A 72,089-nucleotide genomic window follows, 5' to 3' on the forward strand; every position below is an offset into this window, starting at 1 on the left:
AAAACATTCATGGTTGTGAGGATATAGAATGCAAAAATATGGTAACAACTCGCTTCGCATAGCCAAGGACCCTGTCAATCTAAAATGGAGGATCCTGTCAGCATAAAATGGTGGTGAAATGTCGACATCGCTGAGTCACTTGCATATTGTAAGAAATGATCATGTTAACTCAAGAAACTGTGAAGGCAGCAGGAAGTAAAATAAAAGAAGCTAAACTGATCTGTGGCTGCTAATATGGCTGGCACCCACGATGTCACACCTTGCTCGTGGAAACAGTGTAGGGCGGAGTGCAGAGGTTATACAGACAATAGGCGATCAGAAAACACATTTCCATGATTGCATACGCATTACCATAATGATTAGGTGATCGTGAAACCATTACCAGCATATTTACTTAACTGTGACTTCTTTGTTTCATACTGCCAGGCCAGGAAATCAAATTAAATGTATACGTGTACAGCTTGGGATTGGTGCAGACTGTACGATGTGTTAATGTCTTCTCAAATGCAAGTATAATAATGTGGCACACTGTATGAAAGATTGCTTGCTCTGGTTTAACCTGTCGGGACTCTTCTGGAGTCAGGACTGCTGTATCAGAGTAAGTCTCCCGGAATGACGTAATAAAAACTGTTGAACTCCACCAGTATTCGACTCAGTGTTTATACTGAACCAGATTGAGGACCAAAAGAATCTTTCAACATTTGGTGTCAGAAGTGGGATCTCAACGGACAATCACCGAGAATTCGCGAAATTAAGAGCCGAACTAGTATTGGACGTGAGAGGAGGAAATGGGCCCCCAGAGTGAGTATGTTTAAATTTACCACTTCGGCTTTCCTCTGATCCGTAAGTCTGATAAAAGTTTTGCCACTCGCTAATTCTTGCGTGGTGTCCCGACGAGATCTGGGTCAATCTGGCGAATACTGTGTAAACTTAGGAAATAAGTATCCAAATCGGGTAACGCGCCGGCTTCATATTTCACTTTATCCGCTCAGGCTAAAAAGTAGATAAGTAGTGATTTTAGAGAAAGAGAAAAAGAATACTTGAAAGAAAGTTAAAAGAGAGAGTCGGGGACTCTGGAGCTCGAGCAACTTGTATTCAGGGAGTGCAAGATAAGGGTCGTATAAGTGAATAATTAGAGTTTAAGAATACCTGTACCAGGCGGTGACAGAGGCTAAATTTATGATTTGAATAATTAGGCTAAGAATACCTGTACCAGACGGTGACAGAGGCTATAATTACTATTTGATGAATATAGACGACTCACTGTGTTTTTGTTTGGTATAAGTATTGTAGTTATTGTATTGTGGTGTTTAGTTTTGTGTGCCGGTATCCGTGAAATGTACGAGACACTTTTAAAAACGTAACTCGAATCCTGAAAGGGAGCCCTTAGTGTAAGAGAACCATGGGTAATTACCTAGACATAACAAGTGACGAGGGCAGTGCCTTACAAACATTGTGTGACAAATATCCGGATAAAGCCCAACAATTGAGACTACTCTCAGGGGGTTTAAATGAAAAGTTAGGCAGCGAACAATGGCCACTAGGGGGTCCCAAAAGTTTAGAAACGGTTAAACAAGTTCAAGAAATGATTTGGAAAAAGAACATGGGAAGCAAGACTAAAAAACTAATTGGACTCTGGCGACAGTACTGCCAAGAAATTAAAGACAGTTCCCTATTAGCCAGCTGGCAAGATAATGCTGTTAAATTAGGAATAAAGTTAACCGAAGGAGGAAACCCTAAACCCATTGAAATACTTAAGAAAGAACGTGCACATGAGAAAAGGTCAAAATCTGAAAAGGCGCCAGATTAAAAGGATAAAAATGAACTACGTAGTTCAATGGTTGGCCTTAGGTTGAAAGAGGGAGACGGAACAGATGAGGACTTAGACAATTGGATGTACAGAACTCCTAATGCGCCACCTCCTCAGCCACCCCAGTACATCAATATTTACCCCTCCCTTCCAACGTCGGCCTCACTAGCGATGCCTAATACTACCCCTCCAGCAACCCTCTCCGCAACCAGTCCCCCATTCACTCCAGGAATACCCCCAACCACCTTACCCGATAGTGCCACAGGCGTTACTGATCCCATAAGTAGTCGGTCCCGGTTACAAACGGCAGGACAGACAAACCCTGTGCCAAATTATACTCCTACCCGGAGTGATAAGAAAAAGAAAAAGAAGGAAGAAGAGAAACGGGGAAATAAGAAGAGTCAGACAGTTAGTTCAACATAAATCCACTCAGGAAAGCGACACTGAGTCATGTAGTGACCTTACCGATTCGGAGGATGATTTATCACCTCCTGAGGATCATGAGTCAGAATAAAAAAATCATTCTGGTAACCCACCCAGGAACCTTCCAGTGAGAAAGATGCCAAACCCAGATCAGGCTAATGCCGCAGCTAACCCCACCATAGATGTATTCTTCCCATGGAAGCCTAATGAATTAATGTCTATCCTAACTAATGTGCCGGATCGCCACAAAGTGCCTCAAAAGTTTGTGGACATTTTACGAACCACCATTCAACTGTACAATGCTGAATCTCGAGATTTATGGGCTTTAATCCAACAAGTACTGACCCCCTCGGAACATACTCGATTCTTAACTCACTTGCGACATGCTAATCTGGCAGCCCTAAATGTGGCCATGGGGAATGACAATGATAGAATAACAGCCATGCTAACGGCTGCTAGTCAAACACTTTAGAAGCCTATTAACATATCCAATGTCCTAGATACTAAGCCAAAGAAAGATGAGGGACCTGAGGAATTTTTGGAGAGATTCTGTGAGGTTTATCAGGGACAGTCGGGGGACACCAATTATCAAGGAGGAGCCAATTCACCCCAATTCTGTGCCATTCTGATGAACTGCCTTCCGGCTGCGGTATCAACCGCAATTAAAACCAATAATATGAACTGGCCAGAAAATAGCCCAGCTCAAATTACTAGAGCCATAAAATATTATTGGAAAGAGAGTAAAGGTTTGGAGAACCAACCCCAGAAGACAATAAAAACAGAATATGTCGTGAAGGAAGTCCCAATTCAACCACACACGATAGACAGGATAGGGTATCAGATGGAACCTCAATACTGTACCCCTGAATGGGTAGACATTCAGAATTATGGATATTACACTCATCCAAACGGCCCCGATGCTACTGCATACGGCCAACCCTACGCCCCTCCACAACAGAATTATGGAGGTAGAGGAAGGGGTAGAAGACAAGGACGGGGATACCAAGGTCCAAGACAAGGGCAGTGTTATAACTGTGGAGAGCATGGCCACTGGGTCAGAGACTGCCAATCCTTAGCCTATCGAGACCCACCTAGGAGGGGCATGGGAAGATGGAGAGGAAACAAATGAGGACCTAGAGAAGGCAGGGGAGGATATACCAATTTCTCCCAGAACAATCCATTCCCACAGAATTGACTAGCTAATCTAGTGGTCAGCATTTTACATTCGGACCGAGAACCCTTACTAATGTTGCAAATCCAGGATCAATGGTATCCCTGTATAGTAGACATTGGAGCCGCCATGTCCTCTGTCCAATCGGACCTTAAACTTCCCCGATCCAACAAAACCCAGGAATTATCAGGCTTCCAAGGTCAAATGACCAAGTATGCTTTGTCAGAACCAGTTCAGGTGACCTACAAAAATCAATCTGCAACCCACCAATTTGTAATAACTACCGGCTTGGACTGCAATTTGATGGCCAGAGACTTACTATGTGCATTCCAACTCAAACCTGATTGTGGTGATGAAGGAATAGCAATAGGACATTGGGCAAATAAAAGGCAATGTTATGTTTCGACTACACCGCAATGGTGGTCGCTCGACCTCAATGCATCCTCCTATCATGTGACACTGGCATATGATCGAAGTGGAAAGGATAGGACCCTTGAGGAGTATTTTAAAGATCAGGAAGGTACCGAATGGACAATCTACCTCAAGGCTGTAGTAACTGGACCTGAGGGAAAAGCAGAGTTTGTGCAGGTTCCCTTACACTTGTGGAAGCAGCCTTCAACAGTGGCTCCTCATATCACGCGGGAAGTTAACCAGCCTTTCCATGCCAAAGATTTGGGGCCCATGGTAAAACGAGCGATCGATCAGGCAAATCCTGAATGTCACCAACCGCAACAGTTACCCGGAGGTCTGATGGTCCAATTTTACCAAAACCCTGAGCCTAGCCTGACTGTGGTGCACCGTCATGTAGGGAAAGACATACTGGAGTATGTGACTCCACAGGTATGGGCAGAAGACCCAACGCATGTAGGTCTAACCGGCATAAAACCCATTGAGATCCCAGTGAAGGAAAATGTGACCTTGCCGACGGTACGACAATACCCTTTGAAACACCAACCTCTTCCGAGTATAGACAGACTCATTAAGGGATTGTTGGAGCAGGGAATTTTGGTAACTTGCCAATCCAGTTGTAATACACCCATCCTGGCTGTTCCGAAGCCTGGTAAGCCTGATTAGTTCCGCCTAGTGCAGGATTTACGAGCAATAAATGCGATTGTTCAGCCACTTAATGCGCTAATACCTAACCCAGCACACATCTTGGCCTCGATACCTGCTGATGCTACAGTATTTGCGGCAGTCGATCTCCAGCATGCCTTTTTCTCCCTGCCATTGGCCACTTCTAGCCAATACATTTTTGCCTTCACTTACAACGGTCAGCAGTATAAGTGGACTCGATTACCCCAGGGCTTTGTGAATTCACCTACCCTGTTTTCGCGGTGCCTTCAACAGCAATTACAGACACTGACATTAAATTGTGGCTCCAATCTGATCCAGTATGTGGATGACCTTCTGACCTTCTCATTGCTAGCCCTGATGAGCTAAGTAACAGAGAGGACACTATTCAGTTGTTGAACTATCTCTCAGAATTAGGATATGTGGTATCTCCAGCGAAAGTATTGGTGGCTCAGAAGACAGTTAAATTTCTTGGAGTTATGTTATCAGCCGAAAACCGCAGTTCGGAAACTAGCAGAATACAGCCAATATGCGAGACGCCAACCCCTAAAACGGCCAAGCAAGGCAGGCAGTGGCTGGGAATGGTTAATAATTGTCGACAGTGGATACCTAACATTGCAGTATTAACCAAACATCTGACTCCCTACACGGCTAAAGAGGGAGAGTTTGAGCTGGAACTAGAGGCACAGCAGGCATTTGAGGAATTAAAACAGGATCTGGTCCAAGCACCAGCCCTGAGACGACCCCTGTCTGATAGGCCATTCCAGTTATATTGCATAGTAATGAACGATTGCTCAACAGCAGTTCTGACTCAGAAGCATGGAGATAAGCATCGACCGGTAGCTTATTATTCATCAAAACTGGATCCGGTAGCCTTAGGACATCCCTATTGCCCCCAGATCCTTACAGCCATCTACAACAGTCTACAGTCAGCTGCTAATATGACACTTCAGCAGGACATTACCGTGTATAGCTCTCACTCAGTCACTGCATTATTGGGGTAATTGCAGACCCAACACCTGATTACCGCCAGGCAAAATAAGTATGAAATATACTTACTGAACAATCCTCGGCTAGCATTTAAACACTGTAGCACTATCAACCCTGACAGTTTCCTTGCAAATCCGCCCTCCGAGAGTGATGAACCAAGCCATGATTGCTTAAACCTCATTAAGGATGATACCTCAGTACGACCTGATCTGTCTGACACTCTTATTGCAGATCCCGATATTACCATGTATACGGACGGCAGTTTTTCAGTTGATGAGATGGGAAAACGAATTTCTGGCTATGCAATTGTAAATCAGGAATGTGTCACCTTAGAATCAGCAGCCTTTGAATTCCCTTTTTCTGCCCAGCAAGCCGAACTGTTTGCACTCATACGAGCTTGCACTTTGGGAGAAGGATTAAAAATCAATGTACATACAGACTCTAGATATGCCTTTGGAGTAGTTCACGACTTTGGACAATTGTGGAAAAATAGAGGTTTTCTGACCTCTTCAGGCAGCCCGATCTCTCACCGTCAGTTAGTCTCAGATCGCTTGCAAGCCCTTTTACTCCCCAAACAGACAGCTGTGATTAAATGCTCTGCCCATACCACTGGCCAAAACCCAGTAGATATAGGAAACAGCCGCGCTGATGAGGTGGCCAAAAATGCTTCTGGGAGTCACCAAATGATTGTGCCCCGAATGATGAGGCAGACTAAAAATTCCAAAAAGAATCAGTCTACCTCGGAAAAACTAATGCCAACCATCCAAGAGGTGACTAAGTTGCAGGAGGACGCTCCTGATAGTGATAAGTATTTGTGGAGAGAATTGGGATGTGTATATAACCCTTTATCAAAACTCTGGACTACTCCCGCGGAACAGACTTGCATGTCTGATGAGCTAGCTTTATGGGTTATTTAATGTGGACACTTTGCAACTCATTGTGGTGGCAGGGCAGTGGGTGATTTGCTTCTAAGTACTTAGTGGCATCCAAGGCTTCAAGCAATAGCACAGAACATTAGCGATCGATGCCTGATTTGTCAACAACACAACCCTGGAAAGGGAGTGCCTTGCGAATGGGGAAAAACCCCTTTACCTGAGGGTCCCTGTGAGACCCTGCAAATGGACTACATTGAGTTGGAAAGATGTCAGTGTTACAAATACGTACTTGTCATTGTAGATGTATTTAGTAAATGGATCGAGGCATATCCAACCACAGACAATAAAGCCTCTACTGTTGTTAAGGTATTGCTGAGAGAGATCATACCTCGGTATGGTATTCCAACTCGGTGAAATTCTGACAACGGTCCTCACTTCACTGCCGAAGTGAACAAGGAACTTTGTACCCAGTTGAACATTCATCAGCAATTGCATTGTGCTTACCGACCACAGGCTCTGAAGAACAAACTTGCTAAACTGGTAGCCGAAACCGGCTCCACTTGGTTCAAACTGCTTCCTGTGGCTCTCTTTCAGATCCGCACCACACCAGCGGGTAAAGCAAGAATTACACCTGCTGAGATTATCTATGGTAGACCAATCAAGACTCCCTGGAACCAAAATGCTCCTACAACGGTGCATTTTCACCATATGACTGAAGAAATGACGACCTGTGTCTTGGCTCTTACTAAGGTTTTGTGCGGGCTGCATTCACAGGTCCGTGCTGCATATGGTGAACTTCCTGACTTATCTGGTTCTCTAAAAATTGAACCAGGTTCGTATGTGATGGTTAAGAACTGGACTCGTAAAAGTCTAGATCTAAGGTGGGAAGGTCCATATCAGGTCTTACTAACAACCCCGACTGCAGCTAAGGTCGAGGGAAGAAGCGCATGGGTGCATTTCCACCACTGTAAATTGATTGGAGAAACCAATCAAAAGGGGGGGAGATAATCAGTAGTAAATCAGTACAGTATATAGTAGATTTTACGAACAATCATTAATTTTATTTTGATTGATCAGCCATTGGTAGGAGACTACAGAACTCGTGCTCGGCCTTGATAGAGGTGACTGCAGCTTTTACGAGGTCTGGTGTTGTGTTTGGATTGTTCTGGCCTGCCGAAATCCTACTCTTATTATACTTATTATACGATTTTAATTTTTAATTTTAAGTTTTAATATATTAAGTTTTAATTTTGATTGTGTGTAAGCCTTTTATTTCACAGATTAACAACCGCTAGGGGACCATCTGCTTAGCATCAAGTTTCGGAGCTGGGAGAAAACAGCATCCCAGGAGGGTCGGAGCCGAGTGCTACAAAGAAGAAAACACCACCACAGGCGGAGCGCCCACTGAAGACTGAAACCATGAAGTTGCTGCTCGTTGTTATTGGACTTTTTGGACTGTTGTGCCTGACTCAAGGCGATACGGACAAATCACGGAAGAAACGTAAATTACTTACCAACACCTTTCTGCACATGTCATATGAATACGCCAAAAGCTATAACTTAACAAGCTGTTGGGTTTGCAGTCACATTCCTATCCATAGTAAAATAGGGATTCACTTGAGACTCATCCCGTTCAATGCCACAGAGATGGCAGAGTGGGTCATGCGCCAGAATGCCAGCGGCATTTATAAAGATTCATACAACCAGGAGGGCGACAGGGGCAAATGGAAGTCGGCAGGTTATGACCTAACCACTTTCCAGGGGTGGTACCAGCCTAATTATAATCGGAACAGCCAGCCTCCAGCCTTAGTCCTTACTAATACTTCAGGAGTTGGTAGGCCGAGGAGGCCAATATGTTTAACGAAGAGTGTGCCCGGAGGTACAGAGGTAGGACGCAGTAAATGTTTCCAAAATGTTAATGTAACAAAATGTATTCACACCAGAGGCTGTGGCCAAGGTTTCTTCCAATTAGATCATACCGGAACCCCCAATAGGACAAGTGGGGGACCATGGGAAGGAATGGAAATCAGATGGGGATGGAGGATTCGTGAGGCATTAGACGACAATTTAAAAGCATATAATGGGACCTATTTTATATGTGGTCACCAAGCCTATCCATGGTTACCCCGGGATTGGATGGGTTCGTGTTACTTAGGTTATGCAGTACCTTTTATTCACCACTTGAATAAGATTGGGGAACACCACGAATTTAAGAAACACGTGACCAAAAGAGAGCTAGTAGCTTTTAATCGATTTTTCGGCGTAATAAACCCTCCCTATGGAATAATGAGCTTGATGGATGAAACAAGGAATCTGGCAAGGCTACTAGAGATAGTTGCCAATGACAATGAGGAAGCTATAGCAGACATGAGTGCCAAAATGATAGCCATTAGAACAGTAACCCTCCAGAATCGAATGGCCTTAGATTACCTCCTTGCAGCACAAGGAGGAACCTGTGCCTTGATAGGAAGTGAGTGCTGTACTTATATCCCTGATAGCTCAGAAAACATAACCAACATTGTCAAACATATCCGGGATGCAGTAAGTCAGTAGAAGAAACCTAAGCCAGGGGATGACTGGTTTGATTGGATCATTGGAGGATGGCTAGGATCAATGGGACAAACTCTGCTACATGGGCTAGTGGTGGTACTTGCCGTAATTATGTGCATTTTTCTAGTTTTCACGCCGATTAAGTGTTGCTGCAATAGATTAGGAGCAACTGTAATTCCAAGTCAATTGGTACAAAGGAAACCATCAGAAGAAGAAATTAAATTTGAGAAGGAATTAATGGAGGAGGAGTATAATAGACTCAATAAGATAGAGATGGACCAGTAGGATGAAGCCCAGAATCACTGGGTACCTTAGATGGTTATCATGGAATGATAAAAGGGGGGAATGAGGATACAGAATGCAAAAATATGGTAACAAAATCTAAAATGGAGGATCCTGTCAGCATAAAATGGTGGTGAAATGTCGACATCGCTGAGTCACTTGCATATTGTAAGAAATGATCATGTTAACTCAAGAAACTGTGAAGGCAGCAGGAAGTAAAATAAAAGAAGCTAAACTGATCTGTGGCTGCTAATATGGCTGGCACCCAAGATGTCACACCTTGCTGGTGGAAACAGTGTAGGGCGGAGTGCAGAGGTTATACAGACAATAGGCGATCAGAAAAAACATTACCATGATTGCAAACGCATTGCCATAATGATTAGGTGATCGTGAAACCATTACCAGCATATTTACTTAACTATAAACCATTCAGTGAAATGTGACTTCTTTGTTTCATACTGCCAGGCCAGGAAATTAAATTAAATGTATACGTGTACAGCTCGGGATTGGTGCAGACTGTACGATGTGTTAATGTCTTCTCAAATGCAAGTATAATAATGTGGCGCACCGTATGAAAGATTGCTTGCTCTGGTTTAACCTGTTAACCTGTCGGGGCTCTTCTGGAGTCAGGACTGTGCTATATCAGAGTAAGTCTCCCGGGATGACGGAATAAAAAACTGTTGAACTCCACCAGTATTTGACTCAGTGCTTGTACTGAACCAGATTGAGGACCAAAATAATCCGTTTCAACAGTAACACTGGGACAGGAGGGGCACGGTCACATCTACTCTCGGTGTAGTGATAACATTGGTCATGAGGATCACGGTCATATCTAGTTTCAATGAATAGCTAACACTGGGACAGAATGTTCATGGACACATCTAGTGTCAGCATGCCGTTTACATTGGGAAAGGAGGGGCACGTTCACATATAGTGCCAGTGCAGTGGTAACACTGGAATAGGAGTTGCATGCTCACATCTAGTTGCAGTGTATGGGTAACAGTGGGCAGGTGGGACACTTTCAAATAGAGTGTTAGTTTAGGGGAAACACTGGGACAGAAGGGACGTGGTCTCATATACTGTTAGTGCAGGGGTTACACTGGAAGAGGAGGGGCATGGTCACATCTAGTGTCAGTGAAGGGCTAACACTGGGACAGGAGGGACACGGTCATATCTAGAGTCAGTGTAGGGTTAACACTTGAACAGTAGGGGCACGGTCACATCTAGTGTTAGTTAAGGGATAACGCTGGGACAGGTGGGACACGTTTACATCTAGTGGCAGTGTAGGGATAACACTGGGACAGGTGTAACACGGTCACATCTTTTGTCAGTATAGGGGTAACACTCGGACAGGATGTTCATGGTCACATCTCGTGTAAGTGTAGGTGTAACACTGGGACAGGAGGGACACGGGCACATCTAATGTAATTGCAGTGTACATTGGGATTGTAGGGGCAACCGTCACATATACTGTCAGTGTAGGGTAAACAATGGGACTAGAGGGGAACAGTCATATATAGTGTCAATATACGATTAAATTGGGGGCACATCCAGTGTCGTTGTACCTGTAACACTGGGACTGGAGGTGCACGGTCACATCTACTTTCAATTAAGGGATAACACTGGGACAGGTGGGACACGTTTACTTCTATTGGCAGTGTGGTTGTAACACTGGGACAGGAGTGGCACGGTCACATCTAGTGTCAGTTAATGGATAACACTGGGACAGGTGGGACACATTTGCATCTGGTGGCAGTGTACGGATAACACTGGGTCAGGTGTAACACGATCATATCTAGTGTAAGTGCAGGGCTAAAGCTGCGACAGGAGGGACACGGTCACATCTAATGTTAGTGAAGTTTTAACACTGGGACAGGAGGAACTCGGTCACATCTCGTGTCACTGTAGTGGTAACTCCTGGAAAGGAGGGACACGGTCAGATCTTGTGTCAATGTAGGGGTAATACTGGGACAGGAGAGACACGGTCACATATTGTGTCACTGTATGGGTAAACTGGGACAGGAGCAGCACGGTCACCGCTAGTTTCAGTTTTGGGGTAACACTGCGACAGGAGGGACACGGTCATATCTAGCGTCAGTGTATAAGTAACACAGGGACAGGAGGGGCACGGTCACATTTACTGAGAGTGTACGGGTAACACTGGTTCAGGAGTAACACGGTACATCCGATGTCAGTGAACGGGTAACACTGAGACAGGACGAACATGTTCCCATCTACTGTCAGTGTAGTGTTAACACTGGGAAAGAGGGGACACAGTCACATCGTTTGTAAGTGTAGAGGTACTGCTGGGACAGGAGGTTCACGGTCACATCTAGCGTCAGTGTAGGGGTAACACTGGGGCAGGAGGTTCATGGCTCCATCAAGTGTCAGTGTAGGGGTAACACTGAGACAGGAGGGACACGGGCACATCTAATGTAATTCCAGTGTGCACTGGGATAGGATGTGCACCGGCACATATAGTGTCAGTGTAGGCGTAACAATGGGACTGGAGAGGCACAGTCACATATACTGTCAATATACGCTTAGCGTTGGGGCAGGAGTGACACGGACACATCCAGTGTCATTGTATGTGTAATACTGGGACTGGAGGGGCACGGTCACATCTATTTTCAGTTAAGGGATAACCCTGGGACAGGTAGGACACGTTTACATCTAGTGGCAGTTTAGGGATAACACTCGGACAGATGTAACACGGTCATATCTGGAATAAGTTTAGGGCTAACACTGGGGCAGGAGAGTCAAGGTCACATCTAGTGTCAGCGTACGTGTAATACTGGGACAGGAGGGGCATGGTCACATATAGTGTCAGTGTAGGGGTAACACTGGGACAGGTGTAACGCGGTCATATCTAGTGTCAGCTTAGGGCTAACACTGGGACAGGAGGGTCAAGGTCACATCTAATGTCAGCGTAGGGGTAATACTGGGACAGGAGGGGCATGATCAAAGCTAATGGCAGTGTAGTTTTAACACCTGGACAGGAGGGACACGAGCACATCTAATGGCAGTGTAGTTTTAAGACTAGGACAGGAAGGACACGGTCACATCTCGTGTCACTGTAGCGGTAACACTGGGACAGGAGGGACGCAGTCACGTATTGTGTCACTGTATGGGTAACACTGGGACAGGAGCAACACGGTCACCGCTAGTTTCAGTTTTGGGGTAACACTGCGACAGGAGGGACACGGTAATATCTAGTATCAGTGTAGGTGTAACACTGGGACAGGAGCAACACAGTTACATCAAATGTCAGTTTTGTGGTAAAACTGGAACAGGAGCGACACGGTCATATATAGTGTCAGTGTAGGGGTAACACTGGGACAGGAGGGGCACGGTCACATCTACTGACAACGTAGGGGTAGCACTGATTCAGGAGGAACACGTTACATCCGATGTCAGTGTACGAGTAACACTGAGACAGGAGGAACACGTTCACATCTACTGTCAGTTTAGTGTTAACACTGGGAAAGAAGGGACACGGTCACATCTTGTGTAAGTGTAGGTGTAACACTGGGACAGGAGAGGCAGGGTCACATCTAGTGTCAGTGTAGTTATAACATTGGTAATGAGGACCATGGTCATATCTATTTTCAATGAAAGGCTAACACTGGGACGGACTGGTTCCCGGTCACATCTAGTGTCAGCATGCCGTCCCCACTGGGAAAGGAGGGGCATGGTCACATCTACTGATGGCCGGGGAGTCCAGAACCAGGGATCATAGTTTAAGGATAAGGTGTAAGCCATTTTGGACTGAAATGAGGAGGAATTTCTTCACCCAGAGAGTGGTGAAACTGTGGAATTCCCTGCCACAGAGAGCGGTGGAGACCAGTTCATTAAATATATTCAATTGGATATATTTCTTAAGGATAAAAGGATCAAGGGATATGGGGAGAAGGCAGGGACAGGGTACTGAATTTGGATGATCACCCATGAACTCATTGAATGGTGGAGCAGTCTCGAAGGGGCGAATGGCCTACTCCTGCTCCTATCTTCTATGTTTCTATGTTTCTATTTCAGTGTAGGTGTAACACTGGGACAGGAGGGGCACGGTCACATCTAATGTAATTGTAGAGTAACACCGGGACAGGAGACGCCAGGTCACATCTCGTGTCAGTTTAGTGATAACACTGGGACATGAGAGGCTTGGACACATCTAGTGTCAGTTAAGGGTTAACACTGGGATATGAGAGGCATCAACACATCTATTGTCAGTTTAGGGGTAACACTCGGACAGAAGGTTCATGGTCACGTCTAGTGTCAGTGTAGGTGTAACACTGGGACAGGAGGGGCACGGTCACATCTAATGACAGCGTAGGGGTAGCACTGGTTCAGGAGGAACACGGTACATCCGATGTCAGTGTACGGGTAACATTGAGACAGGAGGAACACGTTCACATCTACTGTCAGTGAAGTGTTAACACTGGGAAAGAAGGGACATGGTCACATCATGTGTAAATGTTGGGGTAACACTGGGACAGGAGGGGCAGGGTCACATCTAGTGTCAGTGTAGTGATAACATTGGTCATGAGGATCACGGTCATATCCAATTTCAATGAAAGTCTAACACTGGGACGGGATGGTCACTGTCACATCTAGTGTCAGCGTGCCATTTACCCTGGGAAAGGAGGGGCACGGTCACATCTACAGATGGCCGGCGAGTCCAGACCCAGGGATCATAGTTTCAGGATAAGGGGTAAGCCATTTTGGAATGAAATGAGGAGGAATTTCTTCACCCAGAGAGTGGTGAACCTGTGGAATTCCCTGCGACAGAGGGCAGTGAAGGCCAGTTCATTAAATATATTCAAGAAAGAATTGGGTATATTTCTTAAGGCTAAAGGGATCAAGGGATATTGGGAGAAGGCAGGGACAGGGTACTGAATTTGAATGATCAGCCATGATTTCATTGAATGGCGGAGCAGGCTCGAAGGGCCGAATGTCCTACTCCTGCTCCTATCTTCTATGTTTCTATGTTTCTATGTCAGTGTAGGTGTACTACTGGGACAGGAGGGGCACGGTCACATCTACTGACAGCGTAGGTGTAGCACTGGTTCAGGAGGAACACGGTACATCCGATGTCAGTGTACGCGTAACACCGAGACAGGAGGAACGCATTCACATCTACTGTCAGTATAGTGTTAACACTGGGAAAGAAGGGACACGGTCACATCTTGTGTAAGTGTAGGTGTGACACTGAGACAGGAGGAGCAGGGTCACATCTACTGTCAGTGTAGTGATAACATTGGTCATGAGGATCACGGTCATATCTATTTTCACTGAGAGGCTAACACTGGGACGGGCTGGTCACGCTCACATCTAGTGTCAGCGTGCTGTCTCCACTGGGAAAGGAGGGGCATGGTCACATCTACTGATGGCCGGGGAGTCGAGAACCAGCGATCATAGTTTAAGGATAAGGGGTAAGCCATTTTGGACTGAAATGAGGAGGAATTTCTTCACCCAGAGAGTGCGAAACTGTGGAATTCCCTGCCACAGAGGGCGGTGGAGAACAGTTCATTAAATATATTCAATTGGATATATTTCTTAAGGATAAAAGGATCAAGGGATATGGGGAGAAGGCAGGGACAGGGTACTGAATTTGGATGATCACCCATGAACTCATTGAATGGTGGAGCAGGCTCGAAGGGGCGAATGGCCTACCCCTGCTCCTATCTTCTAAGTTTCTATGTTTCTATGTCAGTGTAGGGGTAACACTGGGACAGGAGTGTCACAGACACATCTAATGTAATTGTAGCGTAACACTGGGACATGAGACGCCAGGTCACATCTAGTGTCAGTAGAGTGGTAACACTGGGACATGAGAGGCATGGACACATCTAGTGTCAGTTTAGGTGTAACACAGTGACCTGAGAGGCATGGACATATCTAGTGTCAGTTTAGGGGTAACACTCGGACAGGAGGTTCACGATCACATCTAGTGTCAGTGTAGGTGTAACACTGGGACAGGAGGGACACGGGCACATCTAATGAAATTGCAGTGTACACTGGGATAGGAGGGGCCTCGTCACATATAGTGCCAGTGTAGGTGTAACAATGGGACTGGAAGGGCACGGTCACATATAGTGTCAATATAGGTTTAATATTGGGGCAGGAGGGACACCTACACATCCAGTGTAATTGTAGGTGTAACACTGGGACAGGAGGGACACGGTTACATCTATTTTCAGTGTAGGTTATCACTGGGACAGGGGAGCTTTATCAAATCTAGTGTCAGTGTAGACGTAACACTGGGACAGGAGTGGTCTGGTCACATCTAGTGTCAGTGTAGCGGTAACACTGGGGAACAAGGGACGCGGCCACATATGGTGTCAGTGCTAGGGTAACACTGGGTCAGGAGGGGCATGCTCACATATAGTTGCAGTGTGGGGTAACACTGGGCAGGAGGGACACTGTCATATCTAGTGTCAGTTTAGTGGAAGCACTGGGACAGGAGCGACGCGGTCTCATATACTGTCAGTGTAGGGGTAACACTGGAACAGGTGGGTCATTGTCAAATCTAGTGTCAGTATAGGGGTAACACTGGAACAGGAGCAGTACGGTCAGACCTAGTGTCAGTTAGGGGATAACACTGGGACAGGTGGGACACATTTACATCAAGTGGCAGTCTAGGGATAACACTGGGACAGGTGCAACACCGTCATATCTAGTGTAAATGTAGGGCTAACACTGTGACAGGAGGTTCAGGGTCACATCTAATGTCAGTGTAGGTGTAACACTGGGACAGGAGGGGCACCGTCACAGATAGTGTCAATGTAGGGGTAACAATGGGACTGGAGGGGCTCGGTCACATATAGTGTCAATATACAGTTAATGTTGGGGCCGGAGGGACACGGACCCATCCAGTGTCATTGTAGGTGTAACACTGGGACAGGTGGGACACAGTCATATCTACTGTCAGTGTAGGTGTAATATTGGAACAGGAGGGGCACGGTCACATCTAGTGTCAGTTAAATAATAACACAGAGACAGGTGGGACACGTTTACATCTAGTGTCAGTGTAGGCATAACACTGGGAGAGGTGTAACACGGTCATACCTAGTGTAAGTGTAGAGCTAACATTCGGAAAGGAGGGTCACGGTCACATCTAGTGTCAACCTAGGGGTAATACTGGGACAGGAGGGTCATGGTTACATCTATTGTCAGTGTATGGATAAAATTGGGACAGGAGGGACACGGGCACATCTAATGTCAGTGAAGTTTTAACACTGGGACAATTGGGCCACGATCACATCTAATGTCAGTGAAGTTTTAACACTGGGACAGGAGGGGCCCGGTCGCAGCTCGTGTCACTGTAGGGGTAACACTGGGACCAGAGGGGCGCAGTCACGTATTGTGTCACTGTATGGGTAACACTGGGACAGGAGCAACACGGCCACCTCTAGTTTCAGTTTTGCGATAACACTGCGACAGGAGGGACACGGTCATATCTAGTGTCAGTGTAGGGATAACACTGGGACAGGAGCAACACAGTCACATCTAGTGTCAGTTTTGGGGTAACACTGGGCCAGGAGGGACACGGTCATACCTACTGTAAGTGTAGGGGTAACACTGGGTCAGGAGTGGCATGGTCACTTCAACTGACAGCGTAGGGGTAGCACTGGTTCATGAAGAACACGGTACATCCCATATCAGTGTACGGGTAACACTGAGACAGGAGGACCACGTTCACATCTACTGTCAGTGTAGTGTTCACACTGGGAAAGAAGGGACACGGTCACATCTTGTGAAACTGTAGGGGCAACACTGGGACAGGAGGAAAACGTTCACATCTAGTGTCAGTGTGGTGATAACATTGGTCATGAGGATCACGATCATATCTCGTTTCAATGAATGGCTAACACTGGGTGGGAAGGTCACGGTCACATCTAGTGTCAGCGTGCCGTTTACACTGGGAAAGGAGAGGCACGGTCACATCTACTGTCAGTGTAGGTGTAACACTGGGACAGCCGGGCGTTGTCAAATCTAGTGTCAGTGTAGGTTTAGCACTGCTCCAGGAGGAAAATGGTCACATCTATTGTCAGCGTAGCTGTAACACTGGGACAGGAGTGGCAATGTCACATCTAGTGGCAGTGTAGGGGTAATGCTAGGGCAGAAGGGACACGGACACATCTAGTGTCATTCTAGGGGTAACTTCCACAGGAGACACACGGTCACATTTAATGTTAATGTGGGGGTAACACTGGGAGTGGACCAACACGGTCACATCTACTGTCAGTGTAGGTGTAACACTGGGACTGGTGGGGCACGGTTTATCCTAGTGACAGTTTAGAGGTAGCACTGGGACAGGAAGGGCACGGTTTCATCTAGTGTAATTTTAGGTGTAGCACTGGGACAGCAGTGGCACGGTCACATATAGTCTCATGTAGGGGTAACACTGGGATAGAAGGGGCACGGTGAAATCCAGTGTCAGTGTAGGTATAGAATTGGGACAAGAGTGGCACGGTTTCAGCCAATGCTAGTGTAGGGCTGACAATGGGACAGGCGGGTCACGGTCACATGTAATGTCAGTTTAGGAGTAACACTGGGACTGGTTGAGCACGGTCAGATCTAGGGTCAGTGTAGGGTTACTGCTGGGATAGGAGGAACGCGGTTCCTCCAATGTCAGTGTAGGGTTAACACTGGGACAGGAGGGACAAGGTACATCCAATTTCAGTGTCGTGTTAAATCTGGGACAGGAGGGGCGCGGTCACATCTAGTGTCAGTGTACAGGTAATGCTGGGACTGGAGGGGCACGAACCAATATCATGTTAGTGTAGGTGTAACACTCTGACAGGAGGGTCACGGTCAAATCTAGTGTCAGTGTAGAGGTAATGCTGGTACTGGAGGGGCACGGACCAATATCATGTTAGTGTAGGTGTAACACTCGGACAGGAGGGGCGTGGTCACATCCACAGTCAGTGTATAGGTAATGCCCTAACTGGAGGGGCACGGACCAAAATCATGTTAGTGTAGGTGTAACACTCTGACAGGAGGGGCACCATCACATCTAGTGTCAGCGTACAGGTAATGCTGGGACTGGAGGGGCACGGACCAATATCATGTTGGTGTAGGTGTAACACTCGGACAGGAGGGGCGCAGTCACATCTAGTGTCAGTGTAACCTAGAAACAAAGCAACATAGAAGATAGGAGCTTTCTCCACCATTCAATGAGATCATGGCTGAACAGTCACATTCAGTACCCTGTCCCTGCTTTCTCTCCATACCCCTTGATGCCTTTAGCCTTAAGAAATATTTGCAACTCCTTCTTGAATATATTTAATGTATTGGCCTCTACTGGCTTCTGTGGTAGAGAATTACACAGATTCACCACTCACTGAGACGGGGGGAGATGTTCACAGCTAGTGTCAGTGTAGAGCTACCACTCTGACAGGAGGGGCACGGTCACATCTAGTGTAAATGTTGGGATAACACTGGGACAGGAGGGACACGTTCACATCAAGTGTCAGTGTGGCGGTAACACTGGGTCAGGATGGTCAAGGTCACATCTAGTTTAATATTAGGGATAACACTTCGATAGGAGCGGCACGGTTTCATCTGGTGTAAGCCACACGACTGTGTGGCTGTTCATGGTTCCCACACCATCATCAAGTTTGCGGATGATACCACGGTAGTAGGGCAGATCACCAACAATGATGAGTTAGCCTACAGGGAGGAGGTCCAGCATCTCGTGAAGTGGTGCACTGATAACAACCTGGCCCTTAACATCAAGAAAACCAATGAAATCATTGTGGACTTCAGGAAGTCTAAAGGCGGAAGTCACACCCCCATCCACATCAATGGGGCTGTGGTGGAAAGGGTGGACAGCTTTAAGTTCCTCGGAGTCCACATCACAGAAGACCTCTCCTGGTCCCTCAATACCTCCTCTCTGGTGAAGAAGGCCCAGCAGCGCCTATATTTCCTAAGGAGGCTGAATGGATGTAACCTGTCACCCCTGATCCTCTCTAACTTTTACCGCTGCACAATATAGAGCATCCTGACAAAATGTATCACAGTATGGTATGGCAGCTGTAGCTACTATGACCAGAAAGCCCTGCAGCGGGTAGTCAAAACTGCCAAATGCATAACCGGCACACGGCTACCGACAATAGAGCACATATACCAGAAACGCTGTCTACGGAGGTCACGGTCCATCATCAAAGACCCTACCCACCCCAGCCACAGTCTGTTCACCCTCCTGCCATCTGAGAGATGCTACAGATGCATTCGCACCCGTACGACCAGATTTAGGAGCAGCTTCTTTCCCAGGGCTGTCATCCTACTGAACTTCACAAATAAACTCTAAAGCCTGCACATCTGCCAATGCACTTTATTATGGTTATGTTTATGTTAATGTATTACAAGCCAAATGTATGTTGAATGTTTAAATGTCTTAATCTAAATGTACACTCTCGGGAGCCGCAAGCCTACATTTCGTTGTACTGCACTTGTGCACTAACAATGACAATAAAAGTTGATTTGATTTGATTTGATTTGATTTAGGGGTAGCACTGGGAAAGGAGGGGCACGGTCACATCTAGTGTCAGTGTAGGGGTAACACAGAGACAGGAGGGGCACGGTCATATCTCGTGTCATTGCAGGGATAACACTTCGACAGGAGCAGCACGGTTTTATCTGGTATAAGTTTAGGGATAACACTGGGACAGGAGGAACACGGTCACATCTAGTTTAATTGTAAGGATAATACTGGGACAGGAGGGGCATGAGCACATCTAGTGTCAGTGGAGAATGCCCAGTGTCGGGAGCAGCTGGTGAGTATTTATTCTCCGTTTCGCGGGTTTTTTCAGGGGTCCAGTGCTTGCAGCAGCCAGTGAGTATTCATACTGTATTTCGTGGGTTTTTCATAGGCCCAGTGTCGGGAGCAGCCGGTGAGTATTTATAATCAGTTTCATGGGTTATTTCAGAGGCTTATCAATGTCACAGACCAGTGCCGGCATTACAGAGCCATGTAACGATTCAAAAAGTGATGGGGGCAAGATGAAGCAGCTGATTCTGAGAGTACGGCCAGGAGCAAATTGATACTACTCTATAGTTTGCCAGTTAAATTGAATAGGTTATAATATATGGAAGGTCTCATTTTGGTAGTGAATAGATTCTAAGGTCTCTGTTGTGTAGCGGGGAGTGCTTGTAAACAAGGGCTCTTGAGTAATTAATATCATTTAATTGTTGTGTAATTAGTGACCTTTCATTTGATGTAATTTAATTTAAGTTAATTAAAGGGTAATTCATGGCAGCACAGCTCCGACCCATGGCATGATCCTCCTGTGCTTTGTGGGAAATCAGGGACTCAACCATGAATGCGGGAAGTGTATCTAGATGCAGCTACTGGCAGACCGCATTGCAGCGCTGGACCTGAGAACGTATATACACTGGCAATCCACGAAGCTGATGACGTCATGCATAGCACCTGTTGTGATTTGGACACATCGCTAGTAAAGTTTGCACAGGCAGGAAAGGAATGGTTAAACGTCAGGCACAGTAGTAGACGCAGGCAGGTGGTGCAGGAGTCCCCTGTGGCCATCCCCCTCTGAAACAGATATAGCACGTTGGATATTGTGGGGGTGATTGCTTATCTGGGGAAGGCAGCAGCAGCCAAGTTCATCGCACTGTGGGTGGTTCTGCTGCACAGGAAAGGAGGAAAAAGAGCGGGAAAGCTATTGTGATGGGGATTCTATTGTAAGGGGAATAGATAGGCATTTCTGCGGCCACAAACGAGACACCAGGATGGTACGTTGCCTCACTGGTGCAAGGGTCAAGGATGTTTCGGAGCTGCTGCAGGGCATTCTGGAAGGGGAGAGTGAACAGCCAGTTGTCGTGGTGCATATAGGTACCAACGATATAGGTAAAAACCGGGACGAGGTTCTAAAAGTTGAATATAGGTCGTTAGGAGGTAAATTTAAAAAAGGACCTCAAAGGTAGTAATCTCAGGATTGCTACCAGTGCCGCATGCTAGTCAGAGTAGAAATAGAAAGACATTTCAGATGAATACGTGACTAAAGGAATGGTGCATGGGGGAGGGATTCAAATTCCTGGGATATTGTATCCGGTTCTGGGGGATTTGGGAATAGTACAAACTGGATGGTTTGCACCTGGGCAGGACTGGGACCGATGTCCTAGGGGGAGTGTTTGCAAATGCTTTTGGGGAGGGTTTAAACTAAATTGGTAGGGTGTTGGTTACCTGTGCAGGGAGAGAGAGAAGCGGTAAACAAGGATAGAATTAAAAGATAGGAAGGGGAAAAGCAATCGTAGAAGGCAAATAAATCAAGGGAGTAAATCAAGCAGGGCCAAAGTTAAAAATAATTCTAAAAGGACTCAGAGTGTTAAGAAAACAAAGCCCGAAGGCTTTGTGTCTTAATGCAAGGTGCATTCACAATAAAGTGGATGAATTAGCTGTGCAAATAGATGTAAATGGATATGATATGATTGTGTTTACGGAGACAAGGCTCCGAAGTGACCAACGTTGGGAACTCAAAATCTAGGGGCATTCAATATACAGGAAGGGCAGGCAGAGCGGAAAAATAGGTGGGGTATCATTGATGGCTAAAGAGGAGTTTAACACAATAGAAAGGAAGCATATTAGCTTGGATGATTTGGAATCTGTATGGGCAGAGCTGAGAAATACCATGGGGCAGAAAACGTTAGTGGGTATTGTATACAGACCCCCAAACAATAGTGGTGATGTTGGCAATGGCATAAAACAAGATATTAGAGAGGCGTGCAATAAGGGCACTGTAGATATCATGGGTGACTTTAATCTGCGTATAGTTTGATCTAACAAATTAGGAACAATAGTGTGGAGGAGGACCCCATAGAGTATGTGGGATGGTTTCCATGACCAATATGTCAAGGAAGCAACTGGAGATCAGGCCATCTTAGACTGGGTATTAAGTAATGAGAAAGAGGTCCCTTGGAGAACAGCAAACATAATATTTGCCCAGAAATTCGGGCCGGGGCTTCCTGTGGGTGCAAACCTCCGACCAGCAATTACGTAGCACGCTGGCCATTGAGCTGTCGGCCCGCGTGTGATTCCAATCCTGGGCCTCCTCCAGCTGCTGGCGCGCAGTGCTTGCGTATCCCATGGGCGCAGTTAGCTCGATGCGTCCACTGGGATCACGTGGGCCATGGAGAGCCTGTGGTAGCAGTGAAATGCCCATTCATAAAATTGAAAGGAAGTGCTGTCAAAACTAAAAATACTATAAGCATCAAAACATCACTGAAACTTCAAATAATTTTTTAAAAATCACATTTTTAAAATAACTGTAAATTATATAAAATAACTATTTAAAACAATAATATAAATAAAATAAAAAATTAATTACATTTTCTAACGGGGCTAAAAATAAATTAATCTTTCTTTAATGTATTTAAAAATTAATAAATCTGTGGAAAAATTTATTGAATTTAAATTATTCCACCACTTACCTTGTTAAAAGCAGCCCTTGCACTTGTTTTTTACATGTGTAACTCCTAGAGACTTACCATCCCGGAGAAATCTGGAAAAAATTCTTAAGTTCCATGCGCAAGCGATGCATTTCCAGCGTACGCTTTCGACCTCTGAACCCCTTCCTCAAAGGGAACGGAAGTTCTGGTTTACCACGCATGCTCATTGCATGCACGAAACCGGTACTTCCGTTGGGCCTATGGGTGAGCACCCCATATGTACTCCCCCGTGGAGACCCGAATTTCTGGCCCAATATGGTAGAATTCTTCATTAAGATGGAGAGTGAAGTAGTTGACTCAGAGACTAGGATCCTGAATTTTAATCAAGGAAACTACGACGGGGTGAGGTGCGAGTTGGATAGGATGGATTCGGGAATGTTACCTAAAGGGTTGACAGTGGATAGGCAATGCCAAACATTTAAAGATCACATCGATGAACTACAGAAATTGTTCTTTCCTGTTCGGCATAAAAATAAAACAGGAAAGTTTGCTCAACCCTGGCTAACAAGGGAAATTAGGGAGAGCATAAGATCCAAGGAGCAGACATATAAATTGGCCAGGAAAAGCAGTAAACCTGAGGATCGGGTGCAGCTTAGGATTCAGCAAAGGAGGACAAATGGATCAATTAAGACGGGGAAAATATACTATTGTAGGAACGGTAGTTCCTATTTGAATAATTGCAGTTCGACTCAGTAAATCAAAACAACAAAGTTTAATAACAACGAAGTTAACTAGTAAATTGCAGGAGAAGATGTATACAGGTCTGTTCAGGCTGCGAGGCACTCGAAGACTGCTGGAAGGTTCTGGAAATCGACTTCATGACGTCATCGTGTTCTTCGCGCCACTGGCGGTCACGTGATCGGAGTCATGACGTCATCGCGCAGAGTATAAGAAGGTACATACAGTATAGTTAACAAACAGTTTAAAGGTGCAGTACGTGGCTGCACTACAATGCAGTTAAAGAGATTATTCTTAAATGTTCTGAGTCTCTTAGTGGCTGCGCCACAGGTGCCCCAACAGAATGCTCTTTAACAGACAGTGTCAAACGAACAGGAGGCTTGTTAAACCTGGTCGAGAGATGGCGAAACTCAGGCAGCGGGAATGGAGCGTTGAAGGATAAGTCGGTTCTTGGCTTCGTCTGCAGCGGCACGACAGGCTTAGAAGAAACAACAGGTCCTAGTGTCGGCGACGTGGAAACCGATAGAGGCGGTTCACTGGCAGGCTGGTGACGAGCTGGTCCGGCGGTCAACGGAGGTCGACCACGGCGAGGCGGTTGAGCAGCAACGACTGGTTCACTCTGATCGAGATGGGTCGGTTTAAGTAGGTCGATAGAGATGCTATCTTGTTTGCCACCGAAGTCCACGTGAAAAAATTTTCACCCGATGAGATGACACGAAACGGTCCAGCATAAGGTTGTTTTAATAGGCTTCTGTGAGCGTCCTGCCGAATAAAAACATACTCAGAGCTCATTAGCTCTGCCGGGACGTGAGGCCTCTGCAGGTTGTGATTGGAGGTTGGAATAGGCAGGAAATTCTTAGCCACCGCCTGATGCTGGAGGAGCTGCTGAGCCGCAGACCACGATTCCGTGTGTGAAGGGATAAAGTCACCTGGTACCCGAAGCGGCTGGCCGTAGACTAACTCGGCCGATGAAGCCTGGAGATCATCCTTGGGGGCTGTTCGAAGGGCAAGTAAAACCCAGGGGAGTCTGTCCACACAGTTGGAACCACGCAAGCTGACCCGTAGTGACGCCTTGAGCGACCGATGGAACCGCTCGCACAGGCCACTCTCTTGCGGATGGTATGCGGTGGTGCAGAGCAGCTTGGCACCCAAACCTTGCTCGACTGCTGACACAATTCTGACGTAAATTGTGGGCATCTGTCAGAGGAGATGTCAGATGGTACCCCGAAACGAGCTACCCACGATGGAACGAACGCCCTGGAGACGTCTGATGCAGCAGTAGCACTCAATGGGATCGCCTCTGGCCATCTGGTGGTACGGTCCACTACCGTCCGGGTATGTGTGAAACCTCGCGAAACGGGAAGAGGACCCACTAAGTCCACGTGTACTTGGTCGAAACGGCGTTCTGGCACCGGAAATTCGGCCAGTGGAGCTTTGAGATGGCGATTAACTTTTGCTTTTTGACAATCCACGCAATGGTTTGTCCAGTCCCGGATGTCCAAATGAATTCATTTCCAGACAAATTTACGGGACATTAGCCACTGTGAAGCACGCATCCCTGGGTGCGATAACCCATGTATGGCCTGGAAAATTTTCTTACACCATTCCAATGTCACGATGGGCCTGGGCACTCCCATGGATGTGTCACACAAAAGTGTGGATCCCGCCACCTGGAACTTAACATCGGCCACCTGCCAACTGGAAGGCGTGATCCGGTGTGCCTGTACTTCGGGATCTGCCAGCTGCTCTTCTGCCAACCCAAAGAAATCGATACCCAGGTGAACTGCCTGGACTGGAGAACGAGAGAGACATTCGGCCACGAGATTATCTTTGCCGGACACGTGCCTTAGATCTGTCGTAAATTCGGATATAAAGGTGAGGTGGCGCTGCTGGCGGGCTGACCACGGCCCTGTCGTTTTTGCCATTGCGAATGTAAGTGGCTTGTGGTCCACGAATGCAGTAAATGGACGCCCTTCTAGGAGAAAACGGAAGTGTCGGACGGCTAAAAACAGGGACAACAACTCCCTCTTGAAAGTGCTATATTTTTGCTCGTTCTACCGAAGCTGGTGGCTGAAAAATGCTAATGGCTGCCACGCACCATCGACCCATTGCTCTTGAACTGCCCCGATAGCATAATCGGAGGCATCTGTAGTGAGGGCGATGGTCGCGCCCGGTAACAGGTGAGCAAGCATGGTTGCATCTGCCAACACCGCCTTGGTGTTAAGGAATGCCTGGTCCATTGGCGGCATCCATGTGATAGCGTCCTTTCCCGACTTCACTTTGAGCACTTCATACAGTGGCTGCATCAACTGGGCTGCCTTGGGGATGAACCGAAGATAGAAATTTACCATCGCCAGAAACTCCTGCAGGGTTTTGACTGTGTGAGGCCGTGGAAATCCTGTAACTGCTTCTACCTTGCTAGCTACTGGGATGGCGCCATCCGAAGTGATCTTGTGTCCCAGGAAATCGATGCTGGATAATCCAAACTGGCATTTGGTGGGCTTGATGATGAGGCCGTGCTGGCTGAGATGGGCAAAAAGTGTGCGCAAATGCTGCAGGTGTTCCTGCGAATCTCTACTGGCGATGAGAATGTCATCCAAGTAAACAAAAAGAAGGGCAAATCTCGTAATCGGGAGTCCACGAGCCGTTGGAAGGCCTGCGCTGCGTTCTTCAACCCGAAAGGCATTCGGAGGAAGTCAAAAAGTCTGAACGGTGTGATGACCGCCGTTGTGGGATATCTTGCGGGTGTACCGGGAATTGGTGGTTACCACGGACGTGATCCACCTTGGAGAAAACGGAGTTGCCAGCCAGATGGGCCCAAATGTCCTGCATGTGAGGTATTGGATACCTGTCCGGTGTAGTGGCTTAATTTAGACGTCGGTAATCCCCGCCAGGTCGCCAGCCACCGCCTGGTTTGGGACGATATGCAGTGGGGTGGCCAAGGGTTATTGGAGCGTTGGATGATCCCGAGGCATTCCATGGTGCGAAACTCGGCTTTTGCCACTGCGAGCTTTCCTGGTTCCAACCGACGTGCCCGGGCATAAACCAGCAGTCCCTTCATCGTGATGTGATGCACCACTCCATCCATCGTGACTGCTGCCGAAAAAGTAGGCTTGGTGAGCTCTGGAAACTCCCCGAGCAGGTGCGTAAACCCGTCCTGTGCTGCAAGCATACAGGCAATCGACCAGGACATGGTGGTGCTGCGATGGCACGGCAGTGCGTGCAAAGTGGCTGCATTTATGAGTCGGCAGTGTTGGACGTCGACCAGAAAGCCGTTGGAGCAGAAAAAATCGCCCCCGAGGATAGCCTGCGAAACTTTATCCACAATAAAGTCCCAAACAAATCTCTGACCACTGAAGGTTAAATTGACTGTCCGTTTTCCGAACGTGCGGATATCTGCGACATTAGCTACCTCGAGGGACGGACCGCAACTGCCGGATTGCAGATCGAGCCTTGAAGCTGGCAGAATACTTCACTGGGATCCAGTGTCGCGCAAAAACCGCCACCCTGTCATGGAATCCGTGATGTACAGCAGCTTTCCCGCCGAACCAACAGCCATGGTGAAGTGGTCGATTTTTTTAGACCCAGTCCGTTTTTCCGAGTTTTTTTTTTGGCGAAAAACTGCAGGGCGGGCGGCAGCATCGAGCTTTGGCGCCAAAACGGGCGTGGTATGCACACCAGCCTGCAGGAGGAGGGCTGGGCTGCTCCTTGTGGTAAACCACTGTTATAACCTGTCTGTGTCTGTATGTGTATTCCACTAGGTACAGGTCTGGACATGCCTCGGCTGACTCCTCCCATTATTCCAGGTATATAAGTGACTACCTCCCAGTACCTTAGTATTGTGGACAGGTCGACCACTCGAGACAAGACCTTCATTCTTTAGTTAATAAAAGCCTGATTGTTACTCGCTCAACCTCAGTCTTTTGAGGAATTGATGGCGCATCAATTTTATTAACTAAATTTTTTATAATGGAGAAGATCCTCACACCAGCATGCCTGGACCTGGACAGTCGGGAAGAGGACGCTTCCACCAAGTTTGCTCACTGGCTCACGTGCTTCGAGACATTCCTGACTGCCTCCACTGCAGTCGAAACGGATGCGGACAAACTGTCTGTCCTGTTCTCCAAGGTGAACCATTGAGTGTACTCAGTCATCCGGGACGCGACCTCGTACACAGCCACCCTCCAGCTCCTCAAGACCCAGTACACGCGCCCTGTGAACGAAGTATACGCTAGGCACCTTCTGGGGAGTCGCAAGCAACAACCTGGGGAATCGACTGAGGAATACCTCCAAGCACTGTTTGTTCTTGGCCGGGCCTGTGGGTGTAAGGCGGTAACGCCCACTAAGTACACGGAGGAACTGATCCGGGATGCCTTCGTAGCGGGCCACAGGTCCAACTACACCAGAGAGCGACTGCTGGAGCAGAGTAACCTCACCCTCGACAAAGCCTCCGACATCGCACTAATGCTGGATGCAGCCTTCCGGGGCATGGATGCCTACTCCTCTGCACCGTGGATGCTGCAGGGAACGACAACCTTGGACATGGTAGGACAGCCCCATAGCACCATGCCACCCCAGCCACAGCCCAACAACGGCCCAACTACCGCAGCATTGTCCCAAGGCCAGACAACAGTATACCAAGGACAGAAATGCTACTTCTGTGGCCAGGCCAAACACCCCAGAGCGCGCTGCCCAGCGAAGAATGCGACCTGCTCGGGCTGCGGGAAAAAGGGACACTACGCCAGCATCTGCAAGGCCAAAGCCACCCCGAACGCCAGCAGCGCCGCGTGTGGGCTGTGCGGGCCGCTATCTTGGGCCCCCAACAGCGCCGCATGTGGGCCGTGCGGGCCGCCATCTTGGGCCTCCCCAGCCATGTGCGAACCACCGCAGCAGCAGCCATCTTGGACGACTCCAGCCACATGGGAATCATGGACGCCACCATCTTGGACACCAGCCGGGACGCAGCAGGTCGCCAACCCCCCCATCTGATACTTGCAGCGACACACCGACCCCTACGCTGGCCTCTGTGACGCTGGACCAAACGAGACCACACCAGCTAGCGTGGTCCAAAATGGACGTTAAGGTAAACGGCCATGCAATAAACTGCCTTTTTGACTCCGGGAGCACAGAGAGCTTCATCCACCCCGACACGGTGCGGCGTTGCTCTCTCACAGTCCTGCCTGCGCACCAGCGAATTTCTATGGCCTCCGAGTCCCAGTCAGCGGACATCGGCGGATACTGTGTGGTGACACCAGTAGTAGACAGGACTGTGTTCAATAATTTTAAATTCCTTGTCCTGCCCGACCTCTGCGCTGCCGTCCTACTGGGGTTGGATTTCCAGTGCCACCTCAAAAGCGTTACGAAGGCGTACGGTGGCCCCCTCCCCCCACTCACAGTCCGCAGCCAGCAGCCTCCAAATTGCCCGCCGCGCACCAGATGCAACCTCTCCACACTCAGAGTCCCACCCCCCCCACTGTTTGCTAACCTCACCCCCGACTGTAAGCCCATCGCCACAAAGAGCAGGCGATACAGTGCCGGGGAAGGGTTTTCATCAAAACCGAAGTGGAACGGCTCCTGAAGGAGGGGATTATTGAGGGCAGCTCCAGCCCCTGGCGAGCCCAGGTTGTAGTCGTTAAGACCGGCGAGAAACAACGCCTGGTCATCGACTACAACCAAACAATAAACCGCTACACCCTGCTGGACGCCTACCCACTCCCCCGCATAGCTGACATGGTCAACCAGATCGCGCAATACCGCGTCTTTTTGACCATTGACCTGAAATGAGCGTACCACCAGCTCCCCATCAGCCCTGAAGACCGCCAGAATACTGCTTTTGAGGCAAACGGCCGCCTCTATCACTTGCTTAGGGTTCCCTTCGGCGTTACTAACGGGGTCTCCATCTTCCAAAGGGAGATGGACCGGATGGTCGATCAAAACGAGCTGCAGGCCCCTTTCCCTTACCTAGATAATGTGACCATCTGCGGCCATGGCTTGCAGGACCATGACGTAAACCTCGAGAAATTCCTCTGCACCGCCCAACTCCTGAAGCTGACATATAACAAGGAGAAGTACATATTCCGCACAGACCGCCTCGCCATCCTTGGCTGTGTTGTGGAACACGGGGTCATCGGTCCCGACCCGGACCGGATGCGTCCCCTTATGGAACTCCCACTGCCCCACTGCCTAAAAGCTCTGAAGCGGTGCCTAGGGTTTTTTTCCTACTACCCTCAGTGGGTCACCTACTATGCAGACAAAGCCCGTCCGCTGATCAAGTCCACCTCTTTTCCCTTGACGGCAGAGGCCCGCTTAGCCTTCCACCGTATCAAGGAAGACATTGCCAAAGCCACCATGCACGCAGTGGACGAATCCATCCCCTTCCAGGTGGAAAGCAATGCATCCGACTTCGCTCTGGCCGCCACCCTTAATCAGGCGGGGAGACCTGTGGCATTCTTCTCACGAACCCTCCAGGGCCCGGAGACCAGACACTCCGCGGTTGAGAAGGAGGCCCAAGCTTTCGTGGAGGCTGTGCATCATTGGAGGCACTACCTGGCCGGAAAACGATTTACCCTGCTCACTGACCAGCGTTCAGTTGCTTTTATGTTTAACAACAAGCAGATGGGCAAAATCAAAAATGATAAGATCTTGAGGTGGAGAATCGAACTTTCCACCTACAATTACGAGATCTTATACCAGCCTGGGAAGCTCAATGAACCCCCAGATGCCCTATCACGTGGCACCTGCGCCAGCGTGGAGATCGATAGGCTGAGGACCCTCCACAATGACGTCTGCCACCCGGGTGTCACCAGGTTCTTCCACTTCATCAAGGCCCGCAACCTGCCTTACCCCATCGAGGATGTCAGGACCATGACCAAGAACTGCCAAGTCTGCGCTGAGTGCAAACCGCACTTTTATAGACCAGACAGAGCCCACCTGATAAAAGCCACTCGCCCTTTCGAACGCCTGAGCGTCGATTTCAAAGGGCCTCTCCCCTCCTCCGACCGCAATGTGTACTTCCTCAACATCATTGACGAGTACTCCCGGTTCCCGTTCGCTATCCAATTCCAATTCCAATTCCAATTTAAATGCTTTATTGGCATGAAAGTTTACAGAGAACCATATTGCCAAAGCTAACATAGTAAAAAGTTACAGTTTTCTAAATATTCTTTTGACATTTGTTGGTTACATACAATATTACTTATGAACAATATTAATTTTATACAGTCTTTGTATTACATTTGGTACTTTCAATATTAGTTTTAAACATTCTTAACTTTAAACAGTTCTCAGGTTGTGACATGTTGTTACATATTTCGCCCCCAGGTATGGTCTGTCTCCTTCTCCCAGGACTAATCTTAGTTTTGACACGTCATCCAATTCCTTGAATTCTGGGGTTGTTTGGCTTAACGTGTTGAGTAATATGTTTCTTGGTGTGGTGAATTTTTCGCATTTTAGGAGGAAATGCATTTCAGTTTCAACCTCGCCTGACAGACATTGATCGCAAATTCTATTCTCTCTAGGCTGCCAGGATTTTTTGTATCTGCCTTTTTCAATTTCTAGTTGGTGGTCGCTTAGTCTGTACCTGGTGAGGGTCTGTCTCTGTTTTGTGTCTCTGAGGGTCGAGAGGTAGTCTGCCAGTTTATATTCTCTTTTTAGGGCCCGGTAACATTCTAATCTGCTTTGGCTTTCGGTTACTTTGTTCCACTGTTCCAGGTAGGTTTCTTTGCATTTTTTAATGATTTGGTTTACTCGGATTGGTGTTTGGACGGCTGTGTTGGTCTGAGGCTGGTCAGGGTCCGGCTGAGTACTTAGCTTCAGTAGTAGCTGACTCAGGTAACTCTTTTCTGGGTTTAGCTCTTGGGTCTGAAAGGCTTTGAAATGAAGGGTGTCTGGGGAGCTAGATTTGAGGTGAATTAGGAAGTTTAGTGCTCGTTGTTGGATGTTTATTACCAGTGGGTATCTGCCTAGTTCGGCTCTGCATGCATTTGTTGGCGTTTTCCTTTGGATGCGAAGGATGCTTCGGCAGAATTCTGCATGTAGGGCTTCTATTGTGTGTTTTTCCCATTTAGTGTAGCTTTGGTGATTTAGTGGACCCCATACTTCGCTACTGTACAGTGCAATGGGCAGGATGATGCTGTCAAATATTTTGAGCCAGATTTTGATTGGGATTTGGATGTTGTAGAATTTTCTTTTTATTGCATATAGGGCTCTTCGGGCTTTTTCTTTTAGTGCATTCACTGCTATGTTGAAGCTCCCTGACGCTGTAATAGTTAGACCCAGGTAGGTGTAGCTCATAGTGTGTTCTATAGTGGTATCACTGAGAGTGAATTGGTATTTGTTTTCCTGACATCTGGGCCTTTTTTGAAAAATCATGATGTTTGTTTTCTTTAGATTTACTGTTAGAGCCCAATTTTGGCAGTATTTGTCGAGTGGGTCTAGTTGTTGCTGTAATCCCTGTTCAGTGGGAGACAGCAGAACCAGGTCGTCCGCATAGAACAGGGATTTCACTTCTCCATCCAGGAGACGGAGACCTGGTGACTCGCTTTGATCCAGCATGTCTGCTAATTCATTTATGTATATGTTGAACAGGGTCGGGCTCAAATTGCAGCCCTGCCAGACGCCTCTTCTCTGGGTGAAGAAGTCGGTGCGTTTGTCTCCAATTTTGACCCCGCATTTATTTTTAAGATACATTGATTTAATAAGGTCGTAGACCTTTCCCCCTATTCCACATTGAAGAAGTTAATAATAGAGCCCTTCGTGCCATATAGAGTCAAAGGCTTTCTTGAAGTCGATGAAACAGGCGAATATTTTCCCATTTTTTGTTTGATGTATATGTTTTCCAATGAGGGTGTGAAGGGTATAGATATGGTCGGTGGTGCGGTGTTTTGGAAGAAAGCCCGGACATGACCAGTGCCACGGTCATTAAATCTCTGAACAGCCTCTTCACCCTGTTCGGTTTCCCCAGCTATATCCATAGCGACCGGGGCTCATCGTTTGTGAGCGACGAACTCAGCCAGTACCTCCTCGCTAGGGGTATAGCCACAAGCAGGACAACCAGTTACAACCTCCGGGGGAACGGACAGGTGGAAAGAGAGAATGCAACAGTTTGGAAGGCCGCCCTACTAGCCTTAAAGTCTAGGGGCCTTCCGACCTCCCGGTCACTGCTCTGCACTGCCACCAATGCCACCCCTCACGAGAAAATGTTTGTCTTCCCAAGGAAGTCCACATCGGGGACATCGTTACCGCCATGGCTGACGGCCCCAGGGCCGGTACTACTGAGAAGACACGTGAGAGCCAATAAAACGGACCCCCTGGTCGAGAGGGTCGACCTCCTCCACGCCAACCCCCAGTACGCTTACATTGCGTACCCGGACGGGCGGGAGGACACAGTCTCCATATGAGACCTCGCACCCTCGGGGACCGCTGTAACCCACTACCCATTACCATCCCCCCCCCACGACCCGATATCCAACCCCAGCAGCCGGCTCGCCTTGGACCTTCACCCACGAGGACTACACTCCAGGGCCCCAGCCGACACGGGATGCGACACCGGAAGCTCCACCACCCCTGCCGTCGCCACGTCGATCACAGCGTCAGACAAGACCTCCGGAGAGACTCCAATACACAAACTTTTAAATACACTTCACCCCGCCGGACTCATTTTTAAACAAGGGGTGAATGTGGTAAACCACTGTTATAACCTGTCTGTGTCTGTATGTGTATTCCACTAGGTACAGGTCTGGACATGCCTCGGCTGACTCCTCCCACTATTCCAGGTATATAAGTGACTACCTCCCAGTACCTTAGTATTGTGGACGGGTCGACCACTCGAGACAAGACCTTCATTCTTTAGTTAAAAAAGCCTGATTGTTACTCGCTCAACCTCAGTCTTTTGAGTAATTGATGGCGCATCACGCCTGCATGGGGGAAGGGCGCCTCGTGGCTGCACAATACTGCTGCACAACAGTAAAAAACTTGTCTGCCTCAGCCGCAAGTTCTACACAGTCTGTAATCGGAGAATTGACCAGGGCCGTCTGAACCGGTTCTGGTAGCTGGTTAAGGAAAAGTTCACATAACAAAAAACAATGGGGCTCTGAACCCAAAAGAGGGAGCATCTGGCTCATCAGTTTGGAAGGTTATGAGTCCCCGAGGCCGGGCATAGCAATAAGCCTGCGTGTGCGCTCCGACTTATTGAGACCAAACACCTGTAGCAAATGAGTTTTAAGAGCCTCATACTTGCCCCATTCTGGTGGATTGCCCAGGAGGCTGACGACACGCGAGGCCGTGGTGCTGTCGAGAGTGTAGACCACGTGAAAATAACGTGTCGAATCCGCTGTAATCTCTCAGAGTGAGAACTGGGCTTCTGCCTGGAAGAACCATGCTGATGGCTGTTGTTCCTAGAACTGTGGAAGTTTGAGGGCGACGGCTTTCGTGTTCATTCCTGAGTCTCAACGAATGTTGTTCGACGAGATGGGTGTCACCAATGAAGGAATGGTAGTTCCTATCTGAATAATTGCAGTTCGACTCAGTAAAGCAAAACGGGCCAGAAATTGCAGAACGGGGCTTGCAGCGCGTGAGTACTCTGAAGTAGTTTTAAAGAGAATTAAAGCAATTTAAAGACTTTTAAAAGCCCTAAAAGAATTTTTTAAATTCCATTTATTTATTTAGCAATGTCGTCGTCATACGTGTCTTCACACTGTTCCCTTTGGGGAACTGTATGAAGTGTTGGAAGGATTTATGGCCGTGATTAACGCTCATTCCGGTTAGTCATATGGCGGGAGGGTTTTACAGGCTCCCACAAGCTATACAAGGAGGGGGGGTCACCCACACCCACGGACGCAAATATCCCACTGGATGTCAACCCAGAATTTAGAGCCGGAGCTCCGACTCCACTTGCCGGGACTGTCTGGAGCGGGGTTCGAAAGCCTACCCTGATCTGGTCCAGCGGCGGGGATCCTACCGCTATGACAAAGGCCCAAGCCGATTAGCAACTTAAAATGGCAGCATATGGCTCCAGTCACGGGGAGGGAAAAGGCACAGGAAACATATGGTTGTCACCTTTTGTGCGGAGTGGGCCTTTTGCATTGCAGTAAGCATCCCCGCCGCTGGGCCAGAAGGAGTAGGGTTTTGAACCCCGCTCCAGACAGTCCCGGCAAGTGGAGTGGAGTCTGTGGGTATGGGTGGACCCCCCTCCTTGTATAGCTTGTGGGAGCCCGTAAAACCCTCCCGCTATAGGACTAACCGCCCTAATGGCTGGTTCAAAGATGGTTACGGTCACGGAATGAGCGTTAATCACGGCCATAAGTCCTTCCAACACTTCATACAGTTCCCCAAAAGGAACAGTGTGAAGACACGTATGACGACGACATTGCTAAATAAATAAATGGATTTTTAAAAATTATTTTAGGGCTTTTGAAAGTATTTCAATTGCTTTAATTCTCTTTAAAACTACTTCAGATTACTCGATATAATGTAAGCATTTCAAAAAGTTTGTAAAAGTTACCAAAATCTTAAAAAAACTTCCAAAAACCTATTTAAACTGCTGCTTTGCATGTAAAAATGCTTAGCAGCTTGACAGAAACATTGGGGGCATGTCCAGTGAAACTGAGATCTCAAGGGGCGTGTCTCACTTACACTGCACGCTCCTGGCTTCGCGCTGGCTGCACTCCTGGGCGGCGTGACGTCATACGCTGCCCGGGAATGTGCTTTCTAATTCTGTAAGTTCAGGCGTCCCAGAAGCTGATCGGCACGAGCGCGGGGTAAGTGCAAATACGGGGCTTGCACGCGCTGCAAGCCCCGTTCTGGAATTTCTGGCCCATATTGACATGTAAAATGTTGGCCCAGTAATTCCCTTCCAAATGCGCAAGCACAGTCTGGGTACTTACGGATCTGGCCGGATGAAATGCCGGTCTTCAGCATGCACAGTGCATGTGGGGAAAACCGGCATTTCCTGTCCTCTGAACTTAGGGGTTCAGAATCAGAACGCGTGCGACTGCACAGGCAGCGCGTGCGCAGTATAATTTGCCGCTATCATTAATGCTTTCAGTGAGGTCCAGTCATTACAACTTACACATGAAAAAAACATGGGTACATTTGCTCCAGAGGCTGCGGAGGAAGATATTTATTATCGTGGAGCTTCTGAACGTATGTATGTCTGTATATATTCCTTTGCGTGTTATGTATATATACTTTACTTATGTGTATGAATGTATTATTTAATTATGACTTTCAGAGAAAGTAACTTATTGGAAAATCATAATTAAAAATATACATTAATACACATTAGTAAAGGAATATAAAACATACATACATATACGTAAAGGAATATATGTGGACATACATACATAACTCATTCTCACATTCCATTCACACAGCCACAATTGCTCCTTCTACCTGCCGTTCTGAAAACCCGTTTAAAAAAAAAAAAATTAAAGTTTAAAACTCACTTAAAATTTCTAAAAATAACTTACCTCCCTTTCCCAAACCTAAAAATTGCATTTCATAAGCTCCTCCATAAAATATATCTCTTTCCCCAGCCATTGAGCAACTTTACACTTGCTTTTTTCAAGTGTAAGTTCAAGGGACTTCCCCTCACGGATTTCCTGAATGAAATCCAGCAATTTCAGTGCGCAAGCGCTGCCTGTGCAGTCGCACGCACTCGAGGTCTGGAAATGTCGGCGTTCCCCGCATGCGCTCTTCATGCTGAACGCCGGCATTTCCAAAGCCCAGAAGCGTGAGTATGCCAGCCGTACTCACGCTTCTGGCCTGGAATTTCTGGGCCAACAAAGTTTAATAACAATTAAGTTAACTAGTAAACTACAGGAGAAGTTGTATACAGGTCTGTTCAGGCTGCGAGGCACTCGAAGATTGCTGGAAGGTTCTGGAAACCGACGTCATGACGTCATCGCGTTCTTCGCGACGTTGGCGGTCACGTGATCGGCGTCATGACGTCATCACCAGAGTACAGCAAGGTATATACAGTATAGTTAACAAACAGTTTAAAGGTGCAGTACGTGGCTGCACTTCAATGCAGTTAAAGAGATTATTCTCAAATGTTCTGAGTCTCTTAGTGGCTCCACCACACTATGAGAATAAGATTGCAAGGAACATAAAAAACGGACTTTATAACCTTCTATAGACATGTTAACAGAAAAAGATTAGTGAAATCAAGCGTAGCTCCCTTGCAGTCAGAATCAGGGCAACATATAATGTGGAACAAAGAAACGGAAGACCAATTAAATACATATTTTGGTTCTGTCTTCACAAAGGAGGACTCAAATAACCTCCCAGATAGGTCACGGAACATAGGGTCTGATGAAAGGGAGGAACTGGTCGAAATCAGTATTTGTAGGGAAATGGTGTTTGAGAAATTGACGGGATTGAAGGCCGATAAATCCCAGGGACTGATAATCCACGTCCCGGGGTACTTAAGGAAGTGACCCTAGAAATAGAAGATGCATTGCAGGTCATCTTCCAAAATTCGATATACCCTGGAACAGTAACCATGGATTGGAGGGTAGCTAATATCACCCCACTATTTAAAAAAGCAGGTAGAGAGAAAATGAGGAAATATAGACCGGTAAGGCTGATATCGGTAGTGGGGAAAATGTTGGAGTCAATTATAAAAGATGCAATAGCAGAGCAGTTGGAAAACAGTGACAGGATTGGACAAAGTCAACATAGATTTACAAAAGATAAATCGTGCTTGATTAATCTACTGGAAATTTTTCAGGATGTAACTTGTAGAATTGATCATGGAGAACCAGTGGATGTGGTGTATTTGGAATTTCAGAAGGCTTTCGACAAGGTTCTGCTTAAGAGATTATCATGCAAATTTAAAGCACATGGGATTGGGAGTAACGTACTGACATGGGTAGAGAACTGGTAGGAAGACAGGAAGCAAAGAGTGGGAAAAAACGGGTCTTGTTCTGTGTGGCAGGCCGTGAATAGTGGGGTACTACAGGGTTTGGTCCTAGGAACCCAGTTATTCACAATATATATTCATGATTTATACGAGGGAAGTAGATGTAATATCTCCAAGTTTGCAGGCGACATACAGCTGGGTGGGTGTGTGTGCTGTGAGGAGGATCCTGAGAAACTCCAGGATGATTTGGACAGGTTGGGTGATTGTGCAGAAGAATGGCAAATGCAATACAACTTGGATAAATGTGAGGTTATCAACTTTGGTGCCAAAACCAGGAAGGCAGATTATTATCTGAATGGCATTAAATTGAGAAAAGGAGAGGCGCAACGAGCCTGGGTGTCCTTGTGCACCAGTCGCTGAAGGTAAGCAAGCAGGTTACCGCAGTCCTTTAAGAATGCAAACGGTATGTTGGCCTTCATAGCGAGAGAATTCAAGTACAGGTGCAGGGATATCTTACTGCAGTTGTACAGGGCATCGGTGATACCAGACGTTCAGTATTGTGTGCAGTTGTGGTCGCCTTATCTGAGGAAGTATGTTCTTGCCATGGAGGGAGTGCAGCGAAGATTCAGTAGACTGATACCTGAGAGAGCAGGGATGACATATGAATAGAGATTGAGTCGATAAGCCTTATACTTGCGAGAGTTTAGAAGAATGAGAAGGGATCTCATTGAAACTTATAAAATTATAAATAGTCTAGACAGACTATATGCAAGAAAGATGTTCCCGATGGCGGTTATGTTTAGAACCAGGGGTCTCAATCTAAGGATGAGGGGTAAGCAATTTACGACTGAGCTGAGGAAGAATTTCTTCACACAGAGAGTGGTAAACCTGTGGAATTCTCTACCACAGAAGGCAGTTGAGGCCAAACCTTTAATTATATTCAAGGAGGAGTTAGATATAGTTCTTAAGGCTAATGGGATCAAAAGATATGGGGAGAAAGCAGGGACAGTGTACTTAATCTGTATGATCAGCCATGATCTCATTAAATGGTGGAGCAGGCTTGAAGGGCTAAATGGTGTAAGCCTGCTCCTATCTTCAGTGTTTCCATGTTTCTATGTGTAACACTGTGACAGGAGGAACACGGTCACATCTACTGTCAGTTTAGAAGTAACACTGGGACAGCAGGAGCACCGTCACATCTAGTGTAAATGTAGGGATAATACTAGGACAGGAGGCGCATGGTCCTAACCCTCCACAGATCGGCTGCCCTGAAAAGTTTGTCACCATCCTCCATCTGCTTCACGACGACAGCCAAGCCGGAATCCTGATCAACGGTCACAACGTAGACCCGATTCATGTACGGACCAGGGTCAAGCAAGGCTGTGCCATCGCACCAACGCTCTTCTCGATCTTCCTTGCTGCAATGCTGCATCTCACCCTCCATAAGCTCCACGCTGGAGTGCAGCTGATTTATAGAACAAATGGGGAACTCGTCAACCTCCGTTGCTTCCAGTCCAGGTCCAAGGTCGTCCCTTCCTCTGTCTTCGAATTAAAGTATGCAGACGATGCTTGCGTCTGTGATCACTCAGAAGTCGAACTCCAAACCATCATCAACACCTTCACTGAAGCGTACGAGAGCATGGGCCTTACAGTAAACATCCATAAGACAAAGATCCTCTACCAACCTGGCCCCGCCACATCGTGCAGCTTTTGGTCACCTGAGGAAGAGACTGTTTTAAGTCCAGGAACTCAAACAAAGCATTACGCTCATGTTCTACAGGGCAGCAGTGATATGAGTCCTGCCATATGCCTCAGAGATATGGGCCATGTACAGAGGCACCTCAAAGAATTGGAGATGTACCAGCAACGCTGCCTGCGCAAGATCCTGCAATGCCATTGGCAGGATAGGCGCACCAACATCAGTGTTCTTGCTCAGGCCAACATCCCCAGCATCGAAGCTTTGTCCACTCTCGATCAGCTCTGATGGACGGGTCACATTGTCCGCATGCCCGATACGAGAGTCTCTAAACAAGTGCTCTACTGGGAGCTCCGACACGGCAAGAGTGACCCAGGTGGGCAGAGGAAACGCTTCAAGGACACCCACAAAGCCGCCTTGAAAAGTGTAACTTCCCCACCGACACCTGTGAAACCCTGGACCAAGACTACACAAAAAGGAGGAGACGCATCCGGGATGGCGCCGAATACTATGAGACTCTTTGCCGGGAGCAAGTGGAAGCCAAGTGCAGGCAGCGCAAGGAGTGCACGTTAACCAAGCACACCACCCAACTGCCCCTTCAACCACCGTCTGCCTCACCCACCGGCCCCGTGGACTCAAGCACCCCACCCACCAACCCCGTCAACCCAAGCACCCCACCCACTCGCCCCTTCAACGCAAGCACCCCACGCACCGTCTGTCCCACCTGTGATAGTGACTGTATGTCCCACATTGGACTCATCAGTCACCTGAAAACTAATCTTCAGTGTAGAAGCAAGTCATCCTCGGTTCCGAGGGACTGCCTAAGAAGAGAAGAGTCTACCTCTGTCTGGCTCTGTCAGTCTGAGTTTGTCTCTGTCTGTCTCTATCTCTCTGCCTGTTTGTCTAACTCTTTCTCGCTGTCTCTGTCTGCCTGACTCTGTCTGTCTTTGTCTGTTTCTCTGTCAGTCTGTCTGTCTGTGCCAATCCATCTGTCTCTGTATTTCTCCGTCTCTCGCTGTCTGTCTTTGTTTGTTTCTCTGTCTGTCTCTCTGTCTGTGTCACTGTCTTGGCCTCTCTGCCTCTCTGTGTTTATGTATATCTCTGCATCTGTCTGTCTGTATCACTGCCTGTGTTCCGGCTTATTATGTCTCTCTGCCTACATCTGTTTATCTACCTCTGTCAGATTGTCTGTCACATTCTGCATCAGCCTCCATCTGTCTCAGTAATTCACTTCTACAGTCTTCCACTGTCTGTCTCTTCTGTCTGTCTCTGTATGTCTCTGTCTGGCACAGTCTGTCTATTTCTCTTTGCCAGTCACTTTCTGCATGCGTTTCTGTGTGTGTCTCTCTGGCGCAGTCTGTCTCTTTAAATGTCTTCCTCTGCCTGCCTCTGTCTGTCTGGCTTAGTCTGTCTCACTCTCCGAATGTTTCTGTATTTCTGCGTGTTGGTGTGCGTGTGTGTGTGCATGTGTGTGAGACAGACAGAGGCAGGTAGACAGAGAAATACATAGAAACAGACAGACTGTAACATAGAGACAGACAGAGACAGACTCGTGAAACAGATCGTCAGATTGAAACTGATAGACTGTGCTAGACAGAAGCAGACTGAGAGAGCAAGTATTAAAGGACTTAGCATCTTTGAAAGCGAATAAATCCCTCGACCCTGACTAGATGTAGCCCAGGCTATTAAGAGCAGCAAAAGAGGAAATAGCAGAGGCTCTGACCATCATTTTCTATGATGTGGAGATGCCGGTGTTGGACTGGGCTGGACAAATGTAGGAAGTCACACAACACCAGGTTATAGTCCAACAGCTTTATTTGAAATCAGAAGATTTGGAGTGCTGCTCCTTCATCAGGTGAAGTGAAGAGTTGCATATAAGCACAGCATATATAGTCAGAGAGTACTGCCAGATGATTACAGGTAAACTTTCTAAATGCCCTTTATCACACCTAGGCAGAGAGATGATTACAGCAATCACAAGTGTGAATGGTGCCAAAACAGATCAGTCAGGAAAACATTACATCAAGGAATAAGGAGGTGTGGTCACAAGGGGTCAAATATTGAAGATGCTGGCGTCTGTATGAAAAACAAAAAACAAACAAAAAACTATTTTTTTGCAGGAAATCACAGCAGGTCCTGCCAATCTGTGTAGAGAGAACATGCCAACGACGAACCGAGTCTGGATGACTCTACGTCAGGTGGGGTTACATGTCGCGTGGCATGAAGCCAAGATCCTGATTGAGGCCGTCCTCATGAGTTCGGAATCTGGCTATCAGTTTAGGCTCGACAATTTTGCGTGTCGTGTGTCTCGAAGGCCGCCTTGGAGAATGCTTACACAGCAGCAACCAAGCCTCCCCCGGTAGCACGGTTGAAACCGCAGGGAAGTCCATCGTCAACTTGTCTGACCACACCCTTCAACCAGACGAAATCGAAGTCCTTAGTCGAGGGCTCAATGTCTGCCCCACCACCAAAATGGACCCCATAGGTCGCACGGCAGACACAGAGGAATTCATCAGGAGAATGAGGCTACGGGAATTCTTCCACAAATCCCAAGATGTCAGCAGCGAAACCAATGAGACACTCAATGATCCAGAAGAGGAGACAGAGGGATCCGCAGTGCAGCAACCACAGAAAAAAGGGTCAAATTGGACCCCTCCTGAGGGTCGCTGCCCTAAGCTTGACATTTATGCTCAAGCTGTCAGGAGATGCAGCAACGCCAGATTCATCAGCCACACTCACAAGACAGCCCAGAGTGTCACCCGAGCACAACGCAACTCCATCCACGCTCCCAAGACCAAGCACAACAGCGTCATCAAACCAGAAGACAAAGGAGGAGCCATCGTCATACACAACTGAACGGACTATTGCAAAGAAGCATACCGACAACTGTACAACCAGGAACACTACAGACAGTTACCCTCAGATCCGACCAGAGAACACACCCACCAACTCAACAGACTGACCAAGACCTTTGATCCAGACCTTCAAAGCATCCTATGCGCTCTCATCGCACGTACTCCCTGTGTGGGAGACTTCTACTGCCTCCCAAAGATGCACAAAGCCAACACACCCAGACGTCCTATCGTATCAGGCAACGGAACCCTGTGTGATAACCTTTCTGGATACCTCGAGGGCATCCTGAAACCCATCGTACAGGGAAAACCCAGCTGCTGTCGTGAAACTACAGAATTCTTACAAAAACACAGCACCCACGAACCAGTTGAACCAGGAATACTCCTCGCCACAATGGACGTCTCGGCACTCTACACCAGTATCCCCCACGATGACGGCATCGCTGCGACAGCCTCAGTGCTCAACACCAGCAACAGCTAGTTTCCAGACGCCATTCTGCAACTCACCCACTTCATCCTTGACCACAATGTCTTCACCTTCGACAACCAGTTCTTTACCCAAACACACGGAACAGCCATGGGGACCAAATTCGCACCCCAATACGCCAACATCTTCATGCACAAGTTGGAGCAAGAATTCATCACTGCACGGGACCTCCAACCTATGCCATACACCAGTTACATCGACGACATTTTCTTCCTATGGACACAAGGCGAAGAATCACTGAAAAGACTACATGATAACATCATCAAGTTCCATCCCACCATCAAACTCACCATGGACAACTCCTCAGAATCGCTTTCATTCTTGGACACACGAATCTCCATCAAAGACGGACATCTCAGCACTTCACACTACCGCAAGCCCAGGGATAACCTCACGATGCACCACTTCTCCAGCTTCCACCCTAACCACGTTAAAGAAGCCATCCCCTACGGACAAGCCCTGCGAATACACAGGATCTGCTCAGACGAGGACGAACCCGATGGACACCTACAGACGCTGAAAGATGCCCTCGTAAGAACGGGATATGATGCTCGACTCATGTGAGATTAGCTATACACTCTGACCCCGGGAGGGATTGATTCGAATGTGTTCCGACGGGCCACCACGAATGATCGCATAGACCTCCTCAGAAAACAAACACGGGACACAACCAACAGAGTACCCTTCGTTGTCCAGTACTTCTTCGGAGCGCAGAAACTACGCCATGCACTTTGCAGCCTTCAACATGTCATCGATGAGGACGAACACCTCACTAAGGCCATCCCCACGACTCCACTACTCGCCTTCAAACAGCCGCCTAACCTCAAACAGACCATCGTTCATGGCAAATTACCCAGCTTTCAGGAGAACAGCGACCAGGACACCACACAAACCTGCCACGGCATCCTCTGCAATACATGCCTGATCATCAACACAGATACCATCATCACACGTGAGGACACCACCCACCAGTTACATGGTACACACTCATGTGACTCGGCCAAAGTTGTCTACCTCATATGTTGCAGGAGAGAAAACCCCGGAGCATGGTACATCAGCGAAACCATGCAGACACTGCGACAGCAGATGAATGGACACTGCACAACAATCGCCAGGCAGGAGTGTTCCCTCCCATCGGGGAACACTTCAGCAGTCAAGGACATTCAAGTTCAGAAGAATGAGAGGTGATCTTATTGAAACATATAAGATTGTGAAGGGGCTTGATCGGGTGGATGCGGTGAGGATTTTACCAATGATGGGTGAAACTAGAACTAGCGGGAATAATCTTAGAATAAGGGGCTGCTCTTTCAAAACTGAGATGAGGAGAAACTTCTTCACTCAGAGAGTGGTAGGTTTGTGGAATTTGCTGCCCCAGAAAGCTGTGGTAGCTACACCATTAAATAAATTTAAAACAGAAATAGATAGTTTCCTAGAAGTAAAGGGAATTAAGGGTTACGGGGAGCGGTCAGAAAATTGGACATGAGTCTAGGTTCGGAATGATCATGGCCCTGTGGGTAGTGGAGCGGGCCCAGGGGCCGTGTAGTCTGGTTCTGCTCCTACTTCTTGTGTTCTAATTCTGTGTTAGATTTCAGGAGATGGTTTTTGTTCCTGTTCCTGGCTGGGGTGGAGATCGCCTTTACAGAAGGTAAGTACTGCAGAAAATATAGGGACAGAGTGATCTCCTGGAAGAGTTCCGATCGCCTACATGTGTCGGAGAGGAATTTCCCAGATTTTGTCTCCCAAATTGGCCATTGGGTTTTTTATCTGGTTATTCACCTCTCCCGGGAGATCACATGGGTTCGGGTGGGATGGAGAGTGATAGCAGATTTGAGGTTAGGATCAGTTCAGCCATGATCTTATTGAATGGTGGAGCGGGCTCGATGGGCCGATTGGCCTACTCCTGCTCCTATTTCTTATGTGCTTATGTAACACTCTATTTTACGCCACACACTTCACTGTAACACTCTCATATACCCCACACCGCTCACTGTAACACTATGATATAACCCACACACCTCAATGTAACACTATGATGTAGCCCAAACACTTCATTGTAACACTCTGCTTTACCTCACACCCCTCACTGTAACACACTGATATACACCACACATCTCACTGTAATACTATGATACAGCCCACACACCTCATTGTAACACAATGATGTGCGCCACACCCTCACTAATACACCCTGCGATAACCCACACCGCTCACTGTAACAGTCTGAATACTTCACACCCCTCACTGAAGCACTCGTATATGCCCCACCCCATTCAATGTAACAGTTTGATATATTTCACGCCCTCACTGTAACACAATCTGATATATGCCACACCCTCACTGTTACAAGTTGGTAGGACCCACACTCCTCACTGTAACACTCTGATATACCACACACCAATCACTGTAACACTCTGATATACCCCACAACCCTCACTATAACAATCTGAAATGCCGCACATCACACATTGCAAAACACTGGTATTCCTCACATCCCTCAGTGTAACACTCTGATATACCCCAGAATCCTGACAGTAACACTCTGATTTACCCCACGTCCCTCACTGTAACATCCTGAAATAATCCACAACACTCGCTGTAACAACCTGGTACACAATACACCCAACACGCTAACACTCTGACATCCCACATGTCCCTCACTGTACCACACTTATATAGCACAAGCACCTCAATGTAACAATCTGATGTACCCCACAACCCCGTAACACACTGCTATAGCCCACACTACTCACTGGAACGCTCTCTGGTGTAACCCACACCTCTCACTGTAACACATTTGATCCTCCATACCCCTCACTATAACACACTTGTATTGCCCACAATAATCACTGTAACACTCTGATATACTTCAACCCACTAAATGTAACACGCTTATATATTCCACACCCCCGTAAGACTCTGCCATATCCACCACCACTCACTGAAACACACTCTGATATCCCCACACCCCTCACTGTTACAGTCTGATATATTCCACAGCCCTCAATGTAACAATCTGACATAGCCCACATTCTTCACTGTAAGACACTAATATACCCCACACCACTCACTGTAACACACTGATATAACCCACACCGCTCACTGATACATTCTAATATACACTACGTACCTCACTGTATCACAATGGTACCCCACACACCCTTCACTGTAACAATCTAACATACCCACACACCTCACTGTAACACTCTGATATACCCACACCCTTCATTGTAAATTTATGATATAGCCCACACCACTCTGTAACACCCTGATATACCGCAAACCTCTCTGTAACTCGCCGATATACCCCACACCCCTCACTGTAACGTAATCTGACATCGTCCAAACCTCCAATATAATACATTGCTATACCCCAGACTTCTCACTCTAAAATTCTGATATATTCCCCACCCCTCACTGTAATAATCTAATATACCCGACACCACTCTGTAGCACTCTGATATACCCCACAAAACTCATTGTAACACTGTGATATATGCCAAACCCTCACTGTAATGCTTGAATATACCCGACACCATTCTGTAGGACTCTGATATACCCCACACACCTCACTGTAGAGTATATATATCCAACACCCCTCACTTTAAAGCTGATATTCCCCACGCCCCTCACTCTAACACTCTGATATACCCGATACCACTCTATAGCACACTGATATACCACACAAATCTCACTGTAACACTCGGATAAACCCCACACCCCTCACTGTAACACACTGATATACCCCGCACATCTCACTGTAACACACTAATATACCCACACCCTTCTGTAACAAACTGATATACCCCACACAACTCACCATCACACTCTGATATACCCCACACCACTAACTGTAACACTCTGATATACCACTCAACACTCGCTGTAACACACTGATATACCCCATAACCCTCTCTAACACACTGATATACCCCACACACCTCACTGTAACACATTGATATACCCCACACCCCTCACAGTAGCACACTGATAAACCACACGCCGGTTACTGTAACAAACTGACATACCCCTCACCCTCTGAAACACTCTGAAGTACCCCACACCACTCACTTTAACACTCTAATATATCCCACACCACTCCATTTAACACATTGATATACACTGCACCCCTCTGTAACACACTGATATGTCCCATACACATCTGTTATACTCTGATGTACCCCACACCCCTCACTGTAACTTTATGATATAACCCACACACCTCTGCAACACGCTGATATACCCCACAGACCTGTGTAGCCCTCTGGTATACCCCACACCCCTCACTGTAACATGGTCTGACATACTCCAAACCCCTCAAAGTAACTCTCTGATATACCCCAGACCCCTCACTCTAAACCTCTGATATACTCCTCAACACTCACTGTAATACTGATATAACCCGCACCACTAACTGCTGTCATTGCCACTTTAATCCCATGGCCATCAACTTTGATTATATCTTGGTACTTTATCAAGCACCACTTAAAAGCAAAGGGAAATTGTGAACATGTGAATAATATCAGTCTTCAAACCGTAGAATTGTTGATCCACGGTATGTTGACAATGTGTTAGCAGATCATGAAGCCCCGCTCTGATCACAGGCCTCGCCTGGTTTCATTCAGTGAATTAAAAAATCGTTGCAGCTATTCCTATTTCGTTCCTTATTTCCTTATTCTCAGCATACAGGTAATTCTGCCAATGCCGGTATTTCTTGCCCAGCCCAAGTTACCCATGAGAAAATGATGGTCCTTCATCTTCAGCCGCTGCAGTCGGTGTGGTGAAGATGCTCCCACAATAATGTTGCAGAAGGAATTTTAGGGTTTGATGCAGTGATGATGAACGGCCGGTGATAATTTTGAAGGTTATTGTAGTATAGTGGTATTGTTGCTGCACTAGTAAAGTAGGTTGACCTCTACGAGATATTCAGAGTTCAGATCCCTCAGCACAGGAATGTAAGTTCAATTAATTAAACAAATCTGGAATAAAAAGCTAGTATCAATAATGGTGAACACTGAAACTACCGGATTGTTATAGAAAAACATTTGGTTCACAAATATCCTTTAAGGAAGGAAATCTGCCGTCCATACCAATTCTGGTCGAAATGTGACTCCAGCAAAGTGGTTGATTCTTAAATGCCCTCTGAAATGGCCCAACAAGCTGATCAATTGTATAATGCGACTCACCACCACCTTCTCAAGGGCAATTGGGAATGGGCAATAAATGCTATCCTTCTCAGCGACGCCCACATCACAAGAATGAATAATAATTATTTATTAAAGGTCAAAATGTTTTATAAACGGTTACAATGTGGGCGTCCCTGGCAAGGCCAGCATATATTGCCCATCCCTAATGGCCCTTGAGAAGTGGTGGTGAGCCATCTTCTTGAACCGCTGCTGTCTGTGTGGTGACGGTATTCCTACAGTGCTGGTAGTGAGGGAGTACCAGGATTTTGACCCAGCAACGATGAAGAATCGGCGATATAATTTTAAGCAAGGATCGTGTGTGGCTTGCCAGGGAACTTGGATTTGGTGGTGTTCCCATGTGCCTGCTGCTCTTGTCGCTCTAGGTGGAAGAGGTCGCGGGTTTGGAAGTTGCTGCCGAAGAAGCCTTGGTGAGTTGCTGCAGTGCATCTTGTAGATGCTACACACTGCAGCCACGCTACACTGGTGGTGGAGGGAGTGAATATTTAAAGTGGTAGATGGGGTTCCAGTCAAGCGGGCTGCTATGTCCATGATGGTGTCCAGCCTCTTGAGTGTTGTTGGAGCTGCACTCATCCAGGCAAGTGAAGAGTATTCCATCACCATCCTTACTTGTGCCTTGTAGATGCTATAAAGGATTCGGGGAGTCAGGAGGTGAGATACTCGCCGCAAAATACCTAGCCTCTGGCCTTCTCTTGTTGTTACATTATTCATGTGGCTGGTCCAGTTAAGTTTCTGATCAATGGTAACCCCCAGGATGTTGATGGTGGGGGAGTCGGCGATGGTAATGCCATTGAATATCCAGGGGCGGTGGTTAGACTCTCGCTTGTTGGAGATAGTAATTGCCTGGCAATTCTGTGGCACGAATGTTAACTGCCACTTATCAGCCCAAGCCTGAACGTCGTCCAGGTCTTATTGTATGCGGGCATGGACTGCTTCATTATCTGAGGGGCTTTGAATGGCACTGAATATTGTGTAGTCAGCAGCGAACATCCCCATTTCTGACCTTATATAGTATCATAGAAACTTAGAAGATATGAGCAGGAGTAAATAGCGAGGGGCGAAAAACATTAATAGGAGTGGTATATAGGCCTCCAAATAGTAAAATAGAGGTTAGGGAGGGCATCACGAGGGAAATTAGAGAAGCGTGCAATAAGAGCACAGCTGTCATCATAGGTGACTTTAACTTACATATAGATTGGACTAGCCTAATCAGTAAAAATAATGAGGAGGAGGAATTCCTTGAGTGTTTGAGGGATGGTTATCTGGATCAATATGTCGAGGAACCAACTCGGGAACAGGCTATATTGGACTGGGTACTGTGCAATGAGAAGGGACTAATCAGTAATCTTGTTGTACGGGGACCCTTGGGTCAGAGCGATCATAACATGATCGATTTCTCACTCGAAATGGAGAGCGAAGAAATTGACTCAGAGACTAAGGTCCTGAATTTAAACAAGGGGAATTATGATGCCATGAGACGGGAACTGAGTAGGTCTGATTGGACAACGTTCCTGGGAGGACTGGAGGTAGATAAACAATGGCAAACATTTAAAGATAGAATGACAAAATTGCAAAAATTGTTTATACCAATCTGGCATAAAAGGAAATCTAAAAAGGTGACTCAACCGTGGATAACAGGGGAAATTAGAGACAGCATAAAATCCAAAGATAGGGCGTATAAAATAGCCAAAAAAAGCGCCAGAGCGGAAGATTGGGAACAGTTTAAGATAGAGCAAAGGAGGGCAAAGGGCATAATCAAGAGGGGCAAAATAGCTTACGAAAACAAGCTGGCGGAAAATATAAAAACTAACTCCAAAAGCTTTTATAAGTATATCAAAAGGAAAAGACTGGTGAAAACCAAAGTTGGTCCATTGCAGTCAGATACGGGGGAATATATAATGGGAAATAAGGAAATGGCAGATCAACTAAATGCATACTTTGGGTCAGTCTTTACGAAGGAAGACACAAAAAACCTCCCTGGGATATCGGGAAAAATAGAGACATTGGCAAAGGAGGAACTGACGCAAATCAATATCTCTAAGGATATGGTGTTAAGGAAGCTAAAGGGATTGAAGGTGGACAAATCCCCAGGGCCTGATAACATGCATCCTAGGGTACTGAAGGAGGTGGCCCTAGAGATAGCGGATGCACTAAGGATGATTTTTCAGAATTCATTAGACTCGGGAACAGTGCCCATGGATTGGAGGGTAGCTAACGTTACCCCACTATTCAAAAAGGGGGGTAGGGAAAAAGCAGGTAATTACAGACCTGTAAGCCTTACATCAGTTGTGGGCAAAATGCTGGAGTCCATCATTAAGGATGAAATAGCGGAGCACTTAGCAAATGGGGACAGGATAGGACAGAGTCAACATGGATTTACAAAGGGTAAATCGTGCTTGACTAATCTATTGGAATTTTTTGAGGGAGTAACTGGTAGAATAGATGGGGGAGAGCCAGTAGATGTGGTGTACCTGGACTTCCAAAAGGCCTTCGATAAGGTCCCACATAAAAGATTAGCATGGAAAATTGAGGCTCATGGGATAAAGGGGAAAGTTTTGGCGTGGATAGGGAACTGGCTGTCAGATAGAAAACAGAGAGTTGGAATAAACGGCTCATTTTCTGAATGGCAGGCAGTAACAAGTGGGGTACCACAGGGATCTGTCCTGGGCCCCCAGCTGTTCACAATTTACATTAATGACCTGGATCAGGGAGTCGGATGCAGCATTTCCAAATTTGCAGACGACACTAAACTAGGAGGGGGGTTGGGCTCAGAGGAAGAGACCAGGAAGCTCCAGAGCGATTTGGACAGACTGGGCGATTGGGCGGATAAATGGCAGATGCACTATAATGTGGACAAGTGCGAAGTTATCCACCTTGGGTGCAGGAACGGGAGGGCAAATTATTATTTAAATGGCAATAGATTGGGAGAGGGGGAAGTACAGAGAGACCTGGGTGTTCTTGTACACCAGTCACTGAAGGCGAGCATGCAGGTGCAACAGGCGGTCAAGAAGGCAAACGGTATGCTGGCCTTCATAGCAAAAGGGTTAGAATACAGGAACAGGGATACCTTGCTGCAGCTGTACAGGGCACTGGTGAGACCACACCTCGAGTACTGTGTACAGTTTTGGTCGCGTCATCTGAGGAAGGATGTTCTTGCCATGGAGGGGGTGCAGCGGCGATTCACCAGGCTGATACCAGGAATGGCGGGAATGACCTATGAGGAGAGACTATGTAGTTTAGGGATGTACACACTGGAGTTTAGAAGATTGAGAGGGGACCTCATAGAAGTGTATAAAATTCTGACAGGTCTAGACAGACTGGATGCAGAAGGAATGTTTCCCTTGGCGGGTGAGAACAGAACTAGAGGACATAATTTAAGGATAAGGGCTAAACCATTTAGGACAGAGATGAGGGGGAATTTCTTCACTCAGAGAGTGGTGAACCTGTGGAACTCATTGCCACAGAGGGCAGTGTACGCCAGCTCATTAAATATATTTAAGAGGGAATTAGATATATTTCTACGGGCAAAAGGGGTTAAGGGTTACGGAGAGAAGGCGGGGACGGGATACTGAATTAAAGGATCAGCCATGATCTCATCGAATGGCGGAGCAGGCACGAAGGGCCGAATGGCCTACTCCTGCTCCTATCTTCTATGTATCTATGTATCTATGTATTCGACCCCTCGAGCCTGCACCGCCATTCAATGAGACTTTGGCTGATCATCGAAATTCAGTACCCTGTCCCTGCTTTCTCCCCATACCCCTTGATCCATTTAGCCTTAAGAAATATATCCAACTCCTTCTTGAATATATTTAATGAACTGGCCTCCACCGCCCTCTGTGGCAGAGAGTTCCACAGGTTCACCACTCTCTGGGTGAAGAAATTCCTCCTCATCTCCGTCCTAAATGGCTAACGCCTTATCCTTAGATTGTGACCCCTGGTTCTGGACTCCGCAGCCATCGGGAACATCCTTCCTGCATCTAGTCTGTCCAGGCCTGACAGAATTTTATAGGTTTCGATGAGATCCCCTCTCAACCTTCCAAACTCCAGTGAGTATAAGCACAATCGACACAATCTCTCCTCATACGTGATTCCTGCCATCCCAGGTATCAGCCTGGTGAATCTTCGTTTCAGTCCTTCCATGGCAAGAACATCCTTCCTCAGATAAGGCGACCAAAACTGAACACAATGCTCAAGGTGCGGTCTCACCAAGGCCATGTACAACTGCAGCAATACATCCTGGTTCATGTACTCGAAGTCTCTTGCTGCGAAGGCCAACATACCATTTGCCTTCTTAAGCGCCGGCTGCACCTGCATGCTTACCTTCAGCGACTGGTGCACAAGAAAACCCAGGTACCTTTGCACTTCCCCTTCTCCCAATCTATTGCTATTCAAATAATAATCTGCCTTCCTGTTTTTGCCACCTAAGTGGATAACCTCACATTTATCCATATTATAATGCATTTGCCATGTTTCCACCCAATCATACAACCTGTCCAAAACATATTGGAGTTTCACGTCATCCTCCTCAAAGCATACCCTCCCACCCAGCTTTGTTTCATCTGCAAATTTGGAGATAGTACATCCAATTCCATCGTCCAGATCATTAACATATATTGTGAACAGCTGCGGTCCTAGGACCGATCCTTGCGGTACCCCACTGGTCTCTGCCTGCCACTCGGAAAACGACCGGTTTATTCCAACTCTTTGCTTTCTATCTGCCAACCAGTTCTCTATCCAAGTCAATACCTGGCCCCCAATCCCATGTGCCTTAATTTTGCACCCTAATCTCTCATGTGGTAATTTAGAAAATTCCTTCTGAAAGTCCAAATACACCACATCCACTGGTTCTCCCTTATCTATTTTACCAGTTACATCCTCAAAAAATTCCAGTAGGTTACTCAAGCACGATTTACCTTTTGTAAATCCCTGTTGATTTTTCCGATCCTGTCACTGCTTTCCAAGTGCTCTGCTATTATATCCTTTATAATGGTCTCTAGCATGTTCCCCAATACCGATGTCAGGCTATAATTCCCCACTTTTTCTCTAACACCTTTTTTGAATAATGGGGGAATATTAGCTACCCTCCAATCCATGGGCACTGATCCAGACTCTATCAAGATCTGGAAAATGACCAGCAGTGCATCTATCATCTCCCGGGCCGCTTCCTTAAGAACCATAGGATGTAGATTATCAGGCCCTGGGATTTATCTAGCACGTCAATCCCGTCAATTGCCCCAACACAACTTCCCTACAAATACTGATTTCTTTCAGTTCCTCCCTCCCATTAGTCCCTATGTTCCCCGACATCTCTGGGAGGTTATTTGTGTCCTCCTTTTTGAAGACAGAACCAAAAAATGTATTTAATTGGTCAGCCATTTGTTTGTTCCCCAATATAAATTCCCCTGATTTTGACGGTAAGGGACGTACGCTTGACTTCACAAACTTTTTCTCTTCACATATCTATAAAAGCTTTTACAGTCAGTTTTTATGTTCCCTGCAAGCTTACTTTCATAATCTATTCTTCCCCTCTTTATTAATCCCTTTGTCCTCCTTTGCCGAATACTAAACTGCTCCCAATCCTCAGGTTTGCTGCTTTTTTTGGCCAATTGATATGTCCTCGCTTTGGATCTTATGTTATCGCTATTTTCCCTTGTTAGCCTCGGTTGAGTCACCTTTTTTGATTTATTTTCATGCCAAATTGGGATAAACAAATTCTGTAGTTCATCCATGCAATCTTTGAATGTTTGCCATTGCCTATCCACCGTCAACACTTTGAGTGACGTTACCCAATCAATCCTACCCAACTCACGTCTCATACCATCATATTTCCCTTTATTTAAATTCAGGAGCTTAGTCTCTGAGTCAACTACTTCACTCTCCATCTTAATGAGGAATTCTATCATATGAGGATCGCTCCGATACAAGGGGACTCGCACAACAGGATTGCTAATTAATCCTTTCGCATTGCATAATACCCAGTCTAAGATGGCCTGATCTCTAGTTGGTACCTCGACATGTTGGTCCAGGAAACCATCCCGTATACACTACAGGAATTCGTCCTCCACAGTATTGTTACTAATTTGGTTTGCCCAATCTATATGTGGATTAAAGTCACCCATGATGACTGCTGTGCCCTTATTGTACGCTTCTCTATTTTCCCTCTTAATGCCATTCCTAACCTCTGCATTACTCTTTGGGGGTCTATACGCCACTCCCACTAACTTTTTCTGCACTTTGGTATTTCTCAGTTCTACCCATACAGATTCAACATCATCAGAGCTAATATCTTTCCTTATATTTGTGTTAATCCCCTCTTTAACCAGCAATGCTACCCACCTCCTTTTCCTTTTTGCCTATCTTTCCTGAATATTGAATACCCCTGGATGTTGAGTTCCCAGCCTTGGTCCCCCTGGAGCCATGTTTCCCTAATCCCAATCATATCATATTCGTTTACCTCTATTTGTGCTGCCAATTCATCCACCTTATTACTACTGCTCCTTGCATTAAGACACAAAGGCTTCAGGCTTGTTTTTTTAAATCTCTTACACCTTTTAGAATTATTATTTCCTGTGGCCATGTTTGTTTGAAACCTTTGATTTCTCTGATTGCCACCTTTGTTTTTCTCCTTCCTGTCTTTAGCTTCTATCATTGTTTCCCTTTCCTTTGTCTCAATTCTCAGATTCCCAACACCCTGCCATTTTAGTTGAAACCCTCCCCCACAGCACTAGCAAATACTACCCCAAGGACATTGGACCCAGTAATGCCTAAGTGCATAACGTCCGATTTGTACTGGTCCCACCTCCCCCAGAACCGATTCCAATGTCCTAGGAATTTGAATCCCTCCCCCTTGAACCTTTCCTCTAGCCACGTATTAATTTGAAGTATTCTTCTATTTCTACTCTGACTAGCACGTGGCACTGTTAGCAATCCTGCGATTACTCCTTTGAAGTCCTATTTTTAATTTACCTCCTAACTACTTATATTCAGCTTTTAGGACCTCATCCCATTCTTTACCTATATCGGTGGTACTTATATGCACCACGACAACTGGCTGTTCACCCACCGTTTCTAAAATTTTCTGCAGCTTCTCCAAAACATCCTTGACCCTTGCACCAGGGAGGCAACACACCATCCTGGAGTCTCGTTTGCTGCCGCAGAAACGCCTATCTATTCCCCTTACAATAGAATCCCCTGTCACTATAGCTCTACCCCTCTTTTTCCTCCCGTCCTGTGCAGCAGAACCACCCCTTGTGCCAGGAGGTTGGCTGCTGCTGCCTTCCCCTGTTAAGCCAACCCCCCCAACAGTATCCAAAACGGTATAACTGTTCGGGAGGGGAATGAACCCAGTGTATTCCTGCACTACCTGCCTGTGCCTAGCATTCTGCCTGATGGTCACCCATTCCCTTTCTGCCTGTGCAAGCTTTACCTGCGGTGTGACCACCTCCTTAAGCGTGCTATCCACGACTTCCTCGGCCTCGCAAATGCTCCAATATGTATCCTTCCGCTGCTCTAGTGCCGCAATGCGGTCTGTCAGTAGCTTCAGCTGGGCACACTTCCCGCACACATGGTCGGCAGGAACACAGGAAGTGTCCCTGATTTCCCACATAGCGCAGGAGGAGCAAACTATGGGGCCGAGCTGTCCTGACAAGACTTACCCTTTACTTCCTTTAAATTAAGTTTATATTTTTGTTACCAGCAGGCCCCGCTACACTTCAGAGCTTAGAAAGTATAAAACACAGAGTTTAAGTTTGGAAATCAAGGAGAAAGAGAGAAATACTCAACAACCAATCACTTACCTGCTTTCTGGTGACGTCACACTTTGATTACTTCTTACCTCTCTTTCCCGCTGCTGAATTGGTAAGACTCGCCTCGCTGCTGCCGCTTTTTTGCTCCACCTCGCTCTTCACGCCACACCCACGTCTGCCGCTGTGGTCGGGCCTCACCTCGCTGCTGCCGCTTTTATGCTCCGCCTCGCTCCTCACGCCACACACAGGTCCGATGCTGACACAGGCACAGAATGATCTGGGACTGCCAGCACATCTCTTTTAAACAGACACAGAATGATCCGTGACTGATTGAACATTCCTTTTGAACAGACACAGAATGATCCGGGACTGATAGCACATCCCTTTTAAACAGACACAGAATGATCCGGGACTGACAACATATCCCTTTAAAACAGACATAGTATGGTCCGGGACTGACAGCATATCCCCTTTATACAGACACAGAATGATCCAGGACTGACAGCATATGCCTTTTACACAGACATAGAATGATCTGGGACTGACAGCATATCCCTTTAAACAGACACAGAATGATCCAGGACTGACAGCATATGCCTTTTAAACAGACACATAATGATCCTGGACATACAGGACATCCCTTTTAAAAATATACACAATGATCTAGGACTGAAAGTAGATCCCATTTAAACAGACACAGAATGATCCGGGACTGAAAGTAGATCACTTTTAAAAAGACATAGAAAGCTGCCTGGCATGCAGAGTGTTTCCAGCAATTTATGTCTTTATATTTCGAATTTCCAGCATCAACACTATTTTGCTGCATGCAGCTGCATGTGTTTGGCTCTGTTGTGCAATGGAGAACACATTGGACTCTTTGCAGAAGGTGGTGAGGGAACCAACACGAGGGGGAAACCTACTTGACCTCCTCCTGACCAATCTACCTGTCAAGATGCAAAACTGTTCAAAAAGTATCCACTGGCTGTAAAAGGCTCTGTAGAAATGCAAGACTTTCTATTACAGACTTCTGGGAGAATGTGACTTAGCAGGCAAAGACCAGAAACAGGTAGGATGACACCGGAAGGCCAGTTAACTAAGTTGGGTAGAGTTTGGTGATATTAACGCCAACGTCTGCGGGTTTGATTCACGTGTGGGACATTTGTTTTTTGGGGGGAGATCAGTTTATTAATTTTCTAATTAATTAGCAGCTTAATAAGTTTGGAAGTAAACTCACACGGGACCTACATTAATTTGAAGCAACGCTGTAAAATCATAGTGCTGCCGAGAACTCATTGACCTGAAAGGTTAACCCTGTGTTTCTCGGTCCACAGCTGTTCCTGGATGTGATAAAAATTATAACTTCCGGGAAGTTATGTCATCACTTCCTGTGAACGGTGAACTATGAACTATGAACTGTGTACATACCTCACTTCCTGTCATATGTCACTTCCTGTTGGACTGGTATAAATACTGGTCTGTTCAGTATTGTAAGAGGCTTCTTCCAGAGGCATGGTAAAGACCTCTCTCTTGTATATAGTGTGTTTATAAGTTACTTAAAGCTTAATTTAAAGTTACTTGATGGTAAGTCTCCTTTTCTTACATCAATTTAAGTAACTTAGTATTTACACTGACAAATACTAGACCTTCAGACAAACTCGGAAGTTAAGGATCCAGGGAACCACCCATCATGGAGAAAATCCTTAGACCTATTCGTCTGGACTTGGACACGAATACACCAGCAGCTGGCAGGGTATGGAAGCATTGGTATCGTACTTTTGAGAATTTTCTGGATGAATGTAAAGCGGATGCTCCTGCTAAATTGAAGATACTTGTTAATTATGTGACCCCAAAAGTGTTCGAATATGTTGATGAATGGGATAATTACGAAGAGGTGATTCGGGCACTTAAGAAACTGTATGTGAAGACCCCAAATGAGGTCTATGCTAGACATCTACTGGCCACAGCCCGACAAGGGCCAGGGGAATCAATTGACGAATTCCTGCAAGAACTTCGCAGGCTCAGCGTAGATTGTAACTTTCAGGCAGCCTCAGCTGAGCTGTACCGCCAAGAAATGATTCGTGATGCTTTCATCTGCGGGATTGCCTCTCCATTTATACGCCAGCGTCAACAAGAAAGTAAAACACTTGAGCTACAAAAAGCTTTTGACCTAGCTTGTTCTCTGGATTTGGCAAAGAGAAATGCAGACCTCTATCAGCTGCCCAGATCTCGATCTGCTGCTGTAGCTGCAACCAGACAATTCAAGCGGTCTCAGGTGAACCCTATCATGGGGGAATCTAATTCTGATAATTCCGATGAAGAAGAGGAGGATGACCCCACTTTAGCAGCCTCTTGGCAATCTAGGAAGGAGTGCTTCTTTTGTGGAGATGCTTTTCACCCTAGGAAAACCTGCCCTGCTCGCAATGCAATCTGCAGTTATTGCTGGAAAAAAGGACACTTTGCTAAAGTTTGCCTATCAAGGGCCTCTGCGAGGGCCAATCCAGCTAAGGCCTACCGAACTGCCCCAATTAGGGCCTATCAAGATGCTCCAGCTAGGACCTATCAAGCTTCCTCTTGAGCTCTCTCCCGAAGAAGCACACCGAGAGTTTTAGCCTCTCTCTGTGCAACGACACCAATTAGAGCTGCTTGCCCACAGAACCTGTCTCATGCAGCCACAAAAATTTCAATTAAAGGGCATACCTTAGATGCCTTAATTGACTCAGGAAGTACTGATAGTTTCATTAAGGAAAAGATTGTTGCGAAATTGAAACTACATGTCTTCCCATCGGACCAGGCAATTGCGATGGCCCAGTCATCACTTAATACCAGGGTCTCCGGCTTTTGTGTTGTTGATATGACACTTCATGGTCGTATGTATCCCTCCACCCGACTTTCGGTGCTCAAGGACTTATGTAGTGATCTCCTCTTAGGGCTGGACTTCCAAAAATAGCATAAGAAACTCACCATTGAGTTTGGTGGATCCAAACCCGGACTTACTATTTCTAATATACCGTCTAAATTACCATTTTGTGCATTATCAGGAGCTTCACTTGATGAACCCTCATTATTTGCCAGTATTCCGCCTCAATGCAAACCAATAATAACGAAATCGCGGCGCTTTAATCAGGAAGACCAATCTTTTATTGCGGCTGAAATCTCTCGACTTCTAGCAGAGGATATCATCGAACCATGTTGGTCGTCCTGGCGGGCTCAAGTCGTCATTGTCAAGAACCTTCTAAAACCTCACAAATGGCGACTATGCATCGATTATTCGCAAACCATCAATCAATATACCGACTTGGACGCCTACCCATTGCCACGCATTGATGATATGGTTAATAAACTGGCCGAATACAAAGTGTTCTCAACTTACGATTTAAAAAGTGCCTATCATCAGTTACCCTTGAAGGTCTCAGATAAGCAGTACACGGCCTTTGAGGCTAATGGACGGCTGTACCAATTTCGTCGCCTCCCATTCGGGGTTACTAATGGAGTGGCTGTCTTCCAACGGGCAATGGGTGGCCTGGTTAAGCAGGAAAACCTAAGGGACACTTTTCCCTATCTTGATAACATTACCATTGCAGGTCACGATCAACAGGAACACGGCGCCAACCTCCAAAAATTTCGGGATGCCCTCCATCGCCGTAATTTGATCCTGAATGAATCCAAATCTGTTGAGTCGCAACCGACCATCAACATCCTTGGCTACTGCGTAGGCAATGGTATCATTAAGCCAGACCCAGAAAGACTTCGCCCGCTCCAAGAGCTCCCGTCACCTAAGAATCTGGCTTCTTTATGTCGGGCTCTCGGTCTGTTTGCATACTACGCTAAATGGATTCCTCATTTTTCGGACAAAATCCAACCCTTGCTGCATGCTAGATCATTTCCACTGAGAACAGCGGCTGTTGCAGCCTTTAACCTTCTCAAAAAACAGTTGGAGAAAGCGGCTCTTCACTCCATTGATGAGAATCTCCCTTTCATGGTTGACTGTGATGCCTCGGAGGTGGCGATCTCGGCTACTCTGAATCAGGAAGGTCGTCCTGTAGCATTTATGTCCAGGACCTTACAAGGTGCAGAGCTACATTATCCTCCGGTTGAGAAAGAAGCCACAGCCATCATAGAGGCAGTACGGAAGTGGAACCATTTTCTAGCTCGCCAGCACTTTACATTGATCACGGACCAACGATCAGTTGCCTTCATGCTCGATAATCGAAAACGAACCAAAATTAAGAATAATAAAATACAACTTTGGAGGATGGAACTGGCCTCTTTTGGTTATACCATTCTCTATCGGCCTGGCAAGGAGAATGTGGCCCCGGACACCCTCACTCGGGCATTCTGCTCCACTATGTCATCCTCTACTCTCATGGATGTCCACAATGGATTGTGTCATCCTGGCGTTATGCGCATGCTACATTTCGTATGATCACGGAATCTCCCTTTTTCCATTGGAGATGTAAAGAAAATATGCTCAGAATGCCGGCTTTGTGCGGAATTAAAACCTCAGTTCTTCTGCCCCTCAGATGGTATACTCATACATGCAACCCAACCGATGCAACGACTTAGCATCGATTTTAAGGGCCCAGTGCCCTCTTCAACTCGGAACACATATTTGCTCATCATGATCGATGAATATTCACGTTTTCCGTTTGCCTTCCCCTGCTCCAATATGCTGGCGTCCACAGTAATCTGCTGCCTTGAGCAGGTATTTTCTCTCTGTGGCATGCCGGCTTATATTCACTCAGATCGGGGTCCATCCTTTATGTCAAGGGAACTCAAGGACTACCTCTCAGAACGGGGAATTGCTACAAGCAAAACAACACCATACCATCCCATCAGAAATGGGCAGGTAGAGAGGTATAACGGTATCATCTGGAATTCCGTACGTCTCGCTTTAAGATCTCGGGGCATACCAGACCAGAAATGGGAAACAGTGCTTCCGGATGCATTGCACTCTATACGGTCCCTGCTTTCTACAGCCGCAAATACTACCCCTCATGAGCGGTTCTTTGGATTCCAGCGTCGCTCATCTCATGGGCCATCACTCCCGTCATGGCTAACTACTCCTGGACCTGTATTACTCCGAAGATACGTTCGGACGTCTAAAAATGACCCTCTTGTAGACGAGGTCGAACTAACCGATGCCAACCCCACCTATGCAAACATACGATATTCCGACGGCCGAGAATCTACCGTATCATTACGGGATCTGGCTCCCTGCCCACCAGGACCTAGTGGGACATCGGGTGATGGCATTTCACCAGGAAACTCTTGGGACCTATCGGGTACCCCTCTCCAGGATCCTGATCGGACACCAACTAGCTTGGTGCCGGTAGAACCTCGTGCTCAAGGTTGCGACACTCCCAGTACCGCGCATGAAAGTACTGATCTGTCACAGACCAGCTCTGCACCTCCCTCTGAACAGAGGCAGTCCGACTTTGAATCTATTGGGGCTCGTACTCGAAGCCATGAGCTCCCCGACCCTTCACAGGGCAATCCAGACTCTGACCAATGGCCAACTGCATGTAAGCGGACCAGCGACCCTCTACGATGGGAATCCAAATGGGTGCGACTCTTCCTTGTTCGATGACTGCGGACCAAAAGATAGACCACAGCCTCCGAATTCTGCAGGAGGGAAGAATGTGATAAAAATAATAACTTCCGGGAAGTTATGTCATCACTTCCTGTGAACTGTGAACTATGAACTATGAACTGTGTACATACCTCACTTCCTGTCATAGGTCACTTCCTGTTGGACTCGTATAAATACTGGTCTGTTCAGTATTGTAAGAGGCTTCTACCAGAGGCATGGTAAAGACCTCTCTCTTGTATATAGTGTGTTTATAAGTTACTTAAAGCTTAATTTAAAGTTACTTGATGTTAAGTCTCCTTTCTCTTACATCACTGGACATGCAGAGTTTTTCCAGCATTTAATGAAAAATTCCAGATCCAGCATCTGCTGCATTTTGGTTTTTATTTTACTGCAGTGGCCCTGCTTGTATTAAATAAAGGCAAAAATAAATTGTACCTACCAAAAAATAGAACACCTCGTTAACGCGAGCATTGGTGGTTCAGGGGCAAAATTCTCACCTGCATCTAGTTCAATTCCCGGGCATTGCAGATTATCCTTTTTAATAAAGCATTTCAAAGAATAGTCTATTTCAGAGCAAATATATCACATGAAACATTCAAAATAATTAGCTGAAGCTGTGAAACTAGATCAAGGTGATGAATGCCCTCATCCTGTTCCAGTGTAACAGACTCAAGGGGCTGAAACTCCTCCTCCAGTATCTGTGTAAAAGGCTCGAGGGTCTGAATGCCCTCTTGTCCCTTTGTAACAGGGTCGATGGGTTGAATTGCCTCCTCCTGTTCTAGTGTAACAGACTCGAGGGGTTGAATTGCCTCCTGTTCCTGTGTAACAGGCTCGAGGGTCTGAATGGCCACCTCCTGTTCCAGGGTAACAGGCTCGAGGGGCTGAATGGCCTCCTGTTCCTGCCTGACTGGTTCGAGGAGATGAATGCCCTCCACCTGTTCCTGTGTAATAGGGCCGAGGGGCTGAAAGACCTCCTGCAATGCGGTGTAACAGGCTCGAGGGGCTGAATGGCCTCCTGTTCCTGTGTAACAGGCTCGAAGAGCTGAATATCCTCTTCTTGTTCCAGTGTAACTGGCTCGAGGGGCTGAATTGCCTCCTGTTCCTTTCTAACAGGTTCGAGGTGATGAATGTACTCTTCCTATTCCTGTGTAACTGGCTCTTGCAGCTGAATGTCCTCCTCCTGTTCCAGTGTAACAGACTCGAGCGGCTAAATGGCCTCCTGTTCCTGTGTAACAGGCTCGAGGGGCTGAATATCCTCCTCCTGTTCATGTTTAACATTCTTGAGGGACTGAATAGCCTACTATTCCTGGCTAACAGCATCGAGGGTCTGAATGTTCACCTCCTGATCCAGTGTAAAAGGTTCGAGGGACTGAAGGTCCTCCGACAGATCCAGTGTAACTGAATCGAGGGGCTGAATGTCCTCCTCCTGTTCCAGTTTAATATGTTCGAGGGGAAGAATGATCTCCTCATTTTCCTGTGTAACGGACTCCAGGGGCTGAATTCCTCCACTTGTTCCAGTGTAACACGCTGGAGTGGCTGAGTTTCCTCCTCGTCTTCATATTGAACCATGTTTCAGGCACTGATGTGGCTGAAGTCTCGATTGTGCCTCTGTTGTCCCGGTGAAGAAAGAAACACAGTGTTAGTGTATAAAAACCCAAGTCCTTGTTCTTTCTGTCTTTCTAAGAATCTGTCTTTCCATTGTTCCCTGTCTGTGCCATACACTCCTTATTCTATTGTTGCCTAGTGATTGATGTGTTCCTATGTGCCGGTTTCAACGTGCTCATTGCTTCTGCTGCTTTAATTTGTGTCGAAAAATTTAACTGAATTTCTTAACCTGTTCAAAGGCGTTTGGGTTTCAATCGAACAAACGCTCAGATTTCTCGAACTCTCTGAGCCTTTTATGGCCAGTATTTGTTTCTTGCTTCATTGCATTTGTTCTTCCTCTTTGCTGTTTCCTCAGAACCTGCTTCCCCCAGCCCTGGAAGCCAATGGCTGCGTCCGACTACATGTGCTCGATGCTTCAGCTCAGCGTGGCTCGATGTTGCAATGGGGACGTCGGGCTTCTTCTGCGACTTGAGTTCACTCCTCGAGCGTCCTGGGCCAATATTGGTGCCACAGCCCCAACAGTCGCTAAAGCACATTGACTCCTTTTAAAGTTGTCAGTGAGTGGAAAGGAAATAATTAATGAAATCTTTACTTTATTCAAAGAGGTTGATAGGTTCGATCGAGGGATCTGTTAGGGAGAGTCCAGAACAAGAGGCATCGTCTTAAAATTAGAGCTAGGCCGTTCAGGGGTAATGTCATGGAAACATAGAAACATAGAAGTTAAGAGCAGGAGTAGGCCATTAGGCCCCGCAAGCCTGCTTCGTCATTCAATGCGTTCATGGCTGCTCATCCAAATTCAGTACCCTGTTCCCGCTTTCTCCCCATATCCCTTGATCCACTTAGCCTTAAGAAATATATGTAACTACTTCTTGACTATATTTAATAAATTGTCCTCAACCCTCTTCTGTGGTGGAGAATTCCATAGGTTCTCCACTCTCTGTGTGAATAAATTCCTCCTCATCTCAGTCCTAAATGGATTACCACTTATCTTTAGATTGTGACCCCTGGTTCTGGACACCCCCGCCATCGGGAACATCCTTCCTGCATCTAGTCTGTGTAGTCCTGTTATAATTTTATAAGCTTGAATGAGTTCCCCTCTCATTCTTCTAATCTGTGGCGAATATAAGCCTAATCGACCAAATCTCTCTTCATACGTCATTGCTGCCATCCCAGGTATTGGTCTGGTGAATCTTCGCTGTACTCCCTCCATGGCAAGAACATCCTTCCTCAGATAAGACGACCAAAACTGCACACAATACTCAAGATGTAGTCTCACCAAGGCCCTGCACAACTGCAGCATGCAGGATTTCTGGAGGCACGTCTTCACACAAAGAGTAGTGGATATCTGGAAAAATCTCCTCCAAAAAAGCTGTTGAGGCTGGGATCAATTGATCTAACCTGGTGTGGTACTGAGCCCCACACAAAGAGCAGAAAGGGCCTGGGACCAGAGAGAGAGAAAGAGGCACAGAGAGAGAGACAGAGAGAGCGAGAGAGAGAGGCAGGAACAGAGTGAGAGAGACAGAGAGAGAGAGACAGGCAGAGGGAGAGAGAGAGAGAGGCTAATACAGAGAGGATGAGACATCGAGGACAGGGAGAGAGAGAAAGAGGCAGAGAGAGACAGAGAGAGACAGTGAGAGAGAGACAGAAAGACATAGGGAATGCAGAGAGAGTCACAGAGAGAAAGAGAGACAGAGAGAAAGACGTAGAGAGGATAGAGAGAGACAGAGACAAGAGAGAGAGAGACAGAGAGAGAGAGCGAGAGAGAAAGAGAGAGAGAGAAAGAGCAGGAATTGCCAGGGATTCATCCGCGGCCTGTGCTGAGTTAGCTGATCTCACCCGGTGTGGTACTGAGCCCCACACGGAGCAGCAAAGGCCCAGCTCCACCCACACAGACGGAGAGAGGGAGAGGGAGATCCATAGAGAGACACAGAGCGCAGGAAAGGTCCAGGCTCCATTCCCGGCCTGTGTTGAGGGAGCTGACCGGAGACTGGGCAGCGGTTACAATTGTCGTCAGTGGCTCTGGGTTAGCGAACGTGAATGAGCCTGTCTTCTTATCTGCCCGCCCTGCTGCTGTGGGCACTGGCTGAGCAGAGGACCAGTTGTGATAAGTTTCAGCACGAGGGAGAGGTGGAGAAGGGACGTTGTAAAGATAAAGAAAGGGGCTCCAGGTTGTTACAGCTGCTGTTGCCCACAGCGGGCAGTTTGGACAGTGGGTTACCACAGCCCATGGCAAACAAGAGCCCATCCAGCCTTCTCGTGGACAGCCTTCACTTATACTACTCCCTTTTAAGATGAAACTGCCATTTCATTCAAGTGAATTCTAAACCACATCCCCTCTGATAGTCATTTCAAAACCATTGCACTTACAGTCTCAGCTCGAAATCGCCAAACCCCAGCATTGAGCAGGTGAGATTTACCATCTCTTAATGATCAATAACATTTCACAGGAAATTGGCAACTCAGTGCTATGTTATTAAAGTCAACATAGGATGTAAAGTTCTTAGAGAGGGTGCAGAGGAGGTTTACCAAAATTGTACCAGGGAAGAGGGACTTCAGTTATGTGGAGAGACGGGAAAAGCTGTGATTGTTCTCGATGGAGCAGAGAAGGTGAAGAGGAGATTTGACAGAGGTGTTCAAAATCATGAGCATTTTTGATAGAGTAAATAAGAAGTAAGTGATTCCACTGGTAGAGGATTCGGTAACCAGAGGAGACAGATTTATGGGGATTGGCAAAAGAACAAGAGGTGACATGAGGAAACATTTTTTTAAGCAGCAAGTTGTTGTGATCTGGAATGCGCTGCCTGAAATGGCGGTGGAAGCAGATTCAATAGTAACTTTAAAAAGGCAGTTGAATAAATACTTGAAGGAAAGAAATACAGGGCTATGGGGAAAGGGCAGGTCAGTGGAATTAATTGCAGAGCCTTTTCAAAGAGCCGGCACAGGATTTTGTGTCATAGTGAGGCAGTGGGATTTATTAGGGATTGGTTCACGGCTATGGTGTGTTAGCGGGGCAGTGGGACTTGTTTGGGATTGATACAGAGCTATAGGGAGAGTGTGGGCCAGTCGGATTCATTTGTGATTGATACAGGGCTATGGGGTGTGACCGGGGCTGGTGGATTAGTTTGGGATGGATACAGGGCTATCGGGAGAGAGCAGGCCAGTAGGAATAATTTGTGATTGATACAGTGCTATGGGGTGTGGAGCAGGGCAGAGGGATCAGTTTGTGTTCGATACAGCGCTATGGGGAGAGAGTGGGTCATTGTGAATAGTTTGGGTTTGTTTCAGGATTATGGGGTGAGAGTGGGGCAGTTGGATTTGTTTGCGATTTATACAGGTCTAAAGGGAGAGCGCGAGACAGTGGAACCTGAGAGGAGCGGGAGCGGTGGCAGTAAAACCCGAGCCCCAGGACCAGGTAGGCCTCAGAGTGGATCAACGGACCTGTGAGGAGCGGGAGCAGCGGCAGTATAAAAACCGAGCCCCAGGACCAGGTAGGCCTCAGAGCGGCTGAACGGACATATGAGGAGCGGGAGCAGGAGCAGCGACTGTACAAAAAACGAGCCCCAGGACCAGTTAGGCTTCAGAGCGGCTAAGCAGGCTTGTGAGGAGTGGGAGCGGGAGCGGCGGCAGTACATAAACCAAGCCCCAGGGCCAGGTAGGCCTCAAAGCAGCTGAGTGGACTTGTGAGGAGCGGAAGCAGGAGCGGCGGCAGTGTAAAAACCGAGCCCCAGGACCAGGTAGGCCGCAGAGCTAGCCAATCTCCAATCTCCAGCTCAGACTGAGGGAGAGAGGTGAAAAGTAATGGAAGTGTGACGTCACCAGAAAGCAGGTAAGTGATTGATTGGTGATTATTTCTCACTTTTTAAAATTTAACTCTAGTTTATAGTTTCTAAGGTCTCTGTGGTGAAACGGGGACGGTTGGTAATCCAGTGCCACAAATATACCATTTAACTGTAGTATAATTGGTGGGATTGATTTGATTTAATTTAATTTCAATTAATTCAAGGGTAAGTCATGGCAGAACAGCCCGACCACTTGGTATGCTCCTCCTGCGATATATGGGAACTCAGAGACACTTCCTGTGTCCCTGACAACTATGTGTGCAGGAAGTGTATCCAGCTGCAGCTAATGGCAGACTGCATTGCTGCGCTGGAGCTGCGATTGAATGCATACTGGACCATTCGCGAGGCTGAGGACGTCGTGAATAGCACGTTTAATCGGTTGGTCACACCGCAGGTAAAGGTTGGACAGGCAGAAAGGGAAGGGGTGACCAACAGACAGAGTACTTGACGCAGGCAGGTAGTGCAGGGGTCCCCTGAAGACACCCCCCTCTCAAACAGGTACACCACTTTGAGTACTGTTGTGGGATGATGGCTTCTCAGAGGAAGGCAGCAGCAGCCAACTGGCTGGCAACAGGGGTGGCTCTGCTGCACAGGACGGGAGGAAAAATAGGGGTAGAGCTATAGTAATAGGGGATCCTATTGCAAGGGGAATAGATAGGCGTTTCCGCAGACGCAAAGGAGACTCCAGGATGGTGTGTTGCCTCCCTGGTGCAAGGGTCAAGGATGTCTCAGAGCGGCTGCAGAACATTTTGGAAGGGGAGGGTGAACAGGCAGTTGTCGTGGTGCATATAGGTACCAACGATATAGGTAGAAAACGGGATGAGGTCCTAAAAGCTGAATATAGCATGTTAGGAGGTAAATTAAAAAATAGGACCTCAAAGGTAGTAATCTCAGGATTGCTACCAGTGCCACGTGCTCGTCAGAGTAGAAATAGAAGGATATTTCAGATGAATATGTGGCTAGAGTAATTGTGCGAGGGGGAGGGACTGAAATTCTTGGGACATTGGAACCATTTCTGGGGGAGTTGCGACCAGTTCAAAGCGCATGATTTGCATCTGGGCAGGGTCCAGACCGATGTCCTAGGGGGAGTGTTTTCTAGTGCTCTGGTGGAGGGTTTAAACTAAAATGGCAGGGGATTGGAAACCTGAGCAGGGAGACAGAGGAAAGGGAAACAAGGATAAAAGCAAAAGATAGGAAGGTGAAAATCAAAAGTGGCAGTCAGAGAAACCAACGGTTTAAATCAAACATGGCCAAAGTAAACAATAATTCCACTAGGTCTAAGAGCATTAAAAATCAAGCCTGCAGGCTTTGTGTCTTAATGCGAGGAACATTCGTAATAAGGTGGATGAATTACCTGCACAAATAGATGTAAACGAATATGATTTGATTGGGATTACGGAAACATGGCTCCAGGATGGCCAAGGCTGTGAACTCAACATCCAGGGGTATTCAATATTCAGGAAAGATAGGCAAAATGTAAAAGTAGGTGGGGTAGCATTGCTGGTTAAAGAGGAGATTAACACAATATTAAGGAAGGATATTAGCTCAGATGATGTGGAATCTGTATGGGTAAAACTGAGAAATACCAAGTGGCTGAAAACGATAGTGGGAGTGGTATATAGACCTCCAAACAGTAATGCGGAGGTTGGGGATGGCATTAAATGGGAAATTAGAGCAGCGTGCAATAAGCGCACAGCAGTCATCATGGGTGACTTTAATCTACCTATAGATTGGGCTAACCAAATTAGTAACAATGCTGTGGAGGAGGAAATCCTGGAGTGTTTACAGGATGGTCTCCTGGACCAATATGCCGAGGAACCAACCAGAGATCAGGCCATCTTAGACTGGGTATGATGTAACGAGAAAGTTTTAATTAGCAATCATGTTGTACGAGGCCCCTTGACTCGGAGAGATCATAATATGATCGAATTCTTCATTAAGATGGAGAATGAATTTGTTGATTCAGAGACTAGAGTCCTGAATTTAAATAAAGGAAACTACGATGGTCTGATGCGCGAGTTGGGTAGGATTGATTGGGGAATGTCACTCAAAAGGTTGATGGTGGATAGGCAGTGGCAAACATTCAAAGACCGCATGGATGATCTACAGAATTTGTTCACCACAGTTTGGCATGGAGATAAAACCAAAAAGTTGACCCAACCGTGGCTAACAAGGGAAATTAGGGATAGCATAAGATCCAAGGAGAGGACATATAAATTGGCCAGCAAAAGCAGTAAACCTGAAGATTGGGAGCAGTTTAGGATTCAACCAATGAGTACAAACGGATTAATTAAGAAGGGAAAATAGTATATAAGAGTAAGCTTTCAGGGAACATGGAAACTGACTGTAAAAGCTTTTATATATATGTGAAGAAAAAAAGATTGGTGAAGTCAAGCGTACGCCCTTTGCAGTCAGAATCAGGGGAATTTATAATGGGGAACAAGGAAATGGCGGTCAATTAAATACGTATTTTGTTTCTGTCTTCACAATGGAGGACACAAATAACCTCCCAGAGATGTCGGGGAATATAGGGAATAATGAGAGGGAGGAACTGAAATAAATCAATATTTGTAGGGAAATGGTGTTAGAGAAATTGATGGGATTGAAGGCCGATAAATCCCCAGGGACTGATCATCTCCTTCCTAGGGTACTTAAGGAAGTGGCCCTAGAAATAGTAGATGCATTGCTGATCATCTTCCAACATTCGATGGAATCTAGAACAGTACCCATGGATTGGAGCATAGCTAATTTAACCTCACTATTCAAAAAAGGTAGTGGAGACAAAACGGGGAATTACATCGGTTCTGGGGAAAATTATAGGGTCCATTATAAATGAAGTAATAGCAGAGCACTTGGAAAACAGTGACCAGTTTGGACGAAGTCAACATGGATTTCCAAAAGGTAAATCGTGCTTGACTGCTCCACTGGAATTTTTTGAGGATGTAACTGGTAAAATAGATAAGGGAGAACCAGTGGATGTGGTGTCTTTGGACTTTCAGAAGGCTTACGAAAATGTCCCGCATAAGAGAATAGCGTGTAATGTTAAGGCATATGGAATTGGGGGCAAGTTATTGACTTGGATAGAGAACTGGCTGGCAGACAGAAAGCAAAGAGTTGGAATAAACGGGTCTTTTTCCGAGTGGCAGGCAGTGACTAGTGGGGTACCGCAGGGATCTGTTCTTTGACCCCAGCTATTCACAATATACATTAATAATCTAGAGAAGGGAGCTAGATGTAATAGCTCCAAATTTGCAGATGACACAAAGCTGGGTGGGCGTGTGTGCGGTGAGGAGGATGCCGAGAAATTCTGGGACAGGTTGGGTGATTGGGAAGAAGCATGGCAGATGCAATATAATGTGGTTAATTGTGAGGTTATCAACTTTGATGGCAAAAACAGGATGGCAGAGTATTATATGAATGGCAATAGATTGGGAGAAGGGGAAGTGCAATGAGACCTGGTCGTCCTTGTGCACCAATCGCTGAAGGTAAGCATGCAGGTGCAGCAGGCGGTTAAGAAGTCAAATGGTATGTTGGCCTTCGTAGCGAGAGGGTTTGAGTACAGGAACAAGGATATCTTGCTGCAGTTGTACAGGACCTTGGTGAGACCACATCTTGAGTATTGTGTGCAGTTTTGCTCGCCTTATCTGAGGAAGGATGTACTTGCCATGGAAGGAGTTCAGCAGAGATTCACCAGACTGTTACCTGGGATGGCAGGAATGATGGATGAGGAGAGATTGGGTCGATTGGGCTTGTACTCACGGGAGTTTAGAAGAATGATAGGGGATCTTATTGAAACATAAAAATCTGACAGGACTGGACAGACTAGATGCAGGAAGGATGTTCCCGATGGTGGGGGAGTTCAGAAACAGGGGTCAAAGTCTAAGGATAAGGGCAAGGACATTTAGGCAGAAATCAGGAGTAATTTCTTCACCCAGAGAGTGGGGAACCTATGGAATTCTCTACCACAGAAGGAAGTAGAGGCCAATTAATTTAATATATTCAAGAAGGAGTTGGATATATTTCTTAAGGCAAAAGGGATCAAGGTATATGGGGAGAATGCAGGGGCCGGGTACTAAACTTGGATAATCAGCCATGATCGCATTGCTGCAGGCTCGAGGAACCGATTGGCCTACTCATGCTCCTATCATCTATATTTCTATGTTTCTATTAGTTTAGGTTTGATACACGTCTACGGTGAGATAGCAGGTCATTGCGTTTAGTTTAGTTGCACAGGCCCAGACATAACACAATTTGCCGAGTGGTCTCCTTTGCTCTGTAAATATCTATTCTTGGGGACTCCTCGACTGCTTTTAACACACAATTTGGGGTACATTTCCGCTCCATATTCTTCTCTAAATGTTCGCTGACAGTTGCTTCAGAGCTTCCCAGGCTCCCTGTTTTTCGTGTTAGCAGCAAATGTCGATACGTCTGCCTCCTGTACCCAAGTCCAGCTTGGTGAAGGAGCAAGAAGGGCAACGGTCGCAGCAGTCACGCAGGGGTGCCCATTATTTACATCCTCCAGTCCAAAAAACACCCAATAACCACTGAACCCTGCTTCTGTCCTTTAACCAGCTTCCTATCTGAAGTGGATTGTTAATGAAGTGTAGCCTAGGCGCCCTTCAGGACTTAAGGGGTTAACAGTGCAGCTTGCACACGAGATAACAGCGGAGACAGAAGCATCAAACACGAAGTAGGGAACCTAAAGATAAGTAAAACCATATGGGGAACAACAGCTGAGATTATAAATATAACATCACAATTAGCAATTGTGCACTCGGGCTTTAAGCCAATTAAAACAATGTAACAAATTGTGCATGTGGGCTTTAAGCCAATTAAAACAATGTAATGAATTGTGCGCGCGGGCTTTAAGCCAATTAAAACAATGTAATGAATCGAGCACGAGGCACCCACGGCTTTTGTACGCTTAAATAATGGAAACTGAAGTTGATCGGGGATTCAGCCAGGAACGAGTTACAGGTGCTCTAAGCTGTACTCCCTGATCAGCCTTTAGATACCTCCGCAGACTGTTTGTAATGAACTGTTGAATAATTTTGTGTTTTAAATAAACTGCTTGGCTATTTACCATTTACAGAATAGTGTGCAGACTTAATTATTTATTTTCGCCATAACACTATCCCTGGCCTCACTCCTGTTAATACCATGTACCTTCAAATCATCACCAAGCCTCCATTTGTATCTTATCGAATTCCCTTTTGAAACTCCATAGATACAAAATCCACTGCATTTCCTTTATCAATGCACTGCTAGTTTCTCAAAGATCGATATTATATTTTTCTTGGGCAACTTCCCTTTTACAAACCCGCACTGTATTAGTTTCTAGAACAGTTTTTAGTTGATTATTAATTTTATCCCATATAAGGTCAGCCGTGGCTCAGTGGAAAGCACCATTGTCCTGAGTCATCCGCTCTCTCCCCACTCCAGTGACTTGAGCACAAAAATCCAGTTTGACACTCCAATGCAGTATACAGAGTGTGCTGCATTGTCGGAGGCATCGTTTTTCAGACGAGATTTTAAACCGAAGCCGAGTCTGTACTCTCAGGGATGCGTACAAGATCCTATGGCACTATTTCGAAGAAGAGCAGGAGAGTTCTCCCCTGGGACCTGAAAAAACACTTTTCCATCAATCAACATCACTAAAACAGATTATCTGTTTATTATCACACTTCTGTTTGGCCAGTTTGCTGTGCGCAAATTGGCTACCACGTTTCCTACATTACAACAGTGACTACACTTCAAAAGTACTTCATTGGCGTTAAAGCAATTTGGGACGTCCTGAGGTCGTGAAAGGCGCTGTTATTTTCTTTCTCTAGGAGCTCACCCACTGCCAATGTTAGGCTGACTGGTCTGTAGTTATCTGATTTATCCCTTT

The 72,089-nt window shown here is 46.7% G+C and overlaps 2 pseudogenes; both read left to right on the top strand.

Moving 5' to 3' along the window:
• Positions 1–7,759: 7,759 nt before the first annotated feature.
• Positions 7,760–42,101, top strand: LOC147101966 (uncharacterized; annotated as a pseudogene).
• A 22-nt stretch (positions 42,102–42,123) lies between these two features.
• On the top strand, positions 42,124–43,211 carry LOC147101967 (uncharacterized; annotated as a pseudogene).
• The last annotated feature ends 28,878 nt before the right edge of the window (positions 43,212–72,089 follow it).

Source organism: Somniosus microcephalus, chromosome 22, assembly GCF_052327205.1.
Source record: "Somniosus microcephalus isolate GS21.2 chromosome 22, FLI_Smic_1.0, whole genome shotgun sequence".
NCBI classification, from domain to species: Eukaryota; Metazoa; Chordata; class Chondrichthyes; order Squaliformes; family Somniosidae; genus Somniosus; species Somniosus microcephalus.